This window comes from Dreissena polymorpha, chromosome 13 (genome assembly GCF_020536995.1).
Source record: "Dreissena polymorpha isolate Duluth1 chromosome 13, UMN_Dpol_1.0, whole genome shotgun sequence".
In the NCBI taxonomy this organism is placed as follows: domain Eukaryota; kingdom Metazoa; phylum Mollusca; class Bivalvia; order Myida; family Dreissenidae; genus Dreissena; species Dreissena polymorpha.
Window position 1 is genome coordinate 17130944 of NC_068367.1, and position 63042 is coordinate 17193985.

General features: G+C 34.6%; 2 protein-coding genes across 6 annotated transcripts; both read right to left on the bottom strand.

Annotated features, from left to right (window-relative positions):
• Positions 1-16045: 16045 nt before the first annotated feature.
• On the bottom strand, positions 16046-23441 carry LOC127855405 (heat shock 70 kDa protein 12A-like). Of its 4 annotated transcripts, none has more exons than XM_052390940.1 (9): positions 23030-23441; positions 20882-20999; positions 20185-20292; positions 19693-19788; positions 19267-19485; positions 18298-18451; positions 17449-17982; positions 17263-17325; positions 16046-17081 (listed from the first exon to the last, which is right to left on the bottom strand). In XM_052390940.1, the coding sequence occupies exons 2-9, from the start codon at positions 20978-20980 to the stop codon at positions 16675-16677; spliced, it is 1680 nt and encodes a 559-aa protein (XP_052246900.1). In that variant the 5' UTR covers positions 20981-20999; positions 23030-23441; the 3' UTR covers positions 16046-16674. The 4 variants fall into 4 exon arrangements, with proteins under 4 accessions (XP_052246900.1, XP_052246898.1, XP_052246899.1 ...); XM_052390938.1 differs by having other exon boundaries at positions 20882-21044; positions 23030-23440; XM_052390939.1 differs by lacking the exon at positions 23030-23441 and adding an exon at positions 22513-22739.
• A 1322-nt stretch (positions 23442-24763) lies between these two features.
• Positions 24764-59376, bottom strand: LOC127855402 (autophagy-related protein 9A-like). 2 transcript variants are annotated; one of them, XM_052390930.1, is made up of 21 exons: positions 59118-59376; positions 54785-54935; positions 53897-54005; positions 53330-53452; positions 52766-52901; positions 48555-48657; positions 47553-47652; positions 47145-47194; positions 45718-45808; positions 40115-40214; positions 39052-39092; positions 38171-38233; positions 37831-37905; positions 37141-37250; positions 36492-36532; positions 34506-34640; positions 33638-33817; positions 32010-32117; positions 30016-30198; positions 28883-28964; positions 24764-27079 (listed from the first exon to the last, which is right to left on the bottom strand). In XM_052390930.1, the coding sequence occupies exons 2-21, from the start codon at positions 54909-54911 to the stop codon at positions 26658-26660; spliced, it is 2379 nt and encodes a 792-aa protein (XP_052246890.1). In that variant the 5' UTR covers positions 54912-54935; positions 59118-59376; the 3' UTR covers positions 24764-26657. The 2 variants fall into 2 exon arrangements, with proteins under 2 accessions (XP_052246890.1, XP_052246891.1); XM_052390931.1 differs by lacking the exon at positions 59118-59376 and adding an exon at positions 56340-56445.
• Positions 59377-63042: the final 3666 nt, after the last annotated feature.

The following is a 63042-nucleotide window of genomic DNA, read 5'->3' on the forward strand; positions in this document are numbered from 1 at the left end:
CATTGATCGCATTATGTGAGACTGAGTCTGATTAGGCCATGTATCTTGCCTTTGTTCAATCAGTCGATTTTGAGCCATATTGGGTTTAAATGCAAATGAACCGTAAGGTCTACTATCGTTTTTCTCTACAGGGGCATGTCTGTACATATCCCTTGGTAAATATCTACTATCATCAGGAAAATGATATGTTGAGGTTGGTAGGACATTGTCATAGTTACAAGCAGATGGTTTGTTCTGTTCTATGGAGGTATTTGTTGTGGGTCTATATGAGGTGGGAAAATTTTGCCTATTCCTGTTTATGTTTGAAGATGTGTTCCCATGTTTATCATATCCATCAATACAGAAGAGCTCATCATTGTGTTGTACATTTCCAGGCAAAATGTTATGCCTTTGTTCTAAATTGCAATCATACCCAGACCTATGTGGTGAATGCACAATATGACAGTTCCTATTTGATTGCTGTTGAACTTGGTCATTCTTTGCATCTGGGGATGTGTATGCCAAGTCAAGTTGCAATTGATGTTGCAATGATTCCTGTCTATAATTTGCAAAGTGATTTGTCATATTGTTATGAGGTTTGCATGTATTGTCCATGCTCATAGGAGTGTGTGTGCGTTCCTGTTTGACATTAACCAATGTATCAAAGCGAGTTGACCCCCTTGTGTCATGGTATGCCATATCTCTATCAAAGGTTGTCCCCCTTGTGTCATGATGTTCTGTGCCTCTGTTCAAGGCTGGTCCCTTTGTGTCATGATATTCTGTGCCTCAATTCAAGGCTGGCCCGCCGCGTGTCATGATATGCCATATCTCTATCAAAGGTTGCCCCCCTTGTGCCATTATGTTCTGTGCCTCTGTTCAAGGCTGGTCCCCTTGTGTCATGATATTCTGTATCTCTATGAAAGGTTGTCCCCCCTGTGTCATGGTGCGATATGTTTCTAGCAAAGTTTGTCTCAATTGTAGCCATGTGTGACAGATCTTGATTAAAGTCAGTGCGATTTGTTACAGGTTGTGTCATTGTTCTTTTGTTTGTGTCATCACATGCTTTGTTTGACCTTAAAGTTGGAATGTCAATGTAAGAACCCAGCAAGAATGAGTCATCATCGGCTGGATTTGATTTTATAGATTTACCATCTTTTTGATATAGTTTCATAGGTATCCACCATGCGTTTAACTCACCCATTTGGAAAGAATATAAAGTTATAAAAAAATGTCAATCAAGATTCAAAATTGTAATTATTTTACCACAATAACTTTGTGTTGACAACTACATCATTCCACAATTTATTAAAGGCACTTGTAAATGTCTTTCAAACTCATGCCTTGCAATGCAATGTACACTATCTAAATCACTTCAGATACGGTCTGATGACTATGATACAACCAGTGTGAACTACATGTACAATTTTCAAAAGCAATACACACTGCCCACTATACAAGGAAATTGAGATACCAATATGCCCTAATGTATTCAATATACAGGTATACTGTGTTAACGAGTTTCCAATATAGCATTAATGTCATTCACTATCACGATGAATTTTCCATATGTTTGAAGAACAGAGATAAAATGACCTTACAAAATATACATGAAGATTTGCAATGACCGAACTAGCCACAAAATGTAACAGTATACATGCAAGTTTACGAATCGGACGAGCCCCAAAAATGTAACCGGTTTCCCTTCGTAAATACTGTTTACAACCAAAACACCTTTATGCAAGACACGTTTTTATTTAGATTCTCTGTTGTTCCATATAAACACAAGTTAAACATAATCACTGTTTTATAAATACTTTAAATACTTAATTTAATGAAATAATCTAAACTTATTTGACAAGTCCTAATTAAATGAATTTAGCTTTCTAATTATTGAAAACAATTGACTATTTATAGGTGAGGGGAAGGCTCCGTTCTCGACTTAGGTAAAAGTTACCTTGGGTGTCTCTTGAACTCGGCGATAAATTTCAAAAATCCAAAGCCTTATACATGTATACCCTTTTGGCAGAGACAAGCATGGGAATATCATGCACAAAAAGGCGGCAACTGCCTAATGTTAGAGGGACCATACAAAAGTAATCTATACATTGAATCGATTTTTAAATTATCCAATATAGAGTCAAAGGGTTTATAGCCTATAGTAAAGTTTAACTCAAGTTGTGAAACAGCCCTCCTGTGTATTAAATAAAATGCACGAGTGATTCAACATGTACACAGGCTTAGACAATCTTAGTTAAATAACTGGAAACAATTGCAGAATAAGATCTATAATCTTTAACAATAGTAGGCTGATAATAGAATGTTAATCTAAATAGTAAAGACTAGATTTAATACTAAATTGTATATGACTGTAAAGTAAAAATCATTCCTGCTACACCGACAGGTTAAATGCTCTGCGAAGTCATTATCATCAATTTTAAATTGCCTTAGATATGCTGTATATAACGGCATTAGACAGTCATGTCCCCGTTGTATTTAACTTTTTTTGTAGGAAATATCTAGTTGTTTTTGGAAAAAATATAGATTCAGAATACCTAACGAAAAATTGACCTTCAATGGTCATGCAATACAAATGTTCATTATTTCAATTCAGTTTTGTATTAATATATACGAGAAGTTTAAATTTAAACAAAAAAACAATTTGTATTGTATAGTCTATGTTTATATTAAAGTTATTGTAACACCGACAGACTCAAGGCGCCTATACAAAACAAACAACGGAAATAACTATTCGAAAACGATAACAGAACAATACACCTTGTCACACTCACAGGTGTTGGGCGCGTGGCCATGTCACTTTAACACTATCAATATATCATAAAACAACATTTTTCATCATTTTGACAATTTTATATATATATATATATATATATATATATATAGAGAGAGAGAGAGAGAGAGAGAGAGAGAGAGAGAGAGAGAGAGAGAGAGAGAGAGAGAGAGAGAGAGAGAGAGAGAGAGAGAGAGAGAGAGAGAGAGAGAGAGAGAGAGAGACAAAATGACTTTATTTCAATTGGGAAGTAGCCGAATTTCGGCCTCTGTTATATAAGATTGAAAAACACTGATATATACAAGGTAGGTATCTCTTGACACAGGAAAATCACCTACATCAACATTTTTAAGCTATTTATTGCCTAAATGGCGGTCAATTTTCGTAAACTATGTACCATTTAGTTGGGAAAGGTTGCCTATTGACGAAAAATGACCACGAACGGCTACTTGACAACATAAACTACAAGAAAACACTTCTCGAACTCGTAGAAATGCTAGGTCGTCTCTCGTCTGACCGAACGTTCAGTGCCGATTTTTACAAGAGTGAAACTATCGAAATATCCAAGCTACCGAACATAATCCACATTACTACAATAAACAAAAAGGAGCTGTGTCGAGAGATACATACCTTGTTTTTATATATAAAATCATTTTTTTTTTTGTCAAAATGATGAAAAATGTTGTTTTTTGACATATTGATAGTGATAAAGTGACTTGGCCACGCGCCCAACACCTGTGTTTTTGTCTGCAGTGTTCTGGAAATGTGACTTGTGGATATAAAACTTCATCACATGCACGTAATTAAACACTTTGTGAACTTGATCCGTACTGATCATATTGCTTATCTACCTAAGTTTGACACTCAGACAGAGCTAACACTATATGCCCCTTTCCTTGATGGGGGGGGGGGGGTTGGTCAAAAAGGCCAATCTCCACGCAGAGTTATCGTTCCTTGCTCTCACATACAACTCTGCGAAATGCTCAGCTTGTCATTTTGCCTATAAAATAGGTAAAACCGAACAAACGCAATCAATGTATATTTGATTGGATATTTAAGATCGCGTGCATTAAATTAAGAAATATGACTTTTAAATGTACGATAAATCGTGCAAAAACTTGCGAGTTTTAATGCAACTCTTTGGAACTATTTTATTGCCCATTTACGCAGATGGAATCATTACACGCACTTCACAAATGTAAACAATTGAACATAATTTTCATTGAGTGACGTTAGGAATTGCTTCGACGTGTGTATGTATGTTGGTTTCTTAACATCAAAAAAACATATCAATTTTATAATAATGAATTAATACTGATATAAGATATCATGGTATGAGATGGTTTTGTTTAATGCAGTGAATGCAATGTAACCGTCGTGCAAGAGATTGTTTAGTATTCTGTAACCTCAATGATGAACGCTTGGAATGATCATGACATAAATGAGACGCTTTCATAACAATAGTCCGTTCTGAGCCCAACACAGAGGTGAATGTAATGTAACCGTCGTGCAAGAGATTGCAAAAAGGCCTGCAAATGCATGCTTGCAACTTCGTGTTTATCACGTCGCCTATGACCCGGGACGTTTATAATCGCGGTATTTCATGAAGTAATCACACAAGGCAAGGCAGATTTAATATTGGTTACATGCAAGTGGTGTAACATGCGTTTTCGGTGTAATTAGTCACGTGCATACATCGGACCTCAAGTATACAGGAACGTTTGTTTGTTTTATACCGCGTCTATATTAGCCTGAACCGAAATATGTCCAAAATTTGCATAACATTTGTATGGTATTAGTCGTTTCATAAATTTATTTAAAGTAATGCACGTCTTTTTAAGATTGTATTTTATTTCGTGTTCATTAGTAGAATTATCATTGATCCCAATAGACAAACAGATTATATAAATGATAAATCAGTTTAATTATCGCATTTATGTTCAACATTTATATTTTCTCATGCAAAAGGGCGACAATTTTATTATTTTGTGGTTTCGTGTGTAGTTTAAATATAATGAACAATGTAATAAAATACCGCGCCTCGATAAACAACCGATGTGTTCAGTATATATCTCAGTCTTGATCAGCGGCTTAAATCAGGCCTTAAATAAATTTAACATCATGTGTTCTTACAATTTTATTTTCATTTCCGAATCGCATATAAATTTACTATGTTTTGCTTTCTACCAATAAAGGTTGAAAGCATTGAGAAAAATTGAGAATGTGTTGACTAAATCTGAAAACATGTGTACAGTAACGTGCGTTATATATTGCTTTTGAAATAACTATAATGTTTAAACATGGCAATTCATTCATTATAGATCGGGTGTACCAGAATATTTAAGTCTTATTAAAAGTAAAGAAACTGTGTGCTCATACGGGAATGCTCTGGTTACATAAACATCATAACAAGATTAAGGTTTATCATTGAATTTTCGAAATCCTCATAAATTTTATCACTTTGCCCATGAAGATACCAACAAAGAAAGCCGACATTTAAAATGCGTTACATCATATATAAGCTCGTGAGAAGTGTTCAATTAGTCATTGCCGACCATAGACTGTATCACAACGTAGTTCTGATACAATATGAAACAAAACATTTAAATGGAAACAAAACATAGACACACATAACAAACATTATATACTGGATTTTGTAACGTGAAATAAGCCGCGTCGTGCGAAAATTTTTCGCCATATTGGTCAGCATTGTTCTAACCAAGCCTGTGCATTCGAAAAATCTTGTCAAGAGCTGCTCTGTCCGCTATAAAGGCACACAAGTTTCATGGTCTCATAAGCAAACAGTGTAATTCCTGACCAGACTAAACTATTTCGCAAGCTGGTTTGGGGTTACGATGGCCGCATATGGAATAAAAACCATTTGTGCATGACCTCAAACCGATTAAATACTGCATATGTGTAGATATCGTTATGTCTTTAAAGTTTTTAAAAGCCCGTTCAATTTAAAAATGTTCAAAACAATCATTTTGTGATCCTCATACATATTCAAGAATTGCATATGGACAGCATGAAACTAGTTATTATCATATTAATATTGTCGGACTAAAAATGGCTGCAAACTGTGGTATACATTCCATTTAATCTATTCAATTGGATGGTATTTTTGACTGTTGCCATAATCTACCTGATCGTGTCATATAAAAGAAGATGGGTACTATGGAAGCATATTTGTGCCACTACTTACCAGATGAAATAACGTGAAAATAATGGCGGATTTCGCGAAAAACATTTTTTTTTCTCGATAACAGATACATTTTCACGAAAATAAAATAAATTATGTTATCACGAATTTTTGCCTGTTAGTGCTCTAAAATGCCACCACATAAAGATAAATTAAATAAATCACTTTTCTCGAAAACAGATAACTTTTCATGTAACCTTGGAAATAATACATTTTCAAGAAAAGAGTAAAATAACGGAATACTTTTCTTGAAAACTTTTCACGAAACCTTACAAAATTCGCGAAAGTTGCCAGATCTAAAAATAGATGCACTTCAGAGCCTTTAACGTGAATACCATCTTGGCCTTGTTTATTTGACTTGAGGGTTTTAAACATGAGATGTCAGCATATATGTTCATGTATACTTGTGTACTGTTAGATTGTGTTTTATAATTGCTATGTTTTTACAATTCTTATAGAGCACATATTAAACCAGGGTATCTTAAGTGTGGATATTAATTTGTTCAAATTTGGATATTGATTTCAAATTTCTTAACGTCAGATTGACATTACATGTGTAAATATTTGGATATTTTTATATATAACATAGTTTGTTTAAATTTTTCCAGATTTCATTTCTTACACAATGAAAGTGTATATTTTAGCAATTGTGTCAAATGAACAAATTTAAGACAATTGAAGTCATTTTTGATAAGGCTGACAAACATTAATATTGTAAAATTAACTATAAAATACATTTTTTATTCACCCCACACATTGCTTGATAGCCGGTCAAAATATTCATACTCATGAAAGGGAAACTGTGTCCCTTTATGTAAAACGGTATTTTTTTAAGATTTTATTCTTGAGAACAAGGTTAAAACTTAAGTTTTCTGATAATAAAAAAAATGTATACTTTTAATAACATTTAATAAAATATTAATGTATACTTTAAGTAACATTTTAATAAAAAAATAGCAAATACCAATGAACATAAATGTTATACATTGTCATCTTTGAGATTATTATTTAATAAAGCTTAATCAGTTTAAAAGGCCTGTCTGTAAAGAGTTTGAAATAGTTCAGTATTACACAAATTTTCAAGTTTTTTTCGCATTTTATATCCTTCAGTTTAAGTTGTTTTCCTCCCTGATAGGTCGGAGGGGGATATGGGAATCGCGATCGTCCGTCCGTCTGTGTGTCCGTCCCGTTTATGTCCGGATCATAACTTTCCCATTTATCACTAATAAAAGTTCACTCATCTTGCTACAAAGGCTCCCTACTATTAGACGATGTGTCTTGCCATAAATTAAGATTGCTAACCCCAAGATCAATGTCACACTTATAGGTCAAATGTCTATATATGACAATATGATAGTGTTTCGCGTCCAGAGCATATCTTTGTCATTTATCAAGCAAATTTCTTTTAACTTGGCAAAAGTGATCCCCATCATAAGACGATATGTCGCGCTTTGCAAACCAAGGTCCCTACCTCCAAGGTCAAGGTCCCTCTTATAGGTCAAATATCTATTTTTAACAATATGATACAGTTTTTGGTGTCCGAAGCATAACTTTGTCATTTATCAAGCAAATTTTAATTAACTTGGCTCAAATGTTCCCCATTATTTGATGATGAGTCGCACATTACAACCATGTCTCATTCGTCAAGGTCAAGGTCACTAATAGGTCAAATGTCTATATATGACTATATGATACTATGTTTTGTGTCCGAAACATAACATCTTCATTTATCAAGCAAATTTCATTTAACTTGGCACAAATGTTCCCCATTATTTGCCTATGTGTCGCGGTTTACACCCAGGTTCCTACCTCCAAGGTCAAGGTCACACTTATAGGTAAAATGTCCATATATGACAATATGATAGTGTTTCGTGTCCGGAGCATAACTTAGTCATTTATCAAGCGAATTTCATTTAGCTTGGCACAAATGTCCCCCATAATTAAACGATGTGTCACGCTCAACACCCTGTTCATTACCTCCAAGATCATGGTCACACTTATAGGTCAAATGTCTATATATGACAATATGATACAATTTTTTGTGTCCAAAGCATAACTTCGTCATTTATCAAGCAAATTTAATTTAATTTAACTTGGCACAAATGTTTCCAATCATTAGATTAATTGTTGCTTTTAACACCCAGGACTCTACCTCCAAGATCAAGGTCACTCTTATAGGTCAAATGTCCATACATGACTATATGGTACAATGTTTCGTGTCTGGAGCATAACTTCGTCATTAATGAAGCGCATTTCATTTAACTTGGTTCTCATGTTCCCCATCATTAGACTATGTGTCGCTCTTAACACCCAGATCCGTACCTCCAAGGTCAAGGTCACTCTTATAGGTCAAATGTCCATATATGATTATATGGTACAATGTTTTGTGTCCGGAGCATTACTTTGTCATTTATTAAGCGCATTTCATTTAACTTTGTACTAATGTTCCCCATCATTAGACGATGTGTCGCGTTAAACACCCAGGTACCTACATATAATGTCAAGGTCACACTTATAGGTCGAATCTCCATATATGATACAGTTTCATGTCTCATTCGTGTCTGGAGCATAACTTCGTCATCTTTCAAGTGAATTTCATTAAACTCGGCACAAATGTTCATCATCATTGTCCATTGTGTCATGCTGAACAACCAGGTCTCTACCCCCAAGGTAACACTAAGACTTATAGGTTAAATCTCTATTTATGGTACAATGTTTTATGTCCTGCTAGCGTCCGTAGCACAATTTCGTCTGCGGAGTTCTTGTTTTTTTGTTGTTTTGCTTATTTACTTTACTTTTTGATAACATTGATTTCACATTGATTGCTATGCTGTGATATGACAAAAAGTTTGTCTTATTTTAAATAAATAATTTCTAAAATAAACATTGTCATTATTAATTTTATTTGCCCTTGCTTGAATTAATCATGTTAATGTGTTTTAGCTCTACTTTTCGACGCATGTTGAGTTATTGTTGTCAGACCATTTAACAACATCAGTCTTGTTTAAGTGTATGACTGGTGTCCATTTTTCAACAACTATCAAAGGTTTTCACCTCTCACTTTGAACACGTGCAGCCAGTTGTGTAAACTTTGATTAAAGTTATAATTGGTTATCTTTTTAAATATCTCTGGTTTTTGATAATTTAATTTTGATTCCAATTGTATAAAAAGATTAACGAGACCATCACATGCTTTGGATATTGTTTTTTTGTTGCTGTTAAACTTATCAAGGTCTTAACCAATTTGGACAAAGATAACCGGCGGATAAGATATCCAAGTTTTATACAATGGGCTGTTGTTAACTATCAAAAGGAGAACACAAACTTGCAAGACAGATAATCCAAAAAATATTTTGGCAGAATTATGCCCCATGTTCATCGTATATTTTTTCACTTAGATTTTCATTTTATAATAATAATCTAGCACTGCCCTGAGAAAAGTCGAGTGTGTGGATGTCGAACGGTTCTTTTTTAAATATCATCTTGATTACCATCAAACAAATTCAACTAATACAGCCACCTCTGACTTACCTTTGCACTTTCACATACTCGGTGTAGTTGTACCTTAACAAATAGTTAGTTGTACATAACTCTTGATGTATTTATCCATATATACTGGTGTGTTTGAGGTATGTTACTCAAAGGTCAAGGTCACATGAAGACTACTGCATAATGAAAATATTAGTTTGGATATGAAACACTCTTATTGTATGACATAAAACTGCTATTCTCACCCCACATTGGCGGATCAAGGCAAGACGAGAAGTGCGTTATGACAACCCCTGCATTCAAGGTAACACGAGAAAATGACACCTGACAGCCCTCTGACACGACTGCAAGACACAATGATATGAAATTTGAAAGTCGTAATGAGTCAGTTTCTCTCGTTTATCTTTAGTCTTTACAGAACCGTATCGAGGCGCACCTTGTGTTGCCTTGTTCATACCGTATGCCCAAACAATTTATAACTATTTGACAGTATAAGGGCGATTGCCACACATAGAACAGAAGCATTCCACCGTTCATATGAAATTTGGAAGTGTTACGCAAACAGTGCAGTGATCCAGAAATTATATTTCCAGACACTCTACCCTTCGTGTAACACTACTTTCCCCGTGACGATATTGATACCATATACACCGTAACCTGGTTTGTGTTGTTTTTTTAATTTCAGGGTGTTCATAACAAATAAAGCTAGCATTTTGGCCTCATATTTAAATGATATTTAAAAGCGAAACTGACAAAATATGTATTGTTTATTGACACACAATCATACATTGCAATGACAGCGCATACAAAGCCAACAGCTTGTTTAAAACTAGTACTTGCTCTGCTTTCAGACACAACTATATCTATTAATTGACATTTTGTCAACCAATGCACAAGTTAGCCAGCTTGTAAGGAAGTATCATTAAGTTCATTTTTGTTTCATTTCCGTGTTAAACGAGGCGTTCAATGTACATGGTTATTGCAGCAAAAAGTCCATGATTAATCAGGAGTTTTTGACGCATTTGCCGGTAACCAGTATTTTCACCGGAAGCTGATAACTCAAGCAATATTCCTTAAATAATTTCTTCGAGACTGTGCTGACTTTGGCCTCTAGTCAGGCGGTAACGTCTCAAGACTCGGAAAATCGATCGTTCGCTTGTTATTTTTCCATGTCGTATGGCCATAACTCCAAGAGTGTCACGTATAGAATAACCTCTCTGACGATTCAAAACAATAAGCTGTGATGATTACATACCCTGAAGATCGGCGTCCTGAATATCGTATGCGGGAATGATCTGGAATTACCATAAAGAAAATTAGAGATCTATTATTCAAATAAAAAATCCAAAGGACTAACAAGTGGCTTTCCAAAGGGGGACATTGGTACTGTACCGTTTTCGACCTTTGAACTTTAAATGTGACATTGACACTGTATAGACTGTTGCATTAATGAATACAGAAAAATCGCACATCCATTTCTCACCCAGTAATTTCCATTTTTGTGTCTTAACATAAATATGTAAAAACAGCTACATGTATTTTCGTCAACAAAGATGCATTTACATTAAAAATAAACAATAAAAGGAAACTTACTACTTGCTATAATATGCACGTACACTCCAGTTCTTGGTCTGTAGGATAAAGACAATGTTCACCGATTAAAGAGCATCTATTTTTATATAACTGGCATCTTTCGCGAATTTATATTTATAATTTCATGAAGTTATCATATTATCTTATTTTGAGAAAAGTTATTTGTTTTCGCGAAATCTTCCATTATTTTCATGAAAATATTATTTGTTTGTGTTGGCAGTTTAGAGCACTAACATGCATAAATTCGTGTTAACATAATATATTTATTTCCGTGAAAATTTATCTGTTTTCGCGAAAAAGAATTTCTTTTTCGCGAAATCCTCAATTATTTTCATGTTATTTTAAGTTGTTAAGTGGTGGCACAAATATGCTTCCATAGGGTGCTTATCTTCAGTTGAAACGTAATTTTTGAGAGTAAAACAAACATCATCGCATTGTGTTGTTTAACCTGGTTATCAATGCGTGACTGATTTCTGACCAGTATTGGGGTGTGATACCACTACAAAATTTCAATGTAGGAATGAGACTTTGTTGTTGTTTCACTTTTGTTTAGCTTTCGATGCTTGAATAGCCAATTGAGTCAGAGTTTAACTTCTCAATACAAATTGATACGGATAATGCCACTGTGAGGTTGTAACATCATGCTCAGCAATTGAGAGAGTGATAACAATAAAATTATATAGTGCACATTTGTGTTTGTAAGGATTCAGTCTTGCTAATTTATATAGCAATGGACATAGACTCAACAATAATTAAACTATATAAAAAGACCAGAGATTGAAACATAAACAAAAATATTGTACCATTGCGGCAAGGCATTTATGTCACTAAAAGAAGAGCAACACTCAAGACAGCCAAAGTAACAATGGTGAATAAAAGTTGATGTATTTTATACAAATAAGAATTCTTCATAAAAAAAACTGAACAATCTTTGATATCAGAATGTCATTGTAACATACATGATGCTTTTGCGTATGTTAAGTTGATCAAAGTACGATCACTAGTATGACGTTTTTCTCCACGCAGTGTCTGGTGATCCGTTCACCATGAAACATTTCTCTTATCTCTTTGTCTTTCTAAATTCGTAATAACTTGGTTAGTGACACCACTGCGTTATTTGAATAGATATTTACATTTTAAACGATGCTACTGAGCGCCTGATGTTCGTGATAAGGAGGATATGAGTATTCCGCATTGCCGTCCGATGTTCCTGCCGTTCCGTTTCACTGTCAAGCCCGTCTGTCCGACGATCGCTCGATTTTTCGATTCAAAGAGATCCGATCACCCCTCGGGGGTGGTTTTATGACGATAGCGCCCACCTCCTCCACCTTAAACTCAAGATAATACTTGTGTTTTGCATACTGTTGTATACATGCATCATATTATAATGTATCTCGATTGTAAAAAAAGTGCATTTTATAAATACTGAGGTGCATTAATATGTGCATTTAGCTTATAGGTTCGATTTATTCTTTGCGTAGAGAATATATATTTTTAGCAGTATAATAAAGATCCTGAGAGGGCGACCTCTTTAGAATAATAAAATGTCATGAAAATAATATAAACATGAGCGTTTAACACAGAGGGGGTTATCACGTGACAAACAAGATGGCGACGTTCATGCCGAAGCAGGTATTTTTCGTCGTTTTTTTATACCCTTTATTACTTGTGTTATATTTTTATTCCGCTCACTTTCCAGCCATATTAGGAAGAAAGTTACTGGCTTCTATTTCATAGTAATAATCGCTCTATATCTCGACTTAACTCGGTGCGAAATTTCTTAGCTGGATGACCTGATTAGGGCTCCACTAAGAAAATTTGCGGGGAGTAAAGTCAAAATATAAAGCGAATTTAAATACGAAATAAACGCTAATCACATTTTTACTGATATGGTTGGAAAGTGAGCGTCATTTAAAAAATAAACAGAAGTAATAAAGGGTATAAATTGGCGAAAAATAACTGTCTCGGTATGGACGTCGCCATCTTGACTATCACGTGATTACCCCTCTGTTAACAGCCGATCGCAAAAACATATGCCGGTCAGGCTACATGTATATCAAAAATAATTGAAAAGCATATGTGTGCGCAGAAAACTACGTAATTAAACAATATCATTTGGATGCATTTTTGAACAATGTTAAACAGTCTGCCTTCCTTCTTCTACTAAGCAAAAGCTCGGATTGTCGCGTGTCGATCACCAAAGCGACGTGTATCTCCCATCGTGCTTTGTGGCGGAGTCTAACGCCATGCTGTTACTTGGACGCGTAAATATTTTCCAACCTCGACGATTTGATTGCTCTCGATGACTTTATCAAATACGCCGTTGCACCAGTTTTGCCGCCTGCTGAGAATTTTTGTTCTCCGTGGTGATCACCACTTTTAACTGGAATATAACCGTTGACTATAATATACAACAGGTACAGGCAAATGTTTTGGCGATTTTAATTGGATAACGCGAAGACCAATCGGAAGCAATGTTCGTGACGTGAGTTACAATGTTATGGTTCGCGCGCGGCGTTTCCCAGATTATTTTTTTATCTCTCTATAATTCCGTTGATAACTAGATCAAATACAAAGATTCACATCCTCACAAATCAAGAATTTCCACTTTTAAGTAACGAGATGATATTATGTATCATCATGTAGTATTCAAGTTGCATATGTTTAATGAATCTTATTTGACTGGAACGAGCTTTTATTCTTACCTGTCAGTTGTCAAAAAGTTCGGGAAAATAAACCGGAAATGGTACACGGATTACTTCCCGTGAACCTCCAATAATATCGCGGTATGTTTCTAAAAATAACTGGTCCAATTTTGTACCGGTAAAATTAGCTTGTACCGATCCCTATATAGAGTGTATGCGATATATAAGGGGATGTAACCAATCTATCACCTCTTGTGAATGGAAATGTGACGTCAAATCTGTACTTGTACCGAGTTCAACGTTGTGTGATGTAGCCTGGTAAGTGCGCCATCGTGATAATACCTCGCATGGCAGTTAGGCCGTTCAACTGAGCTCAAATGAGGATAAAATCTCAATAGGTTTGAAATGCCTGAACTATATTACATGAGAAGAACCACATCTATTTAACAACTTTGTGCTATATGTTGTGTATGTAAATTATTTGAGGAGGTCAATGCTAAACAGTAAATATGAACTGGTATGTGTTTTTAATAACAGTCATGCTGTCGATTGTATTGCAAATTTATGTTGATGTGGGTTTAAGGTAAGTTAAAAATAAATTAATGTGTACAATATGGAAAATCAACTGTACGTGGACAAAGGCAATTTAAATCAAAGCGTTGAACGTCGAAAGACTGCTGCTTTCCATTTATTCTGTTTGAAGGCAATGTCAATATATTAAAGGTTTTGGTCATACGTGGCAATACCCAACGAGTATCGCATTATTTCCTGAAGAAGAGCTTTAATATGAACACGATTTCAGAGAAACGCCATTTCAAATGAAAATATTGCACAACAATTTTCAAGAAAAACTTATCACTAACTGAGTTCCAGTAAAATATCAGTACCCTATATATTCCAATGATATTGTAGAAATGTATGGGAACTCGTTGTCAATCTTGCTCCTTAGGTATGGTGACCTCGAATATCTAGCAGTAAGAACAAGCGTTGGACAAGTTCATGGTCGTTAACCTCTTATTTTATTTCGTTCTGCCGAGAAATTAGCCACTATATCGATTGCATTAAAATTATTCCACCGATTCTGGCTTAGTACACAAATGTCAACTTTTTTGATATCGAGTTTATTTTGTATTAAATTTTCCAAATGCTTACCTGTAATTCAAAGAAATTTTTCATAAAGATGGTTCGATTGTAAATTGAATTATTTCGATATGGTTCATGGTGAGATCTCCTTTTCTAGACTGAAAATCAGACACCACACTTAAATATTTATAATTACTGAGTTTTTTTTACATTTTTGCCATATTGATCGACCTACTAAACTTTCCCAGAACAGAATATAAGCTTTATCTACAGATGACCCACCGAAGGTTCCCCCAGAAGCCATGTGCATTTCCCCTACTTTGTTCTCCTTGAGTATTTCGTTCACACATATTGCACCTAACCCACCAGCGATAGTGGCAACCTATTACTTGACAAGTAATTTTTCTGTGTCGTTTTCATCATCTTCAAGTTCAACTATACGGTCGAAATTCACTCTGAACAAAGTAGATGATACTTCGTTTGTAAACAGAAGTTGAACTTCCGCCGTGTTTAGTCCGGCCCGTTTAGCTATATCATGCATGAATTGTCTTGTCGCATCGTTGTTCAATACTGCAGGTATCGTAAACACCATTTTAACATCTAATATATCGTATTCACTTTTCGTCGCTTCAAATGCAGCGTTTATCATTAGTTTTAAATGTTTAAATAAAGTAAAGAAATCAATTTCAGAGAAATTTGGAAGAAATATAGCCCCTGTTCAGTTTTATAAGAATATAAGAATGTAAAGTCCTATAAAGCTTGTGTTTTAACACCTATTTCACTACCGACTGGATCTCGCTAAAACTTTCATAGTTGAATGACTTTAATAGTTGCACGCTCGTTAAGAAAGGAATTAGGCTGCGACGAGGTTTGGCAGAATTATTGTTTGCTTTTTTCAAAATAAGAATGTATAATCCCAAAAATACATGTTTTCCATTGCCCTTTAACTGGTTTGTGCATATTTCTCAAACTTTCCATAATGTTAAAATGATCGTAGTTAAATAAATTTTGTCTGTGAAAATTCTCATAAGAATACCGCTGGAAACAATGTGGACCTAAAACGTGTACATGGTAGTGTGCCTCCTCTATGGCGCGATCGGATTTGCTCAAGTGTCTACCTAATTAGAGTATTGCCATAATTCAAGATCTACATGCTTAAATCTAAAACTATAAAAGATTGCATTAAACTATGTTAAATAGTAAAATCATATTAATTGAGTTTATTTTAAAAAGACATCTAACTGTCTATTTAAAGCTAAATGCGTACTTTTTCTGAAAACTTTATTGTTTGCAAGAAAACATATACTCACAATATATAAGTCGGTTTACACCATAATTACAAAATGAAAAAATTGATCATTGGGACATGTCCTTTTTAACATGTCCTTTTACACAAGCAAACAATAAATAATTAATGTAAGTATCAGTGAATGTTAATAAACCCTTAATAATGTGAGTAAAACAAAATACACAAAATATACAAAATGGAATTATAGATTATAAAACCACTTTTAAGAAAGACTGATGCGTGTTATTTATGAGAGCTAAAAGTAGGAGACCCACGAAGGACGACGAACGAATTAATATGTGAACAATTTCATTAAACGCAAACATATTAGATTTAGTGGTAGCATGTAAATAGTCAGCTTTTTATCTGCAAAATTACACAATGTGTCAATATTTTTGGTATATAAGTTTATTAAATATGTTTTAATTACATCGCAGATTACTATTTTGGTTGTTTTAAACGAATTATTTTCACAATTGTTAAGTGTATGCTTCACAAAAGCGTACGTACAAATTTATACTCCCAAAAACACACACAGACGCATGCACACAAAAATGTATATGGACATTCAAAGACAAGTTTTTATATATTTTTGTCCAGCTGACAGCTACATGAGCCAATCGAACTCAGCTGTGACGCAATTCCACGGTTGGTTGACTTCTTGGGCTCCCACAAGTACCCTAGTCCCACCAAAAGACATCTGGACTTTGATCAATACTTGCTCGGTTGTACTCGGTGCTTGTAACGCAAAGAACAATTCGCCAACCTTTTTGCATTGGGTGATAAATGTTGGTATGCAATCCTCTCCAGACTTGTACACATCCACCCGAATGTCCGTAGCACCAATGTGTGGGACCTTCAGTTCCCGCTGGACTGTTATTACGCCTGGGGTCACTACATCGCCCTTCTTCACGAACACATCGAACACATTTTCACACATCTCTTTACCGTTGCGGATGAAACGACGCTCCACTGGATGTGTTGTATCGTCAAACGGTACATCGATGCTTATTCCTAAAAATAATTATAATAAAAACTTATCACAAACCGACAACTTTATAAAGTTGCAAAGCATTTTTAAAAAAAGCTTCTATAAGTTTTAATAACAAATCTGAAATAATTAAAATAAATAACAACAATAAAAATCTTATTTAATTAAATGTATTTTTGGTTAAAACTTATATTTTGTGCTCACCGTAAGAAAATGCAAGCCGTCTTGTAACCACTACACATGGGTTTTGTCCGTATATAACTGCACCTATCAAGAAGTAAGCAAGTTATTCACACCGTCAAAACTCTTGAATATGTATAGATTTCGATTATTATCTTGTTAATGAAATAAAATAAGCCGGTGATCACAAATGTAGAGTATTTCAATTACCTTTCAAAATAGCTAGCCCAGCTTCTTCTGGTATGATCACGTTATATCGATGTGAAAACTTATCTTTCATCGCATTTTGTATTATATCCGACTCTGCAAAACCACCAACAAGTAGTATTGTCTTAACACCCTGCAGAATGGGATCTTTCAGTAAAGTTGTGACGTGGTCAGTTATTTTCTCTATCGGCGTTGTGAACATCTTCGTAAAAACGTTGTTCCCTATTACTATTCGATCTCGAATCGTTCGTACATCTGCCATGCTGTTTATGCCATCAAACACCGGCGGAGGCTTAAACATCACATCCTCTTTGGATTTCGCCATGGCGCGTTTTGTTGCTTCGATTGCATGATCCATCTCTAGACTATGAAGTGTACACATATCGTCTAGCACTATTTTTCCAAAAAGACTTTCGAGAAACGACCGAAACTCTTGGTCCACAACTGTACCACCCCATGGTCCCCCAGATGGAGAACTCAGAGAACTAATAAACCCTTTGTCTTGCATTTCGTAGGCTGCAATGTCCACCGTACCTCCTTGAAAAATGAAAATAGAGCATCGAAAAGAAACATTTGAAATACATTTATTATTGCATAACATTATTTTTGAAAATTGTTTAGAAATATAGTTAAGACATGTATAAAAACTACTGAATTAAAAACGTGTTGATCAATCTATTGAATTTCAATCTTTTTAAAATGGAAATCGCGTGATGTTTACTGTTCCTACTTTAATGCAAATAACGGTATATTCAACTTTCGATCACAAAAGCCTCTTAAATGAAATAAATACCACAATTTGTTTTAATGGAACAACGTAAGAGTTAATACAACAAGCAAACATCCACCCACCTCCTAGGTCCACGATAAGAAATTTCGACATCGGATTGGTCTCAACGTAGTCAGTTCCATTATGCATTGAAGATGGCAGCGTTAGGTGCTGGCAATAAATTGCTGCCGCCTCAGGTTCATACGCCAACATGAGTTGGTCTGTCGGGATTCCAGCCTGTCAAAATTAGATTGTGCATTATAGTTTATCGCATTATGATTATATATGGCCGGATCAAAGCTGTCTCGCGAAGTTTATGATATAATTTGCTTCACGCTGATGATGTATGTTTGATGCTTATCGTTTTTTTATGTCATATGCAGTCACAATTTGTGTTTATTTTCTAAATAAGGACCTATTTACAAAGCTTGTTTGTGAGTTTTTGTGGTCAGGGTTGATGGAGGAAGATACCATATTTATCTAGGCCCAGTTTGAATCTTGAATACGTGCGATATTTAGAGAAAAATAACTTGAAACAACTCTAGTAACCACATGTATGATTCAATCGTTGTGAAACTTGGTCAGAATGTTAAGTTCAAAGTTTCAATAGGGTTCACGTGCATACAAACCCTTTAGAAAATGAATTAGAATACCAATTTTGTGTCGAATAAAGATAAATTAATTTGCTCGGCAAGAAAAGCACTCGCAAATAAGCGTTTTCTTAGCCTTGCTCAATAAACTTAATTAAATTCAATATTAACCAACTAGTAGTTATGGGTCTATAGGTTGAAAGATAAAGGGCGTATTATTAATAATAAACGCATGGTCATGATTTCTGTGTTAGTAATAAACACATTATGAACAAAATGGTAAATTACATTATGTACAATAGTATTGAAAGTTCCCCGCGTATTTCCCATTTGCATAATACAAACAGCTTGTGTATACATTCGTATTTTGATTTTTAAAGCTTAAGTATGCACAGGTTTAGTTCAAGAGAAAGCAGTTGAATTTTAAGCGATTATTTTTAGACAAAATCGCATCGCTTATACCGTGTTTGCAGCCAATGTCATGAATTGTTTTGCACCATCTTCCCATATGGCTGGCACTGTAAGTACCCAATCGATGTCCGTGTCATGAAAGTCACTTGCTCTGTGTCTTATTTGCATCAGAGCGTGGTCCTTTAAATATCGTATTGCTGCTCCAAACACTTCTACTGCTGGCATGTGGTTTCCTTGGTCATCATACAATTTTAAGTTTTTTCTCAATCTCTAAAAGATACGAAATACGTTTATTGACTCGGTAATGTACGCATCTAGATATGTCACTATGCAAAAGATATAAATTAAATATATGATTACGTTTTATTGTTATAAGTACCTGGACATTACTTGTAATTTTCTTTATCAAACATAAAATACAAATTACTTTTTTCCGGCAAATATTATGGAATGGTTTCACTAACAACAAAGAAAGACCTTTTCATTTTCGTAAAGTTTCATCTTAAACCTTCTGAAATATCTCCAGCCTGTGTGAGTGTCTTCCGCTGACAATTTTTCGTATTTCATCTCCGCCTAATAGGAAACATTATATAATTACAACAAATCATCATACACAACAACGTATTTCAGTCAAAAGTCACTTTTTGCTATAATATCATTCGTTAATTAGTAAGGCAATCTTCAAATAAAGTTTAAGTGATATTACCAGAGAACAAAATCTGCCAGTATTTTGTCCCATCATCACACAGGAATTTTATATAAAACATGTGTAATATAAACCCCGTGGAAAATGTTTTATTTAGTTCACCAGTGATAGAATAAGGCAGTAACAAACAGTCAATTAAAATCATTTTGTTTTATTTTCATGAGATTAATTTATATGAATGATTGTATAATCAGTTCCGAGGGTATATGTTACATACTTTCACAATTAGTCTTTATATATAAAAATACCAGGCGAAAACTTACTTCATAACCAAATGAGTCGAAGTTCCTATCTTTGTTGAACAAAATGGTCGTGGGTGTTTTAATGGTTTGCAAATTAGCTTCGTTCGACCATCTCGTGTAGGCATAAATCTAATTAATAATTTCAAATGTTACAATTTCGTTACTTAATTAGATAAAGCATTAAAGAACAAAAATCTACTTCTGTGCTTTCAACGACAAAAACATAACTAAATGCATTTATTATCGACGAAATAGTTTTCAATGAAATACAACAAGAATTAATACTATTTTAGCATCGATTGAATTATGGATGACATGAGCTTCAAATCTAAGTTTTTATTGTTTCGGTCAAAAAAGTTAAACATTTCGTTTAACGTGTGGCCAAATGTTTGCCCTTAAAATAATAGAAAATACCATCACATGGTCAAGTTTAATAGCTCAGGTTTTTTTCATCCAAACAGTCCATTTTTATCAAGATAGTTTATCCTGTATTTCTTTAATAAATGATACACATGGAAACAATTCTAAAAAAACAAATTCCCTTTTTTGACATATGTTCAATAATCAACTCATTCAATAATAGTATAGACATTGCATTTTCCAGTACCATGTAAGTATTCAAAGTTTAAATGCCATGCTTAAACATAAATAACAGTGTTATCGTGATATAAGAACTGATATCACTTATCACCTATTTTAAATGAAATTTGTTATTTACCTTAAGGGGGTCACTCCGAAACTCGGAATAATAGGCGTAAGCATAGCCCGAGTACGTTGTCCCAAAGTCGATGGCAGCAACCACTTGTCTGCCAGGCATCTTCTATGACAACTGTCGTCTGATATGCAAGTGAAATATTGACTGGTACTTTTTGTCTGAAACGCTGTAAGTAGCAGAACATTTATTTTAAAGAGGTGTTTTAAAGAGGTATGTTCGCATAATGTTTGTTTTTTAGCACATAGTTTATTTTATGCGAATGATTTTGCCTGTCAGTACGTTGTTTCTTTATCAGAACATAATCGCCGTCTTAACTTCTATACATTTACCGTTTAATATAGAAGGAAAAATAACTCAATACGAACGACTGGACATTAGTACATAGACTTGGCGTCCTTCATTGCATATTCTTATAATAAAAAATACGAATAAAATCAGAACGTCACAAATAAAAACTTCCTATGTATATATGCCTTTGTTTAAGTACACTAATCATACAAATAAAGATCGGTTGCAGGTCTTAAAATCACATTAAACCCCATTGTTTTGTACTGTGACAGCAAAACCCGATTTGTTCAAAGATTTTTTCTAACGTGTAGAGAACCTCTTGTTTGGCGCGTCCTGTTATCTTCTTCATATCAATGACACCAACTTAGGTATAAAATGTTATGTTATCCGTGAATATTTATGACTGTCTTCATATTGCTTATCGCCTGTTTTAGTTAAACATTTGTATTTGAGATATGGAAAACTATGCAGTACGGGTTTGAAAGGTCCAATTTAAAACGCACATTCAAAGTTCACCGCATATAAAATAAAAATATTCTTAGCGACATTTCAATAGTTGATACATTTTAATAATGCTGAAATATTTGTTTACATGTGCTTCTTAAGAAATATGTTAACATTAGACGGGCTTTAAGAGTTCATACTCAAACAGCCTAAAATAACAAACAACCACATGTATCCATATAGACAAAGTTTGAGACAGTGACACGGTGGAACTTAATCTGCGATTGATTATTTGTAGTTCCTCCGTGCTTGCCTTTATATTACAGTTTATGTTATAACAATATAGACAATCCTATAACAGATGTGACGCCTACAAATTTTACGAATAAAGTCACAAATACATTCTGTTGTTTAATTGTAGCATATTTACTTAAAAAATATTGTGTTTTGTATAGCATATGTTTTGTTCATTCAATATTAATTTAGTATGACAATATTAAAACTGTCAGAAATGGCATACTTTATTATTCATATATATTAAATCATTAAAATGGAACCTTCTGTACGCATCTTTAACTCCTTGATATTATTCTCAAAGTAACTGCAACATTTAAACGGCTCGCAAAGTACAGTTTGGTATTTAAATTAACATGATAATTAAAGTACGATTGGTTCTCTACAAAAGAATGATAAATTTGGTATATGAAGCTTTTTCTTAGATTACCGTCAAAAGAACCTATGGATAAGAAAAGTAAGTATATTAACATTAGAAAGTATGCATTCAAAATATATTTATATATTTGTTATACGTGTATCAAAGAAAGTATGCGATAAAAACTATAAAAACTATATATATAAATGTTCATGTCAAGTAAGCTTCATTGTATTATCTTTATATTTACCTAACCGTAAGCGATTAATGCCAGTTGGTTTACATAAAATCCACACAATCGATCCAAAGTAGTTGGCGAAATCATCATATTATCATTGAATAAATCTTCAAGTTCTGATAATACATTGTTGGATTAGCGTTTAGAAAAATCCATAACTTTAAAGTTTAAAGTTGTGATTTATAATGGAAGACAAGCTACATGTTAAACAAAACAAATTCACAACCATTCGAAATCGAAACTTGGATTTCCAAAACTTTAAAAGAACCAAATGTAAAGACAAAATGGAAAATGCAGACGCTAATCTGATATAATTGATGACATATCATGTACAGAAAAATTCCAAATTGAACATATGAACGCGTATTTCCTTGTCTATAAATGTCAGGTACATAAGTGGTTTTGTGAAAATGTTCAATGTTTTCTTTAAATATATTTTGATATATATGTAAATACTGTACACATTGAGTGGGCCATCAAAAAATGCTGTAAACGTCAGATTTATATATATAAATTTGAATGTATGTACCTTCTCAGTCGGAGGCATTAAACATTTCTCTTGTCCGTCGCTACGTCCGTCCATAGGTACGTCCAAATCGGAGCTTGGTTTTTGAAGCCCTTTTCAATTTTTGGTTGGATCCAATACATGGGCCCCATCGTTAAGCGTTGACATTTTCATTCCATGGATCAACTGGGAAAGGAAAACAACACGTGACTCGTTTGGTGATGGAAAAGATATTCATTAAGGGCATGACGAGCCGTCCAGAAGAGTTGATGTTATCATACAAAGTAACGCCCCGCGGTTCCGATAACGCGATGATGCTGAACAATATTTCGACTATACAAAACCGCATGGTATTAACCACTATACACAGCGGAACGTTCACTGGAGCATTTTTCGACGAAGTTGTCTACACCAGGTATTCACCTTAAATGACCTAAGATCCAATAAGACAGTAGATAAAGTTTAAGTAGACAACACAAAATGTTATGATAAGTATGGGTGATATAATTTTTTGATCGTTTGCAAACTTGTATAAAGGAAAAATACACGTGGTAAACCGATGACGTATATCCCAGTGATCGGGGGTAAATGTCAAAGTCGATTGAAGATGAGTCTAGTACCATAATCTGACTATAAACCTATGCATTATGCATTTCGTTACAAGGTATACAAAGTATATCATGTAAAGGCCTAGTTTAATCACTCTTTACTTGACCCCCCCCCCCCCCCTCTCCGCCCCAACTAAACATCTCGTGCATTATAGTCATGTTTATTATCACCCTATTGTACCATTCCTTAAACTAGACCTTTGACAAATACCCGTACAAAAGCATTTTATGCCCCTCCCTTCAGATAGGAGGTATATTGACTGTTTCTTTCAGTCCGCCCAAAATATCATAAATTTGTGGAGCGCACTCATTCAACATTTCCCAAGCCATTGCAACGAAACTTCAAATACGTCATCACCAAGGCGTATGTATTTCGAAGTTTAGTAGGTCCTTTCCGAGGTTACATTATGTGTGGACCCGAAGTGTGCCACAGCACGCAACAGTACTCTTACTTATAAACTTACTAGACTCACGAAAGTTATGACAATTTTTTGCTTCTAGTTGCAGTTTCCTGTCGTTTCGTTGTTATTGTATTTTTTTTCAATTTTTATGTGTTATTGTGTTGTGGGGGAAAGCCGGATTACCCGGAGAAAACCCCAGCTGTCCGGTATGGTGACTACGAACCAAACTCACATGCTGCCGGCGACGGGAACTGAACCCGTGTCGCCCAAGATGAAAAGCGAGTGTACCAACCACTGCGCAATGCGAACAGCCATAAATCAAAATCCGTTCGTGCCGTCATCAAGGCAGTTTTACATCCGCATTAAATTGCCCTTGGACCCAGTGTGGTTATTAATAACGTATCTGGGAAAGCTCTTATTTAACTCTAAAACAATTATTTTGAGTTTGGTTGAATAGAAATTCAACATTTAATGTTACGGTCTTCAGAACGAAATATCGTGTATATAATACAGAAAAATATATTTTTAGCGAACATTTAGATTCTAACATGCTAACTTGTTGACACATTAATTCAACTTGTTCAATACAAGTTGTGCGAGCTATTCTTAAGTTATAGAACTACTTGCTCGAGTTGTTGCTTGAATTTGACATTAAAACAATGAAACTAGTTACTATCTGCGTGTGTCGAGCAAGAATCTTACTGAGCTCGCATTCAGTAAAATCTGTTGAGGATTAAAAATGAACATAATACCATTTTCATGGTTTATTGTTATAATGGTTATTATAATAGGCTAAACATAAAACGGAGAAATCAAAGGTTGCAAAACTGCCATAAACACTACACTGTACAGTACAGCCTGTTAGGTTGTTATTATTCAATGTACACATTTACATATTTATGCCATTTTAAAAGCAGAAAAACAACATATAATATCATGAAAGACGTTTTAATAACAACAAGGAGCACAACAATTTTGAAAATACACATGCATAAAACATATAAAATATGGCTATTAGGCGTGTGGTCATTTATCATTGAAATCTACTGCAAGGGCCAATTAAGAGAGAACTTTATATATATTTTCTTCTAAGATTTTTTCTTAACCATACGTTTAAAATATGTCAAATATGTCAATCCTACACTGGTAGATTGGATATGATCCCTGGGTTAATGCCCACTCTGAAAGCGGTCCATATTCTTGTTTATATAGACACAAAGTACTGATTATTCACCGGAATCCGATCAAGATTATCGTTTTAAGAACAAAGCTTTATATAAAACAATTTTGAAACTAAGCAAACCACAAAACGTATAATGCCATAATACTACAAGGACTCCTCTAAAATGCCCAGCTACACCTAATTAAACTACAACACACGTATTCAAACTAAACACCAATGATGAGAACATGAGTAACAGAATGCTCAGTAATGAAAATATGAAGCTCATATTTCAGTAATACACCATTGACAGTATGTCAAACTGGCAGTTTAATATACACATGTAATATGAAAATGTATGTGACTAGTGATATATATTGTAACTGATCTCATTTATGCCCATTTTACATACACTAACATGTATTTAACAAGTATTTGCAATGCTGATAATGGTCATTGCAATTGTCATAATCAAAGATATCAAACACAAGTATTTACAAAATAGTTAATGACACAAGTTTACGCAAAATATGAACATGTCTTAATTATCACTTTGAGTCATCATTTATAAAAGTTTTGCTTTTTATGTTTGTTAAGCAAATTATGAAAAACAAACAAACAAACGCAGCATTTCAAATATGTTCCCTAGAATACTGTAAAGGGAAAACATACTTGCCCTCACAAAATTGGCAATCTCACATAGAAAGTTAGCTTGAAGGAAACCGCACATACCCGTAGATGAACTAGTTACAAGTTTAATACAGCTTGATGAATACTTTTATGTCAGGTTTAAATCTAGGGTATTCAAAACAAGAGGGCCAGGTCAGTTTAGTAAGCAGAGCTCTGGCCTGTCATTCCCGGGTATGCACACATGGGACCAGGCTACAGTATGATGATGATCAGAATCATTAGACAACTCACATGTTTCAAAAAAATTGTGGTCAACTCTGTGTTTTGTTGGCAATGAAAGCAAACTTACAAAATACAAACACAATCAAAACCACATTACTTGAAATAACTCAAATAAGATGCATGTTGAAAAATTGTTACAGAAGCTTCAATGTTATGTACCTGCATGAACCAAATCAACAAATTATTTTCTCTATAATCTGTATGCCTACAATAGACCTAACAGCACGCTTTAATTCAGATTGTATTCAATCATTCAGGAACCACTTGTTTGACAGACTATCCCTATAAAAAACATTTATACACTCACTAGTATTTTACAGGCTTTAAATCACATGCATATGAATCTTTATCACTAAAATAAATATTATATACCTAACACTGAATTTTGTTGAATTCACATTCAAAGTACATATAGTTAACTTACAAACAGTTAACAGTTACAAATAATCATACTATCATGAAATCAATTATAATTTAAAAATTAAGTTAATTTGAATGAACAATATTTATTTTTGCAAACATCCGCATTAAGTCATGAAAATTCAAAAGAAAATAAATGAAATTATAATCTAGCTATCCTCTTTTCCCTCTTCTTCCATAGGCTTCTCCTCAATATGGGGAAGCGGAGTAGTCCCACCTGACGATGGCGTTGCCATGGAAGTTTCATGGCGTTGCCATAGCGACCGCGCCCTTATATCGTCCAGATTCTCGTAGGGGAAACCCCTTGCCCTCCGAGTCCGTATATCGTGCATGAAGAGAGCACTGACGCTCATCTCCGCGGACATAAGTTCTATTTGTCCCTCGTCATAATGTCTCTGGGATACTGAGGTGGGGGGCAGCAGGAGGGAGGTAGGAGGATGGATCAGGGAGGGGTCTGCTGCAGACTGCTGCAGGGAGCCGTGTGGGCTGTAGAAGCTGGTTAGGGGCCCACCCGAGCTGGACAAGGGGCCCTCTGTCTGGGAGACTGCCCCGCGAAACCTAGGAGTGATACCTGCAGACAGGAACATTGCAGAGTTCTAGTATGCACAAATCATGAATACGTGATATAAATACATGATATATTACATATATTATGTATCAACAGCATTGTTTACTACTCTAGCATGCCTGTACAGTTCTGAATGCAAATAAAAAAATATTTACATACATGTACTATCAACAAAAGGGCCTTGGACTCTAAAGCGCTCATCTGAGACCCTAAGGAACTAAACAATTCTAAACAATATGAATAGAACTTCTAGATAGAGTGTTAGCAAGGTTTTAATAAATAGAGGATATTTGTTGGATTTGGTGGAATATCAATTTTAATTCACAAGAGATTGCCAAGCAATATGGTCCCCTACCGGTGAAACTCCAACATTGTCAGATTATTTCTTTTTAATTATATATTTGTTGCCATAGCAACCAGAATTCTTGACGTAGGAACAAAATTAAATGATGTGCATAATCTCCATATTGCCATCTATCCATGTTTCAAGTTTCATAAAAAAATATGAAGAACTTTTAAAGTTATCACAGGATCCAGAAAGGCGGACGGACAGACAGACTGACTGACTTACTGACTGCCTGACGCACAGAGCGCAAACCATAAGTCCCCTCCGGTTTCACCAGTAGTGGACAACAAGTGATCATATATATATCTTTTTTATGGTCAAGAGTAAATTAAAATCAATATTCCATCAAATCCAACAATTTTTCTTTTTCTTTTATGCATTTTTCACTGTTTACATTTACATTATAAAAGAGTTCAACCTGAGAATTTTGCTGGAATAATGACGTCATTTCGTCAGAAAAATGACATCATTTCACAGGAAAACAGTGACAATTATCTATGATTTTCACTGTTAATATTCACTGTTTGAAACAGTGAATTATCAGTTTTAAGTCACTGATTTTTCTCTATAAACCACCAGAAAGCATAAAATAAAGCCATATAATGAAAAGTGCCCGCTCCCTTGGGGCCATGCTTTTCAACGAACTGGAACCATTGTCAAACTTAGTTGAGATATAATTACTTATGAAAAAATGTTCTGATTAAGTTTCATGACGATAGGACCATAAATGTGACTTCTAGAATGTAAAGAAGGTTTCAATTAAACAATATAAGGAAAACTGTCCTGATCCTTAGAAGCCATGTTCTTCAACGAACCGGAACTATCTCCAAACTCAGCTGAGATATCATTGAAACAAATGTTCTGACCAGGTTTCCAGGACATATGACAATAAATCATTATTGAGGCCTCAAGACATGCACACCCCACAAAGGACTATCACAAAAGCTCAACATGAGCACATGAAGTTCAGGTGAGCTAAAAAGTACCAGGAATGCAGGATAAGTAAGGTAATTTTCCGCCAAAGAGCATAACATAAGCATCCTATTCACCAAATGCACAAACCTTTGTTAATGACATTGACACCAAATAACGGGTGACAACACTCGGCTGCATATGCAGTTTTGAATAAATGAAATCCACCCACCCACCCACCTACCCACCCACCAGTATTATTGACAGAATATTTTTTTTAGAGGTCACAGTGACCTTGACCTTTGACCTAGTGACCTAAAAATAGGTGTGGCACTCTTCAAGGTGCATCTACATATGAAGTTTCAAAGTTGTAGGTGGAAGCACTTTGATTTTAGAGCCAATGTTAAGGTTTTAGCACAACCTGGCGGACGGCGCACGCCATGACGAGCTGGCTATGACAATACCTCAGGTTTTCTCCAAAAACAGCCGAGCTAATAAAAACCATACGATTAGATTTGACTGAGAGGGACAACATGTTGTCCACATACCTGACTGGAAGGGGTTGGACATATGGACAGATGGTGAAAGTATGGCACTGTGCCCTGCCACACTGGACACTAGGCTGGCATACTGGAAAACACAGAAACAAGTCGGTCAATATGAGTCGTGTTCTGAGAAAACTAGGAACAATGCATGTGCGTAAAAACTCGTCCCAGATTTTTGAGTATGTAGTTATGTATTTATCTAATCTGGGACGACACTTTATGCACGTGCATAATGCCCAGTATTCTCAGAACACGACTCATATATTCACATTTATTTATAACTTGATTGGAGGCATTTAATGGCATAGAAATATTCTGAGAAAAATAGGCAAATTTGTTGAATTGATATCACCTGCCGAATAAATTTTGTTCATTAAAAGGGCAATAACTGTAAAATTACAAAGTGTAGGATTACTTCATGTATTTGTATGCATGGCAATACACCCATTAAGTTTAATGTTGAAATCTTGTATAGCATCTGCTATATAGACCTCAAATGTTAAATCAAGCAAAATCAACAAAAGGCAAAAACTCTTAGTTATGGAAGTGTAGGGTTATGGTTCTTCTGCATTGCATTCTCCTCTTGGATATCTATACTCCCATGGAGTTCCATGTTTTTAATCTTTTATCAACATCTGCAACATAGTCATTTAAAAAAAACAAGGGCACTAACTCCTTTTAAAGAAATGGTTTGCTTATGGTTTTTGTGTATGGCACTTCTCTTTACGAATATTTATACATAAAGTTTCAATTCAAAATCTCATTTAGTTAATAATTGCAAAAAATCGTTATTTAAAAGAGCTGGTTATTTGACCTGACCAAGAAAATCATTTGATCCAAGATGAACTTTTTTCAATTGAAACACTTGACATAGATGAAATCTAGAAGTAAACATTAACATCACAAAAGTCATTTACGTACGCTATTTTCCTTTAATGCTACAAGTTATTGCCTTTGGGAATGATAAAATAGATTCTTGACATGAACAAAGCAATACAAACATATTTAAATGTTCTCCTTCATGTAAGTTATATACTGAGATGGGTATGCCGCCAATATTTAGTCTTATTAAAACCTATAAGGGCGGATAGTTAGAAACCGTCCTAAGACCATGTCTACCCTTCCCCGTCACTCACCCCTAGCCCCAGCCCTGTGGCCCCACTGGGCAGCAAGCTCTGGTAGGTCCCCTCCATGCCTGACATGTGTGGGTTGACAGGCTGCAGGGAGCTGAGGGCCACCACCTCCCTCTGCACCTGCTCCCGGATCTGGGTCAGGAACAGGCTGCAGTTCTCTGGGGGCTTCCACTCTGGGTTGGTAAGCTGAAAAAGGGCAGGAAATAATGGTAAGCTGGCAGGATATGACACATTTTGTCCGGAAATACAGACAAATAAGAAATCAGAATTCCTGCCTTACAAGTTTGAAGGTTATTTGCTAACGGGAGTAATCACGTGATAGTCCAAATGGCAAGGTCCATGCTGAGACAGGTATTTTTAGTCGTTTTATACCTTTTATTATTTTTATTTATATATTTAAAGAGCCGCTTACTTTTGAGACATATCAGTAAGAAAGTTATAAGCCTTTATTTCATTTAATATTCACTATATATCTCGACTGAACTTGCTATGAAATTTCTTGGAGGAATCACAAGATTTCAGCTCCTGTTAAAAAATATTGTAGCGAATAAAATTTACATATAAAGCAAATATTTCTACGAAATAAACGCTTATCATAGCAAATAATAGAAACATTCATGGTAAACAAAACACATCATTAAGGGTCAACAACATATAAGGGTAAGTCCAAAAATATGTCAATGACAAAACCAATTGACCTTAGGTGATGTGGGCATGTTAAGAGTTTTCAAAGATACAAGAATTAAAGATTTGCAGCTTGTGGCATTGATATTCAAAGCTTCACAGCATTGTATGAAGAAATATTGATGTTAGACAAAACATGGATTAACCCAAATTAGGACCTTTGGCATCAGTTTTAGACCAAAATTAAATCAATGTAAAGGTCAAAATGAGGTAAGGTGATGTAGATGTGTTAATATTGTTCAAACATCCATGCAAGAATCAGAGCTTTGTAGCAAGTGGTTTTGATATATATGTAAGTATTGCATTTTTTGTGTAAACAAACAATTTGGACCCTGAATTAGTGTAGGTCCAAAAGTATGTCCATGTAAAGGTCAACATGAGTTCAGGTGATGTGGATGATGAAATCAATAATGCAAGTCTCCATGCTTTGTAGGAAGATTAACCCATTTATGCCTAGTTGACTCTCCCATTCTTCTAAATTGGATCAATTTATTTCAAAAATTTGGGATGTCAAGTATATTTATTTCTATATTTAGAATATTTCATAAAGAAATTCCTTTTAAGCAAACAGCGCAGACCCAGATGAGACGCCGCATTATGCGGCGTCTCATCTGGGTCTACGCTGTTTGCAATGTCCTTTTTTCAGGACGCTAGGCATAAATGGGTTAATGTTAAACAAAACATGTCATTTTAGGTTATACTTGTATGGACATACAGAGAGACAGTCAAACAGGCAAATGGCTATATGCTACATGCCTCCTAACTTTTCAACATATTGGGGTCGTAAAAAGCAGATATGACAGTTTTAAGCTAAACCCTCACACATGTTAAATTCTATCAATCATTACAAAATTATTTTTGCAATAGCAGTGGTAAAATAATAGGAAATATTGTATATATACTCTTTGAAAATTTGAGTTAACAATTTACTTAAAAGGTTAGAAACAGAAATATAGAAATAAACTTTATTCACTAATTTACCTGCAAGTGCAAGAATTGCAGACATAAAAGGGGAGCCAGAAACAGTTTGGTAAGAAGTAAACATACAAGACAACCTGATATTTTATCCATGACCTTTTTCCCAAATGTCTGTTATCAAACACACCCATGTCTTATAATACATATATATAGATATGCACTTTCATCCACAACCTTTTTAAAGGGCATTTCCTGCACAAGCCAGAGTGCCTGGGTATTTATGTGGAAGTGAATGAGTTTCCATGTACAAGGATGAGCATTATTATCCAATATATTTCATGAATGTCTATTTTCCCAAGAACCCCCCCCCCCCCCCCCCCCCCCCCTGTACATACATGGAAGTGCATGAGTGACATCTCCGTCTTTCCGTCCTCCCCCTGGTCTGCCACACTTGTCTCCATATCCCTCTGGGGCTGTGACATGGCACCAGTCTCACTTCTCCACTGAACATATCAGAACACAAGTCAAGGTGTGCAATGTTCTCAATTTCTATAATAACAATGTGACAGTGCAGACAAACATACTGGTACAGACGTGTTTTATTTTAAAGAAGGAATCATGAAACTAAATTGTAAGGAAAAAAAACGATAATAGATGGCATATTCAAATATGGAATAAAATGCATGCGATCTCTGATTTGGTGTTTTAATCAGTTTACAGACATGCTGAATCAAAATTGTTGAAAAATCTGACTACACTGCAAAGATCAAGAATAGTTTCATAAATTTCTAAATTACCATATGTAGTTGTTTCAATACTCTGTGATCATAGTTTTTATTTATACTTTTTGTCACTTATGTCTTTTGTCTTTATTATATAACTATTGTACACGCATAGTCCAGTGAGTACTTTAAAATATTAAATTTATCAAGACTATTAAAGAAAACAGCATGTAAAATAATCCCTGTTGCTCCATGTAAAATAGTGACTGCAGCATTGTATAGGAAAAAAAGTTTGTTCAAGTAAACAGACTTTGACTTTGTCCCTCTTATTAAAGCGTTTAACAATAAATGAAACAAGACATCATCTAGATACAACTTCTTACCAAGTTTGGTGAAGCTGGGATGAAAACTACTTGAATTAGAGAGTGGACACCATGCTCATGTTTAAAACGCACTAATAGACCCCGTGACCTAGTTTTTAACCTTGCATGACCCATATTTGAATTTAACCTAGACATCATCTATATACAACATCTGACCAAGGTTGGTGAAGATTGGATGAAAACAACTTGAATAAGAGAGCGGCACTTAATACGGACCGACCAACCGACAGACAGATAAGCTCACTCCTATATAGCCCCCTAAACTTTGTTTGTGGGGGTATAAAAAAAATCCACTTATTTATTTTGGTGAGCAAAGGGTGTTCAAGAGTTAACTATAAAAGGTCTAAAAAACATAGAATAAAAATAGCTACATGTATATCAGCTTTCTGAGCATTCTTGATTGTTTCACTTGTTAATAATACCCTTCTACTTCTCCTCAAAGATACATTAAATATTTACCCAGGGTGGTGATTTTGGAACAAGACACATGTCTGTGAGACACAAAAGCCTCCCCATTTTTCTTGTGTTTCAAAACTTCACACATGTCAATAACACGCTGTTATATGGCCAATGTGACATTTGACCTCTATGTGTGACCTTGACATTACAGGTACGAAGAAGGGTAATACACTATAAATACACTGTTTTAGTTGAGGTCATTTGTGGTGAAAACAAAAGCATAATAAATGACAAAATTCGTGTCCAAACTAGTTGTTTTATGCCCATGGTTGACCTTCGATCTCTAGAAACCACCTTGACCTTTGTGGTAGGAAGACTAAAGTCACTTGATGCAAATTAAAATTTGAGCCTAGTAATTTTAAAGTCAATCAGTATGAGGCGAAGAAATGGCAAAAGAAGGGGGAATTTTCTTTGATTGTTAAATGAAAAAAGCTGAAAGAAATTACAAATCTGCTGTACCTGTGGGTGTCCATGTTTTCTTATGTCCATCTGAGCGAAGGAGCATACATCGCCCACCCCTATCACGTCCACGGTGAAGTTGTGCAGGAACTCCACTATGCTGGCAGCCTTGCCTCGGAATTTGAAGATCAACAGGAGGGGTGTCAGCAGTGGGCTCAGTAGCTCCTCAATCAGGTATACCTGCACACAAAATGGGCACTGGTTTAGATATATGCATGGACCTTGGGTTAGGTCACTCTTCCATTCCAATAATCTCATTGGCAACAGGTTACACACATAGGGAATTTATTACTACAATTACTTGAAGCTTTTCAACATAATTAATTTTCATACACGCTTTTGTAAAGCAGTTATAATGTGTGACTCCTATTTTTAAGATGCCCAGATTTTCTACTATAATTAATGTTTCTAAATTTTCAGAAGACATTTGCATCTTACCAGAATTCTACTATTCACGTAGACAATTGTTATGCAAATAATTGATTACTATAAATAATCAATTTTATTTCTGCTTAATAAGGTTTATGTATTGTATTTCCCACTCAGAAGCAAAGTGAAAATGGCCATGTGCAAACAGCATAAAACAAGAACAACCTGCGACTAACTCGCAGTCTGTTCAGGTTTTATGCTGTTTGCTGCCTATCAGTATCTAAGGGTTGTAAATGAAGCCTTAAAAACTTGAATCTAGTAAGAAAGCAATTTTATGTAACTTTCTAAGAGACTTCAAACTCGTCAAAATACATTTCTAAGTAGTTAAGGGTTAATAAACTCTTCACTATATCATCAATCACTCCATACTTACAGCCTTATATAACATCAATCACTCCATACTTACAGCCTTATAAAACATCAATCACTCCATACTTACAGCCTTAAACTGGAAAAGCAGTGAGAACTCTGCTCGCACCCTCGTAGTGTGTGCATTCCCCGCCCAATGGTCAGGCATGTAGTGGATCTGAGCCAGCACATTACGCATCAGCACCTCCGGGCAGTAAACTGCATGCTGCATACAAATCATATATAAAAATAACAATAATACAATTCCTATAAGATTATTCGCAGAAAAATATGTTTTTCCTAGCTACGCTTTTATATGTTATATCTAAGTCAATACCTTAACAATTCAAGACAATACAATGTAGTTATTTCTGTTTTATATAGCTTTAATTTTGCTAGAAAAAACTCACAAAACTCCATGGATAAAATTAATGGTTCATAAATATTAAATCATTGACAAAATAAATGAAAACATCATTGACTTAGATTATACAAAGAAATCGTTGTTCCAGTTAAGGCACAATTCAATTCAATACTTCCTTTATAATACCTTTACATAAATACATTGAACATTCAAATGTTACTAATGCTTTATTACACAAGGGACAAAATTGTCACAAAACCAGGTTTTCATTGTGAAAAAAAAATCTGATAAAGGGAGAAAACTCAAACTGAACTTTTGAAATAAATAAACAAAATTAACCCCCTTTGTAAGTTTGTTTTTAAAAAAAATCTATTTTTAGTCGTGGCGACCTTGACATTGGAGATATTGACATGATTCTTTCGTGTGACACACCGTCCCATGATGGTGAACAAATGTGCCAAATGATTTTAAAATCTCACAATGAATGACATAGTTATGGCCAGGACAAGCTCATTTATGGCCATTTTTGACCTTTGAACTCAAAGTGTGACCTTGACCTTGGAGACATCGACGTAATTATTTCGCGCGACACACCGTCCAATGATGGTGAACAAATGTGCCAAATGATTTTAAAATCTGACAATGAACGACATAGTTATGGCCCGGACAAGCTTGTTCCGCCCGCCAGCCAGCCCACCAGCCCGCCAGCCAGCCAGCCAGCCCGCCCGCATTCGCCAATCTAATAACCAGTTTTTTCCTTCGGAAAGCCTGGTTAATAATACCATACACACATTTGAAAAAAAATATATATTGTTAGATTTGGTGAAATATTGATTTTAATTCAGGAGTCATCATAGAAAATATATTTTCTATAATCACAAGTTAATTAAAATTGATATTCAACCAAATCCAACAAAATTTCTTTATTTTATTCTTACAATGATTATCTTTGTATTTTTTGCTGAAATAATGATGTAGTCATGGCATGAACATAGTGCCATTTCACAGTATAACAGTAAAAGTATTGATAATGTTCACAGTTAGTTTTCACTGTTTGAAACAGTGAATTATCAGTTTTAATTCACTTATATTTCTCTTTAAACCACCGGAAAGCATAAAATAAAAAAATCCTAAATCACTGTATTATGTGAATTGGGAATAAGACATCAATTTGGGAATAAATTGTGTTTTATCAAAAGTGCAAAATATGCAGTTTTATATGTTGCATTTATCTAGTTTTACAAATTATAATTAAAACATATACTTGCATATATAATAGCATCATTTAAAGTGATTTTACTTCAAAACTGGATTTTTTATTAATTAAAAAAAAATCCTCATGAAATGAAACTGTGTCCATGCCGCGCATGGACACGGTTTAAAAATACACTTTAAATGATACAAATTCAATCACTGTTAATGAAAAAGTCATGGAAAATTTCTTATTAAGCTTAAATTATAGATAATATATTACAAAAATATATGTAGATCATGAAATGAATAGTTTTGTTTGAGAAAATCACTAAAATGATGTCCATTCCCAGTCTGATGTCTTATTCCCAATTCACATAATACAGTGTTCTAATGAGAAAGCTATTTTATTTGTATTTTACTAAAAAACTTAAAAAGTACTAAAAAACTTAAAAAGATCACACCTTGATAAATCAAAATCATGAACAATGTAACAGACTGTCAATAGATATACAACTTTACCTCATCCGGTATGAACACTTTGCACGCAGTCACAATTACACCTGTAATACAAGCATACAAAATCAATGCTGAATATCCTCACAATACATAACCAATTATGTTACAATAAAACGGTTTTAATGATGATATTTTGCTTTTTATAGGAATTCAGATTCTTCTTGTTAATACAAGAAGCTCAGTCTCAATGGGTCCAGGAGGGAAGTAATGATTGGTAAATAGTTATTTATTTAAATCATGACTTTTTATAATATCCATAATATCCTGTATGTATTTTTCACTGTTATTCAACATGATTTCAGTCAAAATTATAGGTACCATTATATAAGTCGCGTTCTGAGAAAACTGGACGTAATGAATGTGCGTAAAATATTGTCCCAGATTAGCCTGTGCAGTCCGCACAGGCTTATCAGGGACAACACTTTCCGCTTTTATATGATTTTTCGTTTAAATGAAGTCTCTTCTTAGCAAAAATCCACTTAAGACGGAAAGTGTCGTCCTTGATTAGCCTGTGTGGACTGCACAGGCTAATCTGAGACGACACTTTAAACACATGCATTATTTATATATATATATATATATATATATATATATATATATATATATATATATATATATATATATATATATATATATATATATATATATATACCTGCAAATGTCATGATGGTTAGCACATGTTCCACATTCAGAACATCTTCGTCAATCAATGTGAGCACGACCAACACAGCCAAAACTGACCCAGCGAAGAATGCAATGTTCCTGGAACAAATACAGTTTGTAGTTGTACACAGCTCTTATAAGTATGGGTATTAATAAGTACATGCATGTGTTTATTGGTTAGTTTTTGTGCATTAAATATCGGGGATTGATTGCATCAAAGAATTATATCATTGTGGTTTGTGAACATTACAATATTTGTATTTATTTTTCATTTGCTTTAGCCATATGGTAAAAGATGAAGTTATTGATATTAACATTGACATTTCAAAAATGGCTTTATGTATGAAAGCATTAGAACATCAACCATTTGTATCACTTAATAAGGTACTGTGAAACCAATATCATTCTGACACTCATTTTTGTGGGTCCAAGCAACCAAGAAAATGTTCAATGAATATTTAAATCCTTATTCTTATATGTTTATTGCATCCATATTCTGATAAAAGACATAACAAATACATGTGTGTAATACACTTATTTAAGATCTAACCAAATTTCCCACTGTTACAAATCTACAACATTTTACAGTATATTATTCTTAATTATAACCTACATAGGCCATTTTTATCACATAGGAAGGTATACTACTGTTCTTAATAAAATTGAAATGCAAACATACTTTGCTATAATGGCAAGAAATTGCGAAGAAAATATACTGAGGTACATGTCTGCAGCTTTGTAGCCTCGGTTTAATCTGAAAGTAGAGAAAACATAGTTTTCACTGTATAAAGTATTATATAAAAGACAACATCCAAGAAAGACAAACCCTTTTAAAATGAAATCAAGCCTAAATAAACTAAATGCCAATACATAGTCCAGTCAAAAAAAGAATCACATTTAGTGAACATGGGTTCACATTCACAGAAACATGGTGGAACAACAAATGGCAAAACACAACAGTGTAACAATTAAAAAAATGTAAACAAAATTACCGTTAATTTGTGTAACAAGATACATACCTTGCATTAAATTCATGATCAAGCTCATTAAAATGTCTAGTATACAGTCTGCCATAATTTGACCTGAAACAATAATAAACTAGGCCTAAGCGTTCTTGAGTTATCATCCGGAAACCATCTGGTGGACGGACATACGGACAGACCGACATGAGCAAAACAATATACCCCCGCTTCTTCGAAGGGGGGCATAAAAATAATAAGAAATGTGTAGAACTGTAAGATTTACCACAAACAAAATAATTTACACTGTAAGAGTTAAATCACAAGTGTGAAGCCCCAGTGATTAACCAACAAGCACCTATATTCCAAAACATGGCGTAGCCACTTTTTATCAGCAAATTTATCATAAAAAAATATTATTTAAGTATTACATGATGCGACAATGGATTTTTATTTATTTCAATATTATTGAACAAGAACTGTTGTTTTGTTTTTTTCTATACTCTGCCCATCTCTCTATTAAAATGCTATTGCAAGAGCTCTTCAGTGATTTCAATCCATCTTGACAAACAATGTGACATCAATTTCATTGATAAATAGTCCATCCAAAATAAATAAAAAATCACAAGAATTTATCAAAATCAAACAACGATTTGACATCTTGATACCCTGTGCTACTGAGCTATTAACATGCTAACAAACACTACTAAATGTTTCACAAGGAATTTACAGCATGACTTCCGAAAATTCGAACTTCTTTAAAAACATTATGCTCTGCACATAATAATTGCAGAATAATCCTTTGTTGATTGTCTTCTTTATCAATAGAAATCAGATAATAATGTGTAAAAATAGATTGATAAACAAGATCAAATATTTAATTCTAAATAGAACACAAAAGTATAAGAAAGTATTAGATGGTGAAAAACGATTATGCATACCATCTTCGGGAACCAAGAAATGCTGGTTGCCTTTTTACGAGCTGAAGAAGAAGAATACTCTTTTAAAGACCTCAGACTAGAAAAGGTAAATGTATAATAGAACACTATTGATGTTCTGCGCTTTCAAACTATACTTTAATGTCATGATCTCAACAATCAAACTACCTGTATTATATTACATATATCATAGACATATATTTGTCATTCTGGTAGCAGTGTTTAAAAAAATCTACAACTGTGTTTAATTTAAATCTATATATTGATGCTCAGTTGCATTGAAAGCCTGATGCTTATTGTGCGTCTATTGGCCTCTTTCTGGGAAGAACCAATACATGGTTTCTTTGAAAAAATTCTTGAGAATGTTCCAAGAGTGAAAATATAACCAGGGACCTCCAGATTGCTGACAGTGCGCCCTCCCAATTAAATGGTTCTTTAAGTTTTACGTTTTTGAGCAGACTGGCCAGTCACTTTGATGCGTGGAGGTCTTCAGCTGTCAGTACCACATCTATTTTATACATCACTTTTTAGCAATTGAATTTTAAAGAATCATGTTAAGTATATATATGAGCCTCAAATTTTGGAAAAAGGGTTTAATTCATGTGGGTAATGTGTCATCCCACATAAGCCTGTGCAGACCACACAGGCTCATCCGGGATAACACTTTCCGCTTTTATGCTAGTTTCAGTTTAAAGGAAGCCCCTTTTTAAAGAAAATCAAGTTTAAGTTAAAAATGTCATCTCTTAATGAAAATCAAGTTTAAGTTTAAAGCGTCATCTCTTAATGAAAATCAAGTTTAAGTTTAAAGCGTCATCTCTTAATGAAAATCAAGTTTAAGTTTAAAGCGTCATCTCTTAATGAAAATCAAGTTTAAGTTTAAAACGTCATCTCTTAATGAAAATCAAGTTTAAGTTTAAAACGTCATCTCTGATTAGCCTGTGCGGACTGCTAAGACTAATCTTGGAACAACAGTTTACGCATATTCATTTTGCACTGTTTTCACAAAGCTCAGCTCATATCGAGGCATTCCCTAAAACCAACAAATACACCTTGATGTGTCCCATACCTCGGCATATCTGAAGAAGGAGTAGAGGATCTGCCAGAGGAAGATGATTGGAGACAGGGCGAGGTTGGCCAGGCCCAGTAACAACATACGTCGTGACAATCTGCAAGGGGGCAATAAACATACATGTATAATAAACATTTAAAATATTGTCTGCAAGGGGGCAATAAACATACATGTGTAATAAACATTTAAAATATTGTCTGCAAGGGGGCAATAAACATACATGTGTAATATACATTTATAATATAGTCTGCAAGGGGGCCATGTACATACATGTATAATATACAATTATAACATAGTCTGCAAGGGGGCCATGTACATACATGTATAATATACATTTATAATATAGTCTGCAAGGGGGCCATGTACATACATGTATAATATACATTTATAATATAGTCTGCAAGGGGGCCATGTACATACATGTATAATATACATTTATAATATAGTCTGCAAGGGGGCCATGTACATACATGTATAATATACATTTATAATATAGTCTGCAAGGGGGCCATGTACATACATGTATAATATACATTTATAATATAGTCTGCAAGGGGGCCATGTACATACATGTATAATATACATTTATAATATTGTCTGCAAGGGGGCCATGTACATACATGTATAATGTACATTTATAACATAGTCTGCAAGGGGGCCATGTACATACATGTATAATATACATTTATAATATAGTCTGCAAGGGGGCCATGTACATACATGTATAATATACATTTATAATATAGTCTGCAAGGGGGCCATGTACATACATGTATAATATACATTTATAACATAGTCTGCAAGGGGGCCATGTACATACATGTATAATATACATTTATAATATAGTCTGCAAGGGGGCCATGTACATACATGTATAATATACATTTATAATATAGTCTGCAAGGGGGCCATGTACATACATGTATAATGTACATTTATAACATAGTCTGCAAGGGGGCCATGTACATACATGTATAATGTACATTTATAACATAGTCTGCAAGGGGGCCATGTACATACATGTATAATGTACATTTATAATATAGTCTGCAAGGGGGCCATGTACATACATGTATAATGTACATTTATAATATAGTCTGCAAGGGGGCCATGTACATACATGTATAATATACATTTATAATATAGTCTGCAAGGGGGTCATGTACATACATGTATAATGTACATTTATAACATAGTCTGCAAGGGGGCCATGTACATACATGTATAATATACATTTATAACATAGTCTGCAAGGGGGCCATGTACATACATGTATAATGTACATTTATAATATAGTCTGCAAGGGGGCCATGTACATACATGTATAATATACATTTATAATATAGTCTGCAAGGGGGCCATGTACATACATGTATAATGTACATTTATAATATAGTCTGCAAGGGGGTCATGTACATACATGTATAATGTACATTTATAACATAGTCTGCAAGGGGGCCATGTACATACATGTATAATATACATTTATAATATAGTCTGCAAGGGGGCCATGTACATACATGTATAATATACATTTATAATATAGTCTGCAAGGGGGCCATGTACATACATGTATAATATACATTTATAATATAGTCTGCAAGGGGGCCATGTACATACATGTATAATGTACATTTATAATATAGTCTGCAAGGGGGCCATGTACATACATGTATAATATACATTTATAATATAGTCTGCAAGGGAGCCATGTACATACATGTATAATATACATTTATAATATAGTCTGCAAGGGGGCCATGTACATACATGTATAATGTACATTTATAATATAGTCTGCAAGGGAGCCATGTACATACATGTATAATATACATTTATAATATAGTCTGCAAGGGGGCCATGTACATACATGTATAATGTACATTTATAATATAGTCTGCAAGGGAGCCATGTACATACATGTATAATATACATTTATAATATAGTCTGCAAGGGGGCCATGTACATACATGTATAATGTACATTTATAATATAGTCTGCAAGGGGGCCATGTACATACATGTATAATATACATTTATAATATAGTCTGCAAGGGGGCCATGTACATACATGTATAATGTACATTTATAACATAGTCTGCAAGGGGGCCATGTACATACATGTATAATATACATTTATAATATAGTCTGCAAGGGGGCCATGTACATACATGTATAATATACATTTATAACATAGTCTGCAAGGGGGCCATGTACATACATGTATAATATACATTTATAATATAGTCTGCAAGGGGGCCATGTACATACATGTATAATATACATTTATAACATAGTCTGCAAGGGGGCCATGTACATACATGTATAATATACATTTATAATATAGTCTGCAAGGGGGTCATGTACATACATGTATAATGTACATTTATAACATAGTCTGCAAGGGGGCCATGTACATACATGTATAATATACATTTATAATATAGTCTGCAAGGGGGCCATGTACATACATGTATAATATACATTTATAATATAGTCTGCAAGGGGGCCATGTACATACATGTATAATGTACATTTATAACATAGTCTGCAAGGGGGCCATGTACATACATGTATAATATACATTTATAATATAGTCTGCAAGGGGGCCATGTACATACATGTATAATATACATTTATAATATAGTCTGCAAGGGGGCCATGTACATACATGTATAATATACATTTATAATATAGTCTGCAAGGGGGCCATGTACATACATGTATAATGTACATTTATAATATAGTCTGCAAGGGGGTCATGTACATACATGTATAATGTACATTTATAATATAGTCTGCAAGGGGGTCATGTACATACATGTATAATATACATTTATAATATAGTCTGCAAGGGGGCCATGTACATACATGTATAATATACATTTTTAATATAGTCTGCAAGGGGGCCATGTACATACATGTATAATATACATTTATAATATAGTCTGCAAGGGGGCCATGTACATACATGTATAATATACATTTATAATATAGTCTGCAAGGGGGCCATGTACATACATGTATAATATACATTTATAACATAGTCTGCAAGGGGGCCATGTACATACATGTATAATATACATTTATAATATAGTCTGCAAGGGGGCCATGTACATACATGTATAATATACATTTATAATATAGTCTGCAAGGGGGTCATGTACATACATGTATAATGTACATTTATAATATAGTCTGCAAGGGGGCCATGTACATACATGTATAATATACATTTATAATATAGTCTGCAAGGGGGCCATGTACATACATGTATAATATACATTTATAACATAGTCTGCAAGGGGGCCATGTACATACATGTATAATATACATTTATAATATAGTCTGCAAGGGGGCCATGTACATACATGTATAATATACATTTATAACATAGTCTGCAAGGGGGCCATGTACATACATGTATAATATACATTTATAAGATAGTCTGCAAGGGGGCCATGTACATACATGTATAATATACATTTATAATATAGTCTGCAAGGGGGCCATGTACATACATGTATAATATACATTTATAATATAGTCTGCAAGGGGGCCATGTACATACATGTATAATATACATTTATAATATAGTCTGCAAGGGGGCCATGTACATACATGTATAATGTACATTTATAACATAGTCTGCAAGGGGGCCATGTACATACATGTATAATATACATTTATAATATAGTCTGCAAGGGGGCCATGTACATACATGTATAATATACATTTATAATATAGTCTGCAAGGGGGCCATGTACATACATGTATAATATACATTTATAACATAGTCTGCAAGGGGGCCATGTACATACATGTATAATATACATTTATAATATAGTCTGCAAGGGGGTCATGTACATACATGTATAATATACATTTATAATATAGTCTGCAAGGGGGCCATGTACATACATGTATAATATACAATTATAACATAGTCTGCAAGGGGGCCATGTACATACATGTATAATATACATTTATAATATAGTCTGCAAGGGGGCCATGTACATACATGTATAATATACATTTATAATATAGTCTGCAAGGGGGCCATGTACATACATGTATAATATACATTTATAATATAGTCTGCAAGGGGGCCATGTACATACATGTATAATGTACATTTATAATATAGTCTGCAAGGGGGCCATGTACATACATGTATAATGTACATTTATAATATAGTCTGCAAGGGGGCCATGTACATACATGTATAATATACATTTATAATATAGTCTGCAAGGGGGCCATGTACATACATGTATAATATACATTTAAAATATAGTCTGCAAGGGGGCCATGTACATACATGTATAATATACATTTAAAATATAGTCTGCAAGGGGGCCATGTACATACATGTATAATATACATTTATAATATAGTCTGCAAGGGGGCCATGTACATACATGCATTATATAGGAGCCTTGCTATGTTAAATACATGTGCAGTCCACACAGGCTAATCAGGGAAGACACTATCTGCCTTAACTTGACTTTTGTGAAAAAGAGTTTTCCTTTTGATGAAAAATACAATAAAAAGGTAAAGTGTCATCCCTCATTAGTCTGTGTGTACTGCACAGGCTAATCTGGGACAACACTTTGCACACATGCATTAAGCCCTGTTTTCACAGAGCAAGGCTCATGTACAATTTAAACATCATAATATGAAACAAATCACAACTGCTGGATATGCTTTGCTATAAACATTAAGGTATACTTTTACATAGTCTACTGGGTGTATTTAATATGGTTTCTTAAGTAACTATTTACATGTAAGAGAGCTAAACAAATCAAGCATCAAAAGCAAGTATAACCTTTTAAGCGTTAAAATTTTTTTGACCTTATGTTGATATGACCTCATATGAAAACAAAGTATATTCCTCAATAAGAAATAAATAAATAAGTCATTATTTTTTTACATAAGCATACATGATAGAAATATTTTCCTGCATTAAAAACAGAGTATGCCTCTGTCTTGAACAATAAGTAACCACACAGGTATGATTACTTTTGAGTACTGACATGATAATTCCACCACAAGTTTCAAAAGTTTATGTACTAAAAGTAACATAAATACTCATAATTAATAAACAAATATTTAGCAATATATTTTGTAAAATAAAGTTAACCCATAAAAAAACAGGTTAACCCATAAAAAACAGTGTTCCTTTTAGCAAAAGCCAAAATGTCAACTCAAGTTGTGGTATGGTAACATAAATTAAATGGGATACAAAATGTTTGTTTTTATTTTTTTGTGGCACAATATATTCCATTTTAATGTCCTGCAACCATTATCTATTCATATGACACACAAACACTAACATTGTACATGAACATGTGTTAAATATATTGTCCCACAAGAAAGAAAAAGTGCATTTTGTATCTTGTTAAATCTATGTTACAAGACAACATCTAGCGTTGAAATTTTGGCTATTGCTTTGAGGGACATTGATTTTGTATGTGTTAACTTAATTTTTTCAAAATAATGTACGAAACATTCGTTGGTTTTTGAGTGTTTATTGTCTTTAAGATTTAAACCAGTAGATGCACAGTCATGTGAGACACTGCTGTTTTCTAAAACACTTACTGTTCTGCAATGAGTTTTCTCCTATATAAATTCTTGTCTTTGTATTCCTCTTTCAGATGCCATTTATTTTGGAATGCAGACCAAGGACCCCCTGTCAATATGCAAACAGATTAAACATTTTATATAAATGAACAGTGCTGTAATTGTACTTGCAAAATTCTCTAGAGGTATTGTTTTACCAAACAATTTTGATCTTGACCTTCAAAGTATTGAAAACAAACATGAATTATTGATAAAACTGAAAATAAGCACATAACAATAACTCCATAATACTTAATAGTGATGATATTTGTACTGATTGCTGCCTCTCCGATTATCATTACATGAAATATTGAAAGATTACCTTAAAAAATGTGTAGTCTAGTGCTCCAAAATCTTTTTTTTAATCTCTTCAATACTTATACATTTAGCTCCACAAATGAAACATAAATGAAGGGCAATAAGTGTTAATACTGAAGAGATATTTATGGTGCTTGAACTTAGCATTTCTCTTAAAATATATCATTAAATGAAATGAAGATTCATTTGAATGCCTTCAATAATCATAGAGTCATGCTTCACACAAGAAACAAACTATACAAAGAAGAAAAGGGCAATAATTTAAAAAAAGATTCACTACAGGAGTTATGTTTGCACAATTAAATTTGCTGAAGGGCAGAACCTCGGTAATTCTTGAAATGAGAGTTATGGTCATTGAACGCTGCACTTCCCCTTTAAGCCCTCTATTGTTAAATGACGTGTTCATCAGAATCTCTTTGAAATTTCATGAGCTATTTTTGTGACAAAAAAAGAAGAAAAGGACAATAACAAATTAAGCAAATGACAATAACGCTTAAAACAAACAGATCTGTGGTTTTACTCGGCAATTTCTCTAAAAAGTAATTTATAAATCAAAACAGTTACAAGATCTTCAATACAAAGGAAGTAATGCTCTGCACAAGAAAATTGACCCAAGGGCATTAACCCTGTAAATACTGCAGTGAGAGTTATGAGAGTTATGGTACTTTTACTCTTCCCTATCCCTCAAAGGCCATTATAATAACAGGAAGAAAAGCATACTATAAATACAAGAAGCCGGACAGTCTGACTGACGGTGAGAAGAACAATGCAAGTATATATATATATATATATATATATATATATATATATATATATATATATATATATGCATACCTTCAGGGCACTAGCAGGAAGCCTATGTGTAGAAGGCATTTTGGCTTATGAACGTTTTTTAAAGGTAGGTGATGTTAGATTTTCTGTCTGAGCAATATGTATGGACAGCTGTTTATATCCATATTTACTGTTTGGTTGAGCTTGAATAGTATTGTCTAACAATATTAAATAAACATTAAATCCATAATCTTTGATTGATCATAATTACTAAACTAATTTTGTGTATTTAACGAAATTTTATAAATTATACTTACAAAACAAGAGAAATTCTATGTTGTACTTCAATCCTGTACTAAGAAAAACACTGAAATAAAACACAACATTGCAAAGTGAATACCAATAACAAAACCATGGTTTTGACTCCTCAGAACTCAGAACAAATGAACACCTCATGCAAAAATGGGTCTTATGCCAGATGCAGCTAGCCTAGCTCAAAACCAGTGCAGTCTGATAAAACAAAGGCTACATCAACTGTTGCATTAAGATTTGAATAAAAAATGTAATTTCCAGCATACACTTGAAAACAAAAACTTTATTACTATCCATACATAAAGTTAAATGCTGGTTCATGAATTCTCTGGACTTCAGATCTTATATCCTGAACAGCAGATCTTATATTTAATCTTAAGATACTGATAGTATAAGAACACTCAATCACTTACTAATCTCCTAAGAAAGGCACTTGCAACTTCAGAGGGAGTATATCCTTGTTCACCATGGCTATACTGTAGTTCTTGAAGCGTAATATACGGTGGTAAATATCTGAAGGAGAGAGCGCATTTAAACAATAACGCAAATGCTGACAGATCAAATGAAACTAAACTTTTTTTATTTTATAATGCATTAAACAAATACCAATTATTTCTAGACCAATTATGGGTAAATGTTCACATAACAAGAGCACCACGTAACGGGTGCTAACGCTCGGCTGCAGGTGCAGTTTTGAATAAATAAAAGCTTGTCAGAAGATTTTTATTTTTTAGAGATCACAGTGACCTTGACCTTTCACCTAGTGACCCAAAAATGGAAGTGGCATGTAGAACTCATCAAGGTGCATGTACATATGAAGTTTCAAAGTTGTAGGTGGAAACACTTTGATTTTAAGGTTTTAGCACGACGACGCCGGACAATCTGGCAAATGACAATACCTCGGGTTTTCTTCGAAAACAGCCGAGCTAAAAATTAAACAACAAAATATTCTAATCAAAAGTAGCTGTTGAAGTCAATTATTCTGTGTTTCTGCATGGCTACTGCAGCTCTGCTTTGGATCATGCATTTTGAGCATTGAAGCATACACTTAAAGAAACAATAACTGGTGGTAAATGAAGACAAGAGACTGAGTGACAGGCTCAACTTTGACAATGACTTGACATGCATTTATAAATAATCCTATTTAGGCTTCACAATTAATGAAACAATATGGTCTTATTATTTGCCACATTTGCAATACTTTAATTATTGTGATTTTAAAAGTGCATGTATTCTATCAGTTTTGCACATGGCAGCACAAACAAGACCAGCAGGGTGACTTTGTAGCACCAGAAAGCTGCAGTACATTTAATTGAGGTCTGAATCTTTCCACAGGTGTCAACTATTGAATGTTACAAAACATTACTATGCTCTTACATTTTCTGCAAACTCTTCCCATGTCTGCCGACTCTTACCTAACTGTGTGAGATCAGCCTTGTGTATACACATCTGCTGAACCTTTTGTACCTCCAGCAGTTTGGATTGCACTTCATGCCATGTCATGTTTGCAAGGTCAGACTGGAACACAGACAGCACAGAACATAGCCTTAGTAGCCTATATACAGCAAGGTCAAGGTATTGCATTAGAGGATTTCAGCTAATCTATTGGGGTATGGGTATTAGTGTTTTATCCAGGTCGTTTTAATGTGGCGTGGCGCCATGCCCTTTATTTGTAGCGCCACGCCACTCTCTTTCAAAGCCATTCAGCGCCACGCTGCCCTTTCCAAAGGCCCCCGCCCACCCTTTCATGAGCACCCGCTGTTTTCCGTCTTCTATTGTTACGGTATGCTTGATCACAAGATTTAATTGATACTTGTGCTTGCCATGGGCCCTTATTGATAACATCTTAATTGCCCTTCGTCCAAACTTTTTTGCAGACTTGTATCAGAGTATGGCCCCAAGGCCGTGAAGATTTGCTCGGTTGTAGGTCATGCATGAATAACCCCGTGTCAATATTTATCAATAATTTCGGTGGCAATCGGTCAGTAATATGTACTCGTCCACGATAAAATCATGGACAGTTACTTCAGAGACTTCTATTGAAAACATAGATTTCCTCATGGGAAATGTGCATGTTATGCATAATACAGTAATATCAAAACATATATTTCTACACGTAATTAAATTTAAAAATTTAAAAAAAAAGAAGTTGTATCTTTATTGTTATGGTCTTTCAGATAATTAATTAATGAAAGAATTACTGTAACGTATCAAAATTAAACACAATGCGAATAGCTTATAAGGCGGACATATTATACGATTTAATGTTGCTATGCGCACCTGTTGCTTATATCATCTATCTATCTATCTTCGGATACTGTTGAACTCCCCTTTCGGGTATTACTAACAGATCGCGCTGTCAGTGCGAGAAAAGATTTATACAATATTGTACAATATAAGTATTGACAGTGGAATGTCAAGAAAGAAAGTAAGACTGAAACAAAGTTTGAAAGTGTTAGTATATGTATAGACAAGAGTTAAAATCAGGTTAAAAACACACTCTGCTGCAACTAATTGTATAAAATATTGGCTTACAGCCAGTTTGAATGATTCAAGCGTTGGCAGAAGGACCATTTTCTGAAGGGAGGTTTTTCCATAGTATGACAGTGCTGAGAAAAAAGGAGAATTTATAATGGTTAGCAACTGTGTGAATTTGCCTATAAGCTAAAGGATGTGTATGGCAGGTCAATCTCTTGGGTTTTTCCAAATTAGTGGGGATGGAGACAGCTACTAAAGAGTGGACAATTTTGTAAAATAATACTATTTTAGCATCAGTCCGTCTGTTCTCTAGAGATCTTATATCGAGTGACTGTTGCATGTCTGAGACACTATCATAAGTGGAATAGTTGTCATGTATCCATCTGATTGCTCTCCTCTAAACCATTTCGATTTTATTGATGTTTTGTTTAGTGTATGGCGACCAGACTGGAGACGAGTATTCAACATGAGGCCTGACAAGAGTTTTATAGGCATTTTCTTTTACTTTTTGTTTTTAGTTTCAATTTTACGTTTAAGGAAACCAAGTGTTCTATTTGCTGTTGTACATATTCTATTAATGTGAGTGTTGAAAGAAAGGTCTTCAAATAAATCTACTCCTAAGTATTTTGCACTTGGTACGGTTTCAAGGATATGCCATGTAATATATAATTAAGTTTGATTTATGTTTGTTTCGAGTTATATTAAGGACTTGGCATTTACTGGGGTGAAACTGCATTTCCCATTTGGTTTCCTATTGTTCCAAGGTATTAAGATCATGTTAAAGTTGGTTGCAATCATTTAAGTTGTTGATCGTGAGGTACACAGAAGTGTTATCAGCGAAGAGACGGACTTGGGATCTTACATGATCTTGTACATTGTTTATGTAGAGGAGAAATAAGAGGAGGCCTAGGACAAAGCCTTGGGGCACACCAGATGTCACTGGAACTTCATCAGATTTCTCGCCCTCCAGAACGATCACTTGAGTTCGACCTACCAGGAAAGAACGGATCCAGTCAAGAGTACAACATCTGATACCATGTTCCTGAAGTTTATAGAGAAGTTAAGAATGGCTTACTTTATCAAAAGCCTTGCTAAAGTCCAGAAAAATAAGATCTGACTGCTGGCCTGCAACAAGGATTCTTGCAAGGTCAACTACCAGTTGGATGAGTTGCGTTTCGCAAGAACGGGGATCCCTAAAGCCATGTTGGAAATCATATAATATGTTGTATCTGGTAAAATGAGCAGAGATGTTAGATGCTATGATATGTTCAGTAAGTTTACAAAGAATACAAGTCAGAGTTTAAAGACAGTAGTTTGATGGGTCACTCTGGGGTCCGTTTTTATAGAGAGGGCCACATTTCCCTTTGTCCAGTCAGATGGTAAGGTACCAGAATCTATAGACTTTTGGAGAAGAATTTGAAGAATAGGAGCCATTTGACAGCGAAGTTCTTTCAGCACAACTGGCTTTATGTTGTCCGGACCAGCAGCTTTTAACAAGATGGCCGACAAAACAGCTAATAAATCGTGACTCTCTGCAAAAATGGCAAATAACGATTGAATTAACGATGGAGATCGCACATTTAGAAGGGATTAATGAAATGCATGTGATAATGAATGATGCATAAAACATTAACACGGGCTGTTTGTAAAACATGCATGCCCCCCATATGGGCTGTCCGTTGTAGTGGCAGCCATTGTGTGAATACGATTTTTGTCACTGTGACCTTGACCTTTGACCTAGTGACCTGAAAATCAATAGGGGTCATCTGCGAGTCACGATCAATGTACCTATGAAGTGTCATGATCCTAGGCAAAAGCGTTCTTGAGTTATCATCCGAAAATCATTTTACTATTTCAGGTCACCGTGACCTTGACCTTTGACCTTGTGACCTCAAAATCAATAGGGGTCATCTGCAAGTCATGATCAATCTACCTATGAAGTTTCATGATCCTAGGCTTATGCTTTCTTGAGTTATCATCCGAAAACCATTTTACTATTTCGGGTCACCGTGACCTTGACCTTTGACCTAGTGACCTCAAAATCAATAGGGGTCATCTGCGAGTTATGATCAATCTTCCCATGAAGTTTCATGATCCTAGGCATATGCATTCTTGAGTTATCATCCGGAAACCATTTTACTATTTAGGGTCACCGTGACCTTGACCTTTGACCTAGTGACCTCAAAATCAATAGGGGTCATCTGCAAGTCATGATCAATCTACCCATGAAGTTTCACGATCCTAGGCGTATGCGTTCTTGAGTTATCATTCAAAAACCATTTTACTATTTCGGGTCACTGTGACCTTGACCTTTGACTTAGTGACCTCAAAATCAATAGGGGTCATCTGCAAGTCATGATCAATGTACCTATGAAGTTTCATGATCCTAGGCCCAAGCGTTCTTGAGTTATCGTCTGACAACCACCTGGTGGACGGACCGACAGACCGACCGACCGACATGAGCAAAGCAATATACCCCCTCTTCTTCGAAGGGGGGGGCATAAAAATAACAACAACATATTTATTAGTTATCTACTCAGTGGATGTATGTCACGGAAACGAGTGTTTGCAAATTGTAAGCGTTCAGTTTACTCATTTAACTTGCTAAGTTAAAACTTCTGACAATATTATCGTTATAAAATGGGATAAGACAAACATGGTTTCATTTTTATGTTAGAGGATCTGTGTATAATAAGATTCATATGCATATATTGCTTTTATAATGTTTGTCATGCTAAGTGGAAGACATTTCAAAGTAAGTATATTAATATTAAATAAAGTAAGTTAAATACACCAATTACCATTAAATGTGCTTGTAAATATGTTTTACGTTTATATGTTTCTCTCAAAACCACTTATTCACGGAACGTTTTTGCCCTTTTTTTACCTAAACAGCGAGGTAAATGCCTTTTTTCAAAGTTATGCGCCATGCCCCTTTGCCCAAAATGAATACATTTGGCTCAGTAAATTTCTGATTTGTTTCAACTCATTATTTTCAAATGCTTCTATATAACTAACAGGTTATATTCTCTCAAGCTTCAAAAAGAAGCTGGGAAATGTTAACTATTTTGGTCAGATAGCAGGGAGCTTTACTTGTCTCCCATTCGTTACTACACCCCTGTATTTGTGTATGCCCAGTTACACTTACTGGTGTGATCTTCAGGGCTGTCTGATAGAAGGAGCGTATCTCAAAGTAGAGGAATATATTGTAGATGACCTTCACCAAGCGGAACAACCAGAACGCAGCGGCAACCAACAGGCAGAACACTATTGGAGCGTCAAACCTGAAAATTACTGACTCCTTATTGTTCTGTCGTCATATGTGATGATTTAATATAATTCATTATTTGAAACAACAGTGTAATAGTCACTACTCGGTAGTGAAATTCTTAGACAGTATACAACATAGTGTATTTTTGCTTTTTTTCCCCCCAATAAAAATGTAACTCAGTAACAGCTGCTAAATTCTTGTTTTCAACCTCCATGTAATCAAAAAAAATTTTTTCATCATATGCTTCCTCTGGGACATTAAGTTTAACACTTACAGTGTACTATTTTTAAAAGAAATTACACAACACAAGAGTCTAAATTTAAATGACCCCGAGAGAAAGTTTCTTATAAAACAGCCAACAATGTAAAAAAAAACCTACAACAACCCCAAATAATTAATCATATCCAGACCTAATAATGTAAAGGGAGAAAATTGACTTACTGCTGCAGGCATTGGTCTTTAACAGCCTCGTGAAGTGTAACTTTATGATCACTAGCAAATAGTTTGCTGTAGTCAACACACTTCCATAGGAAACTTGAAAACACAGCTACAAAAACAAACTGGCTGCAAAAAACAACAGATATATTTTCAGATTATACAATGATTACAATTGTCTTCTTGGTAATTAAAATTATACATGGTATTTAATTTACACATATAATAATAGTAACATAAAATTTGTACTGCAAAATTTAAAGCCAACTGTAAAATTCAGCTTGCTTAATGTATTCTATCAAGTAAAATCTCATAATTGAAATGTGTTTCTATTTTCTTTGCAGACATTGACTTATTGTATAAAGAAATTTATTAATCTAATCATGGAGGACACTTTCTGCTTTTATGGTGCTTTTTTGTTTGAAGGAAGTCCCATCTAAGCAAAATCAAGTTTAGGTGAATGGATGTCCCTGATTAGCCTTTGCAGACTGCACAGGCTAATATGGGATGACACTTAACGCACATGCATTAAGCCCCCTTATTGCAGAGAAAGGCCCAGTCACTATGACTTACACAAGTTGAAGGCAGTCCTCCATTACCATACACAGGAATCCCTGTCGTTGGTGATACTGGTAGACTCGAGTGAAGAACTCATCAAGGTTCTCTATGTGGTTCCAACGAGCTGTGCAAACATAAACAAAATGTAGACTTTTAGTTGTTTGTTTATTGGGAATGTGCTTTTCCAACCATATTACAGTCATATCACTATGGTCTTGTCATTCTATAAACTACAACGTGCACATACATATGGATGTTACTGACTTACTCATAATAAGTATTATGACTGAATGGCCGTAGAAATAATTTCATGACCATACTTACACAAGTAAGGGTAAAACTTAGATGGAAACTTAATTCACTTATTGAGGTAATTTAATACTTCAATAATAAAACTAATTTACTTCATTTAGTGAGACACAATATTATACTGTAATTGATTTGAGAGTAAACATGCTTTTTGTTATGTAAGTTACCATAACTACAAGCAACCTGTAAATAGGCTCTCCAGCACCATGATTTTTGTTAAACATAACAAAAGTTACATCATGTTATAGTACACTGAAAATGTGTTGTGGAATTAATCAATATTCCTTCATTCATAGCATACAAGTAAAATCAGTATTACAAGAATCTGCAAGTTATTGCCCACTCATATTTTTTCACAGATATTGCAGGACTTGGTATGAAGAAAAGGCCTAGCCTTTCATTCGGGTTACCAAATACATGTAATAAACAAAACTGAGCAATGGAAAGACAGCAGATAGGCAAACACATTTGTTAAAGTTACCCTTCAAATTGGGGAAACATGCATCATTAATTTTTTCTGGGATGAAGTTGGCACAGTTCCTTTAATCAGCCCATGCTATAACAGGAAAAGAGCCCTGTAAAATGTTGTCTCACCTTTATTAGAGTCGGGTACCACATGGATCATGAGATCTGCCTCGGCCTGGTTGTCAGTGTCCTCCCCTGTGGTGTCGTCCTCATCATACACGGACAGGGCCTGGTACTGAGTGTCATACTCTGTCATGGTGCAACCGGCCTCTATACCTTTCTGTATACAGAATACACAAATATATATCTACATGTATGGGTGGAGCAATAGATGAGCATCATACCCTGCCACAATATGCAAATACCATAGTATGGCTTTGCACTGAGTGTCCTACTCTGCCATGCTGACCCCTGACTTTATCCTGTCTGGATACAGAACACACACATTTCTATATGGATGGAGCAAAAGATTAGTATCTCTCATGTTGTAAATTGCAGGAGTACTGGTACATTGATCTCATCTGTCTGAGAAGGCTAATAGATATTACATGCATTTGAATAGGAGAGGGATGGGGTCTAGTACAGAACTTAAGGATTAAATAAGTGCACATGGACTTGCATCAAAGCAATTAAAACACATCCAAAAAACATGTATGAAACATTCAAGCAAATAGAAAATTCAAGAAATCACAAGCCTAAAACAAAGAGAGTTGACAGCATTTTCTATAATATTGCCATGAAAAGTACATCATCCATATAAGTATGGCCAGGTCAAGCAAATAAATGTTTTTATGTTCATAGCCAATCTGTCATAGATAAAGTTCATATGAACTTCTATAAGTGCAAGATGGATGTTTGATGGTGATCCTCGTGCTCTGGCCTTCCAATTTTTACATCTCCATTTGAAAATTTAACATTTGAATTCAATAGAGGATCATTACCGATAATTATGATTGTAAGTTTGTGATCACAATCCATACCATTTCCAAATTGTATCAGATTCAGGAGAAATTTACTTATTGTGTCAATATCTATTTAAAACATCCAATGAGGTGCCTTTATTTGTACATGTACCACATAACTGTTCAATATTTGACAACAATTTACATGCATGCATACAATATATTCTGTAATTGATGGTCAAAATTTCATCTAGCATTTCTGAGTGAACTCTGAAAGTATCCTTCATGAACATAACATAATAAATGTAAATAATGCAAATCATTTAAAAACTATAAAACGTATAAAATCAAATAATATTGTACTGTAACCCAAATTTGACTATGTTTTATTTTTTTAATTCATGCTATATTTTCAAGGTTGACAAGGTTTTTGTTTTGTCCTACTGTTTACTTTCAATTGAATCTCAATTACAGTGTATATCTATGGAAGCCTAGATAGAATAATCTATGCAAAAACATTTATTAAACAAAGTGTAAACATAATATTTCTTGCATGATTAACTTACAATAAATACAATGTTGGATCAAAATAAATCCTTTTAAAAGCAGTTATGACTAAATACACCTACAAAGCTACAAAGTCTCATTCAATAAAGAGCATTTTATTCTTCTTTAAAAAAGACCCCTTCCCAACCAGAATTTATTTAACATGATGCAATTTACTCGAAATTAAAATATAAAAAAATTAAGTTCAAGGTTCAAAGTAAGTGTTCTTTTCTTACATTGTTGCTGTTATGAAGGAACTTATAGCCAGGAAATAGGTACAAGTTGACTACCGTGCAAGTTGACCAAAAAACTTGCGAGTTGACTGTTGACTACCATGGGAGTTGACAGTAAACCTAATATACATATATAAATCTACAGATATGGACGCTTGATTGGTCATTGTTGGCTTGGGTACTACTTACATGTACCCCATGTACTCTTAAGTATACTTACATGAACCCCGGGCACGGTAAATATACAGTATATTACTTAAACGTACCCTAGAATTTTAACGCTAAATTGGTCGTTGTTGGCTATTTTTTTTTATTTATGTTCACATTTATCAAATGTTCTGTTAAATGTCCTCTATATTATTGAAACTTATACCAAAAAACATGGTGATTTTTTTTTTAAGAAGTTTGTTTAAGATAAACAATATTGTTTTAAGGTAATCTATAGCTTGTTTTACAACATAAGATTTGGGGCGGGAATACAACTTGGGTACAGTATAACAGTGTTCTTTTTAATGAAATATTCGGCGTTATTCGGCCCCATTCCCCAATCTTAAGAGTATATATTTTTCCCCCAAATATTTTTAAAATTCCCCTCTTTTAATCAATACCTCATTTAAATACGTCTTTCGTTACGAATTTACTACAATTTTCCGGAACTGCATCCGCATGTATACTTTATTTTAGCCTTTACCACAAACCGTACGTAGTTCACTATCACGACTTTCGCTTTACAACATCTACCGCAAACCATACGTATTCCAACATGTTGCACAACAACAAAAGCTATCGTAAAAAAATTGACAAATCTGTTTTAACTTAAAAATAAATTGATATTCTTTTCAAACAAGTATAACTTAAAAGTCAGTCTTCTTCAAATGCGGGCAGTGAAACACCAGAAACGTCCGGTCAAGAGAGTGTTGAAAGACTGTTTAGTTTGTTCAACCTGCTTTGCACGCCACAGAGAAACAGGCTTGGGGAAGCTTCACTGAAGTCCCTGATTAGACTTTGTCTGCACACGGAGAGACTATGTGAAGAGGAGGTCACCAGAATAATTGATAAATTAGCTGAAAAGCCCAGAAATGTTGAACTTTGAACATGAGCATAACATGTTAATGAATAAAAGTGTTTGAATTATGTTTTTCTCCCTCTGTATGGTGAATTATAGTGTTAAAACTTGATTTTGTACTGTTACTAGCTAAGCATAGAATTTTCCCCCTTTTCCCCTTTTACGCGCGAATTTTTCCCCTCTCAGGGGACTCGACCCGCTTCCACCAAAACTGAAAAAAAACACTGTATAATATTAAATATATTTACTTTACCTGGTGTACATGTAAGTATACTTTCGAGTACCCAGGGTACATGTAAGTAGTACCTGGGGTACATGTAAGTAGAACCCAAGCCTACAATGACCAATTGAGCAATATTGACATACATGTACACTGCAACTCCAATATATCACGGTTCGTTATATCGCGTTGTCCAATATATCGCGAATCGGCTATGGCTCCCAAAAATCTGACGAGCATAATCCTTAAATAAAATGTTTTTATCTGAGAATTTGATGCATTAAAATCCGTTTCAAGCAAGTATTTTCCCTTTTTTTCACCAACTTTAATCCAATAGTCATAATCCAGTTTTGACCAGATTGTTTGCTTACATTGTACATCACATTAACACCTGTGTACTGCGATAAACAAAAGACCCATTTGTCAAACATGACAGGTCATTTCGGGTGTTACAATTCTCTATTGAATTTGCTTTGAACTGCCGAAACGCACCAGTGCACACATGAAGGTGTACACAATTATAACAGTAAATGTCACAAGTCAATACTGACCTATCTCAACAATCTGTGTGCGTTAGATACAGTATACAATATAGATCAGTTAGTCACAATGCTCTACTATTAAACCCCATGCTGTGCATGCTTTTCATGAGAAATGAATGACGTCATTTTGTACATGGGTCTAATTTGTGCATGCTTTCTTGAACAATAAAACTCGGCAATGTTTTTCGGATTACAAATTTAATTATACGCATTTGAAAATACTCACATGGAATAATGTTTTGTGTTATACCAATTAATGACATATGGATATAACCCAAACTTGAATAAGGTTGGTAAATAGCGTGTTTTGAGATTGCATAATGATGCTAATGTATACATATACATGCATACATAAACTGACAATTTATATCACGGTCGCGATCTTTGGACCCCTTCAACCGCGATATATTGGAGTTGCAGTGTATTAAAATTTCAGAATGAATGCGACTATTCATTAGCCTTGAAAGTGGTTCTTTTATGCTGCAATTGTCTTTTAAAATGTTCAACTAAATGGTAGATGATAAAACTTGTATAGTTTCAAAGGTGTTAACATTTTCTTTCATAATGTTTGTTATTAGCTCATGTTTATGTTGCCTTATCCAAGCTGGGCTAAACTGAGACAATTGAACAATTATTCAACAGCATAAATACTGCAATATTTATTTGTAACTATTTGGACTTGTGTTAAATATGGTATGTCAGCAGTGTACAAGTCAACAAAGTACTGATTAACTGAACACAAGGTTGCACAATAACCTAACAATATTGTAAACCAAAATATTTCATCATTTATGCATATGACAGTTCTTTCAAATTTATGCTACACAGTGTCGTGATTACATGAAATGTATAAACTTAATTAGATGCAAACAGCAAATAGTCAGTATCGTGAAAGATGATAATATTATTATATTTTAAACACAGTTACATTCAATAATTTCAGAAAGTCTGACCTAGTGATCCACTTTCAAACTGAGATGACAAATGTCAAACATCATCGAACACACTATCCAAGGATCGTTTCACGCATGTAGGCACATCAAACACAGATACACAGAATACATCTTAGTCAAAGTAAAACACAATCGATAGTTTTTACCAAAGGAGTGAAAATGTGCATTTCAGAGTATCAGACGCATTACAATTACGATTTTTTTTGTTTACTTTTCGTGGAATAATGAAAACAAACTGATGCAAACTGGGAAAATTTAGAAGACTATTCCATATATTAACGGCTACAATACACTAAAATACCCCTCGTTTGGTACATTTTTTACTCATTAATGATGTGTCTGCAAATAGCTTCATAATTAGTGAAATACTGGGTCAACAAAAGCCTGCTACCGATGGTTTCTGAGTACTTTGCAAGTTTATGACCCGTTTCTATTCTTATTGATTTGCAACCACTCACTTGAGCCTCACTTACCAGCATTTGCAGAGTTTCGTTACAGTTTTTAGACAAACCTGTGCGCATTGCACCTGTTGTTGTTTCACTGAAATGTTAGGTGTTTCAAGTCGCAATTCAGTATAATATTGCAACTGCAATAAATGCATAATATATTAAAAAGCCGTGTATTAAACAGTTATTTAATACTGCAAGAAGTTATCAGTATATGATAAGACACGTTTATATAAACATTATATGTCATGGTTTCGAAGCCTCACATCCAGAAAAAAATAAGGAAGGGCAATCGTGCCATTGGATTTATCCACAGGAACCTAAAGATAGGCAAGGAGGATGTTATAAGTGCAGCATACGTTTCCTTTTGGTCGCCCGAAACTGGAAAACTGCTGCACTGTCTGGATTCAATACCAGAAAGAACAGATCCGTGATGTGGAGTTGTTCAGAGAACAGCATCCACGTAAAAAATGACGTAAGTGATGAACCGCTATCACAACACCAGCAGTGCCTAATGCATGCTAGACGAACTACGATGAGAAACTCTGGAGTGATGAAGACCATGGCCCAGCTTGCATATGCCATCATAACATCTCAGCAACACAATACCTTCCCCTGTCTCAAACAGGATCCGGGTCAATCATGCAAGTTCATAGTTCCAAGAATTATTACTATCTGGAGCGGCTAACCAGCCTCCGTTGCTGAAAACATTGACTTGATATACTTTAATCGAGGATAAGCAACACTAACGTTCCAAACAACTCATTAGCGCCAGCTACAAAGTTACTCCTAACGATCCCTCATTTGAGGTTCAAATCTCTTGACGGTCACCTGAGCGGCAGAGGCCTGAAACTTAGCTGGGGACTCTTCTTTACAACCCCTTTGTTTTTTTACACTTGCCACTTAACAATGTTTACTCTTTATTATTCTCTCACCATTCGTGGCGTAAAAGTCAAGCTTGCCTGCAGCGATTTACAATGTGGATGTAGAACACAGCTTAATTGTCACAGCAATGACGAAAATTGTGATGACATTAGCAATCATTGACGCTCATTTTAAAAATTACGTTTTGGTAGAGGTTCATGAGACCATTTAAATTGGCTAGTTGTGGGTTCCCTAACTTTCCCCGTAACACCGAAATGATGTTCTTTATGAAACAATCATGATGCTTTAGGGATCAGATCGACAAAAACACCAAACTTGTTGTGAATTCCCAAGTTTGACCATCCGTCACAGATAAAGACTTGTCTGTGTTCATCGAATTAACACGGCCTTAGAACCATGAATGGCCCGAGTGATGTGCTCTTATAATGTTATTTATAGCTGCTCGCAAGTTAATATTGGTCGCACTTCGTAGGAAAGCATTATCCACTAAGAATACTCAAACAATGTCATAGTAGAAACACAGGAGAAACTCAATGAATGAATATGTCCTGGTTTAAACTTACGCCGGAGAAGGTGCATGCTCTCGGTGCCCATAAACTGCCTCAGCAAAAATGTGCCTTTGCTTGGGCCATTGTGTATTGCTCATAAAATAGTAAATATGTCTTGCGAAGTTTCTGTTGTGATTATCTTAATAGCCATGGAAGAGGCCAATTGTCGGAGAACATGTTTATTAAATTATATATATTGTTTTTGCTTAATATTTACAGGGGACACCACGACCAATCACTTCCTGCGCATTTCAATAGAAAATCAGCACTTACATAAGCACACAATTCCAATATGTAAATTGTATTAAAATATAATCATCTGAAATCCAGAGGTCGGATGGGGTTACCAGTACGTTTTGAGTCAGTTATAATATAATCGGAAACAATATGTGGAAAAAACTAAGATTATTCCGGCCTTATAGTCATTTTACTGAATGTTTTGCACTAAATTTTCGGCTATAACATGCTTTTTACGTAATTATCATATTTTGAAAACTGCATGAAATACAGGAAAGCATCCTTAAGGTAACTTTCGCTTGTGTGCAATTGCAAAATATCATCACGTTTATTCCATCATTTGCGTCAAAACGCCACCAGCCCGATGAAAGGTCAGTCGATTAGTGAAAAAATCTCATAAAAAACTACAGGCATTTAACCATCAGTGGAATTGTATAACTTGACGTTGGTACGTTGCACATTCATAAAACGTTGTCCGGAAATCCGCAAAGAGATGTTGCAATTGAATGTCGCTTGATTTGTTTCCTTTTATTATCAATGTCAATGAGTTTTGTGCATTTCGGATCATTTAAAAGATATAAATGGCGTACTTAATACAATTAATGATAATGCATAAATGTAACTTGTAATATTACAATTGATGGAATTTAGCATTGAAATGCAAAGAACTGTGAAGTTACTTAATTCGAAAAATAAAAAAATAAAAAGTTATTATATAAAACTGCCAGTATATTACACTCTAGTTTTTCATCATCCCTAGATCCATTTCTTCATATTCTGACTTGTAAAGGGGAAACACGTGTATTCGCATGTATTGACACTTGGACGATTGATAAGAAACCAAACACCAAATCGTGAAGTGTATGGTAAGCATTATGATTTCAATCCATCATCAAGTGTGTGTATAATTGTTCAACAACTGTCGCTGTCTATACACGGACATCGTTTGTTTGTGATAAATGATGATAAAAATGGCCGAAGAGACACTCGACACTCAACAATTACATTCGACACTCTGCAATTACGCTCGACAGTCTGCATATATACTTTACGCTCTGCAATAACAATCGACACTCAACAATTACACTCGACACTTTGCAATTTCACTCGACACTCGGCAATTCAACTCGACACTGAACAATAACACTCGACACTCGGCAATTACACTCAACACTCTGCAATTACACTCGAAACTCTTCAATTGCTCTCAATATTCTGCCATTACACTCGGTAATTACACTAAACACTCAACAATTACACTCGACAATCTGCAATTACACTCAAAACACTGCAATTACACTAGACACTCAACAATTTCACTCAACACTCGACAATTACACTCGACACTCGGCAATTGCACTCAGCACTCTGCAATAACACTCGACAATCTGCTGTTACAATCGACTCTCTGTAACTATACTCGACACTCTACAAATACACTCGACACTCTGCAATTGCACTCGAAACTATGCAATTAGACTCAACACTCTTCAATTACACTCGACACTAGGCAATTTCTTTCGACACTCGGCAATACCACTCGACACTCAACAATTAAACTCGACACTCAATAATAACCGAAGACAGACAACAATTACACTCGACACTCGACAATTACACGCGACTATCTGCAATTACCGAAGAAACTAGATGATGACCAACTAAACACGGGCTTTTATTATTTGCTTTTTCAATTGTGACACTAGGTCTTGACAATATTGCATCGCATTGCAATTTGCAAATCGTTGGCTGTGGTCAAATGTCCTTGTTCATTGTCGAGTTGTGTTTCGTTTGTGGCGTTTTATGTCT

What these genes read in the sequence shown, in the direction of transcription:
- LOC127855405 (XM_052390940.1), bottom strand. Translation starts at nt 20,980, where the DNA reads ATGCCTGGCAGACAAGTGGTTGCTGCCATCGACTTTGGGACAACGTAC. An exon ending in TTCGGAGTGACCCCCTTAAG is followed by an intron (nt 20,293 to 20,881) that starts GTAAATAACAAA and finishes ATTATTAATTAG; the next exon opens with ATTTATGCCTACACGAGATG. An exon ending in ACGGCTTGCATTTTCTTACG is followed by an intron (nt 17,082 to 17,262) that starts GTGAGCACAAAA and finishes AATTATTTTTAG; the next exon opens with GAATAAGCATCGATGTACCG.
- LOC127855402 (XM_052390930.1), bottom strand. Translation starts at nt 54,911, where the DNA reads ATGACAGAGTATGACACTCAGTACCAGGCCCTGTCCGTGTATGATGAG. An exon ending in AGAAAACTCATTGCAGAACA is followed by an intron (nt 40,215 to 45,717) that starts GTAAGTGTTTTA and finishes GCCCCCTTGCAG; the next exon opens with ATTGTCACGACGTATGTTGT. An exon ending in GTCCAACCCCTTCCAGTCAG is followed by an intron (nt 27,080 to 28,882) that starts GTATGTGGACAA and finishes TCCTGTCTGCAG; the next exon opens with GTATCACTCCTAGGTTTCGC.